The sequence below is a fragment of the Psittacula echo genome (assembly GCF_963264785.1).
Source record: "Psittacula echo genome assembly, chromosome: 6".
NCBI classification, from domain to species: domain Eukaryota; kingdom Metazoa; phylum Chordata; class Aves; order Psittaciformes; family Psittacidae; genus Psittacula; species Psittacula echo.
In genome coordinates, this window is record NC_137743.1 from 2,532,559 (window position 1) to 2,588,617 (window position 56,059).

Genomic DNA, 56,059 nt, shown 5'->3' on the forward strand with positions numbered 1-56,059 from the left:
TGCAGAGCTCTTTCTCTCGCATAGAATCATAGAATAGTCAGGGTTGGAAAGGACCTTAAGATCATCCAGTTCCAACACCCCTGCCATGGGCAGGGACACCTCACACTAAACCATGGCACCCAAGGCTCTGTCCAACCTGGCCTTGAACACTGCCAGGGATGGAGCATTCACAACCTCCCTGGGCAACCCATTCCAGTGCCTCACCACCCTCTCAGTAAAGAATTTCTTCCTTAGATCCAATCTAAACTTCCCCTGTTTCAGTTTGAACCTGTTACCCCTTGTCCTGTCACTACAGTCCCTAATGAAGAGTCCCTCCCCAGCATCCTTGTAGGCCCCCTTCAGATACTGGAAGCTGCTCTGAGGTCTCCACGCAGCTTCTCTTCTCCAGGCTGAACAGCCCCAACTTTCTCAGCCTGTCTCCATACAGGAGGTCCTCCAGCCCCTGATCATCCTCGTGGCCTCCTCTGGACTTGTTCCAACAGTTCCATGTCCTTCTCATGTTGAGGACACCAGAACTGCACACAATGCTCCAAGGGAGGTCTCCCGAGAGCAGAGCAGAGGGGCAGGATCACCTCCTTGGACCTGCTGGTCACGCTCCTCTTGATGCAGCCCAGGATACGGTTGCTTTCTGGGCTGCGAGCGCACACTGCAGCCGGCTCATGTTCAGTTTCTCATCGACCAACACCCCCAAGTCCTTCTCTGCAGGGCTGCTCTGAATCTCTTCTCTGCCCAACCTGTAGCTGTGAAGAATATTCTCACTCTCTCCCAACTGCCGCTCTGCAGAGCTGTTTTTCCCCTCTTCCTCAATATATGTTATCCCAGAGGTGCTGCCACCATCACTGATGGGCTTAGCGTTGGCCAGTGGCGGGTCCATCTTGGAGCCAGTGGTATGAACTCCATTGGACATGGGGAAAGCTTCTAGCAGCTTCTCACAGAAGCCACCCCTGTAGTCCCTCTGATACGAAAACCTTGCCCCACAAACCCAATACAATCATATAGAATAAATTTGTTTTAAATAACAAAAATTTACTCCTCTGAAACACTTTAGCCTAAAAAAAGTGTGTATGTCATCAATACTCCATTCATCCCTTAGGTATCCACTTAAAAAATAAATACCATAGGGACAGCGGGGTACATCACATTATATCGCTTTGTTACTTCAGTTTACCTGTTTCCTAGGACACTGTGCAATTAATACTTGATATATATTTAATATCTGTGTGGCAGTGAGCTCATTTACTGCTTTTACATGGTATTTCTTGGGATTGAGGATTAAGCATCAGTAAAGAAGAACTTTGCTCTTCCTTCTTTACAAGGAGACACATGGAAAAGACAGTGGGTGATGGGTACAAGTTACTGCTGGGGAGATTCCAACTGGGCACAAGAGGAAACCTTTTCAATGAGAACAGCCAGCCACTGGAATAATCTCCCCAGGGAAGTGGTAGTTTCCTCAGCATTGGACACTGTTAAGATTCAGTTAAACAGGGTGCTGGGACATCTAGTGTAGGTTATGCTTTACCTAGAAAGGTTGGACCAGATGATCCTTGAGGTCCCTTGGGATTCTAGGATGCTATATGCACCAATTCACTATTCATTTGTACTTTAAAAGGCCACATTTGTAAATATTGACAAACAAGGAGCAACAGAGAGAAAAGTATGGACTTTTGTTAAGAGAGATAAACAGGAGAACATCAGAGACCAGACCCCATCCTCACATTGGCTTTCCAAAATAACAGCTGGGATGTCTACTTACTCTTTGGCTCTTGAAGGCATGACTGCTTTGTCCTGTGATTGCACCCTCTGCACAAGTCCTCAAGGAAGAGCCATGGAGTTAAAAAACCTCTGCAAGCAAAACGAAGGACGTGGTTATTTGCAGCACTGACAAAAACACCTCTTCCTTCCCACTTCCACACTGCTCATAGGGTTTACTTCTAAGTGATCCTTTGCCCCAGGAACATAGATCAGACCCTTCATGAAACCCATCCCCACTGTGACTGCAGCTGATAGTCTTCAACCTTTATTGACTGATCAAAGGAAGAGCAAGGAGGGGCCACTGTAGCTATTGTTCAATCCCCTCTTACAGAAGTAAAAACCTAGCAGAAATCCTGTTTAGCAGGGATAAAAGACAGGAGAAACTGTATTAGCAACCCCATTCGACCACAGCTCTGGGCTTCCTCTTTCTCTGAACTCTAATTTAGGCTGAACTTAGACAGGGCACCTGGTACCTCCCCAGAGCAAGACAATAGATCTCCCCTGAAAACCTTATAGTTCGCTTTGACCTGGATAGACCAGACTTGGAACTGAGCTCTGAGGGTGCCTGGCAGTGCAGTGGAGCTCTTATCTTTCTTCCCTGCATGAAGAACCTGCTAGGAATAAGCAACCTGATGTATTCAACTGAGCAAATGATATACCCCTCACATAAAGCATATGCCCAAACATCACCAATCCTACTCAAAAAAAGCTGAAGATGCATGCAAATATAACTGAAGCTTTGCTCCACTTCAGTCAAAGGTAAGGAAAGACCTTATGTGATCAAAACGTCATAAAGGAGATAAAAATAATCTTAAAGAGGGCAATAACAAGAGCATGGATAAGCCTCAGGAGAAAAAGACAATAACTTGAATTTATCAAGCCCAGAGACAAATCACATTCCATCATCAAAGGGACAATCTTGTTCCTTCATTTGCTACAACTACTAATTTTCACTGTTTTCTCTTCTTTGCTGGGCATCACAGAGGAAACAGGGCATGAGGCAGGCACCATGCACTCAATCTCTGTCAAGCAGAAAAAGGAGGTATCAGCACACTTTATCCATACAGCAGTGGTTACAAAAATTACATAGGAATAACACATGCAATGTGCAAAACTCTAAAGTGTGAATGTGTGAGTGCTGAACCTCTGGGTGACAAAGATGTTTTCCCAATAGATAGGACTGTATATGGTGAAGAGATACATATACATCATAAAGATATTACATATAAAGATATCGGCAGGAAAAGACAAGATGGTTATGGAGATTCTAAACATCTGATTTGATTTTGATTTTCAAAGCTATGAATAACTGATACCCCTTTAGAGAGTAGATAAGCTAAGCCTCATCATGAATTTCTTCAGTAAAGCTAAGGAAAGGAGCCCTTCCATATGGATATCCTATATTTTGGCTTACTGTTGTTTCTCTCTCCTGAATGGTCCCTGGCAAAGATTCAAGCCAAGTGTGCAGAAGTGGGGTTCAGGGTGTAACATCTGTCTGCAGCGCTGTCATGGGAGCTTGGGAAAGAATGAAAGGATGATGAGTCGATTGTCCAGGAAATTTGTCACTTTTAGAATCAGCACTGCTTGTCCCAACCTGCGTTATCAAAATGATGTGGCCTGAGACCTGCACGGGCGTCCCAATGGTCCTGGAGATTATAAGAACGGGAAAGAAGACATAAAACAATGCCAGGGCCTGAGACAAGGTAAAAGCATTTGGCAGCAAGCCTGGACTTGCTTTCTCCCTGGAGAAGATCTGTTGGCACTTGTACTGGAAAGTGATGAGCAAAACTTTCTGCTTACGCAGCATTTCCAGGACAAAGGGATGGAGAAACCATTCTGACTTACTGTGGGGTGTGTCCTGGAGGTCCGGAAAGGACAGCCTTAGAGATTTGCTGTGAAATTGAATTTATCAAGTCCACAGACAAATCACATTCCAGCACCAAAGGGACAACCTTGTGCCTTCCTTTTCTACCTAATGCTGTAGTGAAAGCACCTACAGTCTGCAATCCTGAGGACCTGTCAGGGGAATTCTTCTGGCCCTCGGGATTACTTATAGTGAACTTTCTGTTGCAAGACAACAGTAGTCAACCAACCTAAACGTAAGTTCCCAACTTCCAATTGAGGTAAGTGTTGCAAGAGTCATAGCTGGCAGAAAACGTGATATCATGTCCCTGAAATAAGCTAAAGAAGGGTGAGAACTCAGGTAGAACCCCAGCTGGTCTTCCCATAAATAACTGCATCAACTTCTGCTCCTGATGGAGATGTAGATGGTGCAGTTTGAGCAGTCCATAATGCAGGACCTGAGGTCAACACTGGTTTTGAGTGTCAGTGTCTCTTTTCAGCTGGTACAGGGTGAAAGCAGGGAAAAATCCTGTCTCTCCAACTTCATTGGAAATTGGTCAGTAATACACTAGTAAGGCTGATACTCAGTAAATACCACGCTTTTCCATCTCTTATCCTCTCTTTGTGACAGTATTCAGCTCCATTTCCCTCTGGGATGTTGTTGAAATAGTTCCTACTTAATTCAAATCCCACTTTACCATTCACCATAGAAGAAAAGTGTAGGAAGGAACAGAGTCCTCTGCACCCTGTGTGGAAGTTATAAGACCAGAATATTCCTATGGGAGGATGAGTCCCTACTGAGGTGCAGGATCTGTGCCATACAGCCTCTGTGTGGTTAGAACCATGCTCAGCGGTGCTCTAAATGGCTCTGGTACAGTGATATTCACTCCTCTACTAATGTGGTCGTGGTGCTGAGCACCACTGGTATCCCCTGCTCTTGAAGGTACCCGCAGCATTGAGGCTGCAGTTGAAGACTTCAGTAAATATTTCAGACTCTTGTCAGTGTTGGGGATGTTTCCTGCAATGGAATGAGGAAATTGTAGTAACAGGAGTAAGAATCTCACAGGAAGTAATAGAAGAACCTGAAAAATCTGTGTTGCAGGAATCTACAACTCCTCTGCATGCAGCATTAAAAAATAACCATCAAAAGGAGAAGAAAGAGGCCAGGGGAGCACATGTAGACAAGCGTATGAAGAAGAAAGATCCAGGCTCAGGCATCCCTGCTGTTTTCTTTCATTTCCTTCTGAGCACAGGGAAATCTTGTCAACTCTTCCCACACTACAGCAGGGGAAAACAAAAGGAACAGTCAGCCTGCTTCCCAATCCAGGTGCTTTGTGCTGAACAGAATCATGGAAGGTGACCCTCGAGACACAAGAGGTTTCCAAACAGTCGATGAGTGGTCATACAACCAGGAGAACAGGTCAGTGACGAAAGGGTGGAAAGCCCAATGGAAAGCTGCTCACTTGGAGAAGATGAGCAAGGTCTACCAGTGTTATTGGTAACTACCTGGTTACTTGCTGAGATACTGATAGCAGCCAGCCCTACCAGCTTTGCACTGCAGCAGCTAAAGCTCTGGAGAATACCTGTCCTCTTTGGTAGCTCTGAAAGTCCCACAGGCTCTCTCTTCTTTCAGAGACCCATGAAACAAGATTCCTGGCCTTAGCTGTATAAAGCTTCTGGTCTGGGCTGTACTGAATCTCCGGGCAAGAAATGACTTTTTTGTATTCCAAACAACCCCAAGCCCTTGATCCAACCCTGAGAGAGTATATAAGAAGATCCAAGAGGTGATGGTAGTATTAAGGAGAGGGGGAAAAAACAGCCCTTTCTTGAAGCTAAATTGAGAATTTGTGGAGAGAGGAGTCCCAAGAAACCAAATACTCAGTGTTTAGAGCTGAGGCCTGTCCCTGGCTCCCCATTCAGGTATGTTCTGAATTCCCACTTACTTGTCTGAAAGGAAAAAGCCTGGGTTTTATCCATCCATACTCAGGATGAAGAATATGTCCATATAGATCCTATCATAAAAAAGGGAACATATTTTGTTTAAACATTTCATGCTCAGCTGTTTATCAATTTTTAACCATAACTCTCTCTAGTGCTGGCTCTGCCCACTTTCATTACATTGATGCTGGTGGTGCTACCCTGGGTATGTTCACCATAAAACCTGACTTGCATTCATATCACTTCTACTTCCATCAAAATTCCAGCTAATTTTCTACTGAAATTGATGCAACTTTGCACCTGAAAAGCTTTACTTAATGTATTATAAGTGGAACCGATGAGGCTCCAAGTGTCAATTGGTGCCCATATGAAATAACCAAGAAAAAGGTCAGAAATCCTATTTCCAGATGCAGAAAATTCACGAGTGGATTTTTGAACATCACAGAATCCCAGCCTGGTTTGTGTCAGAAGGGACCTTAAAGCTCATCCAGTTCCATCCGCTGCCACGGGCAGGGACACCTTCCACTGGAGCAGCTTGCTCCAAGCCCCTGTGTCCAACCTGGCCTTGAACACTGCCAGGGATGGGGCAGCCACAGCTTCTCTGGGCAAGATACGGAACAGTGGATACTGGGGACCAGCACTGTGCAAAGCAACATAAGAGGAAACTACTGGAATAGCTCTGGCACTAATGCCCTTGGCCAGGGCAGCTGACAGCCCTCATCTCTCCGTGCCAGAAGAGCTGGACTAAGAACAAAAGTGTCTGTTACAAAACGCGAGTTCACCAGGAAGAAATGGCAGATCAAGGAAACAATACTTTGTTTGCAGGCTGATCCCGGTGAGACAAGGACTTCAGAAGAAAGGAAAGGAGCTAAAAGTGCTTGACTGTTCTTGGTATTATTAATGTGAAAACGCCCGTAGCAGCAAAGAGCTTCTTGGCCAGAACAGAAAGGTGAGAGCATCTAGGAAAAATCATATCTTACAATTTTATAAGAAGATCAAAGAGGAATTGCTATCCTATAACAAATACCCTGCTCACATTTAACTGCTTCATCTTTTCTAAAGCTAAATCCATCGTTAATTCACTCACATGAGCAAAATCATATTCATGTAGTTCATATTGAATCCTTGGGAAGAAATAATTCCTCCTATTACAGTACTTTTGTTAAATATACATATCTGTGGGCAGAAGAGATTTCTTTTATCTGACAAGAGTAAATGCTTCTCACTGAGGCCGCTGTAAGCATAATTGTGGGAGGAAGGCTGTTTCACATGCTGCCTAGATAAATCACACATTCAGGTACATGCATGTTTAAGTGTACGCTAAAAGCACAGATGAAATTAGAGCACCTCAATATCTCAAAAGCAAAATTATTGCCTGCACTGAGCATCCCCTTCGCTGAGTGATGGGTACCCCTTGACATCAAATAGATGTGAAACCAAGGGAAAAGTGTCAGGAGAACAGTAATGTAACCCAAAGCAATGGTTAGAGTAAAGTCTGTGTATGTTTTCTCTTGCCACTCCATCAATACCTCCAGGAAACCAAAAAACCCATTTGAGTTTTGGTTTCTGTCTTTAAGTCTTTAATTTTACTATTCTTTTAGTGCGTTTTTTGGTTTTAATTAGTTCATTTTACTACTAGTTTGTAGCAGGGCAGTTTTCATGTATGTCTACTGTATATCCAAAAGCAATTATGCTGTTACTAGGTATTTACAAAATCATGAGCAGAGGATACATAGCAACTGCTGATGCCAGAAAATAACCTGAAGCAGGAGAAAGATGAGTCCTAGTAAATGGAGTAAAGAGATTAAGAGCAGCAGTTTAAGTAATCCAATGCTGTTTTCTTCTCAAGATTTTCCACTAGGACAAGAATAAAACCTATTTGTTTTACCTCTCATTTATATTTTCTGCCACCTTCACAGACAAGTATTTACTTACCTATCTTAACATGATTTCTTTACATTCTGGAAAGGCAATTCACATAAACCATTCAGCACAAGTCATGCCTCCGTATAAGAAGAAAAGACGTGTTTCAACTCTGGGCAACCAATTGAACTATAGCTCTGCAAGGTGCTGGGCACTCCACTCACAGTGGTTTCAGTGGGCAGTGAAGGTGTCCAGCATCTTGCTGTTTCAACCACAAACCCGTTCTCTGCACAGGAAAGCACCTTATCAGTTATATACATGGGGTAATTCCTCCTACAATAGTGACAAACCAGAAACGCTTCTTCTAATAACATTCAATGCCGTTTGATTATCAGGTCTTTTTCCATTGCTGCAATACAGTAGCACCTTTGATAAACAGCAATGCATTGATATTTAGTCACGAGCAATAAGAATTCAATTGCCTCGCTAGCACAGTATACCACACACTTAAACACGTATATTTTGAGTAGGCACTAGGAGCAAAAAAGGTTCCTTTTTGCCTTCTTTTGCATGCTAATTGTCATGCTCATACAGCTGAGAAATTACATCAGGAGTCATAGTGTGGGAAAAGCTCTTCCATGCTGTTTTGCCAGTACCCTTCAGTCCTGCCCTTCTGCATCCCTGTTATTCCAGCCTTTGCCCTCTCTTGAGCAGACGCTGCCAATTGCACTAAATTGGGTAGTGGTTTTGGAAGTGAACAAATTGGGAGTAGAAAAAGACCCCAAGCTCATTTTCAATTTTGTTCTGAGCTCCTATTTGAACTCGAGTACTTAGGAAGGCAATAAATAGGCCAGGGCCATAGGGGAACAGCACTTGATGTACATTTGGGTCAGGGGCTACCACTAGGATTTCTTTAGAAAGACAGATGATATTATATTAAAAGGAAATTCAAACCACAAAAAAGTTTTGCATGGAATATGGAATTTTTTGGCTAGTTGCACACACAAGGATTGCTCAGCTACTACAGTAACAGTGCAACCAGCACTGAAAAATAGGTATCAATACTATTTAAAACAAAGTTTATCTTATCTAATCACTTATATACTGTAAACACCTCCCCTAATGTCTCAGCTCCCATTGTAAAATGGGTTTTCTACATTTTTAGATTAATTAGTATGGAAAGATAGCAACTGATGGAAGCCTTATACTTAAATCTATTCCTAGCAAAACCTGTATTTTAGTCTGTAGTAAGTCAATAACAGCTTACCAACACAATTTCAGTCTTTATCATTATTACACTGAACCTTAAACTACAATAAACATTATATTAGCCAAGTTTATTATAGTTGCAGAGTCAGGCAAAATAAGTCTGCCCTTATTTTGTGTTCCTTGTCCTTTAGACATGAAATGAAAATTCCTTTGGTTTGTTTTTATTGTTTTATTGGGTTTTTTTTAATGGAGACTTAATGAATATTTAAATATCTAAAATGGTTTTAAATATTTTTAAATACATTAAAATACTGGTCCAGTATTGAAAGGGTGGCTACAGAGAAGATGGAGACTCCCTTTTTTATGAGGAATCACATGGAACAGACAAGGGGTGGTGGGCACAAATTACCCTGCAAGAGAGCAAAATTATTCCCAATCAAAACAATCAGCATTGGAATAATCTCCCCAGGGAAATGGTGGATTCTCTAATACTGGATACATTAAGATTCAGCTGGGCAGGGTGCTGGGAGATCTAGTCTATGTCATACTTTGCCTAGAAAGGTTGGACCACATCTTGAGGCCCCTTTCACCCTGAGATTCCATGATAATCTTATGGATTTTGTTCAAGTTTGTTCTTCTTTTCTCATAGAGGAGCTGTAAAGAATTTATGTGAGAATGGGCAAGGCTGAAGAAATTATTTGTTTCCTTAGACTGGGAGGCAATCAGGTTTATGTGCAGCTCCTGGCATCAGGCATGCAGGAAAGCATTCAGCCCACAGGGTATCATTTTAGTGGATTTGCTCCCGCAGAAACTTCCTCACTAAATTTTCATGAAGAAAATGTTAAAAGTAAAACCTTAATATTTTCAGCTGGAATTCCTGGAGCATCAAGAACAAGCCTCAAGCCTCATCTTTAAGAGAATAACTGAGTGTTGTTTTCACAGACAGACCCAAGTTATCCAGTGGGACAACATATTACATGAACTGATGCTACCCATTCTTGACATGGGGTGACCAAGGTCTGGATACAAGTTTTCCAAGTGTCTTTGAAGATATTTTATCATCTCTTTATTTTAGAGAGCTTCACTTGCTTCTTTTTAAGAGAACTTTTAAGGACAATACAGAATTACTAGCATGTGAAGCACCTTTATGTTCATTACTGAAGCTTCTACATCTCTACCTGGACAGCACCATGCCTATGAGCACGATGTACGTCGGACAGAAAGCTGCGCTCACCTTGTCAGACCTCAACAATCTGCAGTCAGAAGCAGCAGCAGCAGCAACACATAGCCGTGCAAGTCTTGGTGTCTCACAGGTAGCAAGGCTCGCTGGAAATCAACTCTTCTGCTTGATAATAAGGGGACAGCATGCAAAAAGCATCAATTATTAGAGCGAATACAAGAAGTTTTGGCTTAGACTGACAGTCAGCACATCCCCCAGCAGAAAAATGGCATAACAACTTACCAAGGAAACACCTGTACTGAGACCTGCTGCGTCTTTCACTTGTCATAAACATCAGAATATATTTACAAAATGGTTAAACTGAAATACAATTGCATGAAACATAGCTACTGATTAAAAGCAGAAACATTTGGGTTGATCACACCTTCAAACAATTAAGAGGACACAGGATGCCCTGGTAAACATTAAGGATTTTAAAGTAGTATTATCCAGTTCTAATAATCAGATGACACAGAGTTTGGGGGAGAAATGAAGACTTCACTAACTGTTATTACCGTTTTCTGTGCTCGGAATATGAGCAGACCTCTTCATTTTCCCTTTTTGTGTTTTAATTTAAGCTTCATTGTCAGCCAATTAAAAAGTGAATGGATAAAACCCAGCAACTGCAAATCAGTCTCTCTTTTCTGAGCAAGGACATTTATTCGTTTGAAACTAATTTACTTGCAATCAGGTTATGTGACAGAAAACAAACTGCATCCGAGTGTCCGTGCTCCACGCAGCTGTTGTGCAACTGAAGCTACGTCAGGAGTCAAATGAATTCAATTATTTGAGTCGAACAAATCACTGCCCGGAGAACCTACATGTAAATATCACACGACTGGTTACCCACTGCATCTCCCAGTGACTGGGACAGCATTAACTCCCATTATTTCTCAATCATACCGTTTAAAATGATTTCCAGTAAAGGCTATGATGTGGCTTTGAGCAAGCATAATACACATCTATTTTGTACACTGAAAAAAAGACTTTTCTGTCTTCATTCCCTAAGGCAAATGTATTTCCTCTTTCCTGCCTGCTTTTCACATGGGAACTGCTCTTTTCAGAACATTTGGAAAGGAAAGGAAAAGGACCTGGAAAAAAGGTATTACTTTCAGAGAGATATTGGAAAGTTCTTAACATTTGTACTCTAATCTCTTTATTACTAGATCATCTGTGTCGTCATTTTGTTCTGGGTATATGTACAGGTGTGAGAACAAGAAAAAGCTAATAAAACCCAAGCAAGCTTTATCATTTTGGGTTGGAATTTCACAGGAACTTCAGGATGGGAGGCACAGGAGGGATGTGTGCTGCGGAGGTGAACAAAGCCACCCCAGCCACTTCTTTTGAGCTCAGTAGCAACGTTTAACCCGGCGTCTTAAAAGCTGATGCTCACAAATAGGCTTAAGCCGTGTATTCAATTCTGCTCAACTACTGGTGTGAAATTTTAATCAAAAAACTGGAGAGCTCATTCAAAAAAGAAATTAGTGGGAAAAAAAAAAAACTTTGGTCGTCTCTCATCAGTGAAAACTGATTTAGTTATGCAAATTACTGCTATGAATATTAAACCACTGATGAAAGGTTTTTAATGAAGGGATCTTTTGTTTTGGAAATGCAAGGGTATATGCTTTAATTTCTTGCTAATTTACTGTTCTTTGATAATGTTCGCATTTTCCCCAAAGTGACTTCACTGATGGGTTTAATACTGTGAATAGAACTACAGGCCAACAATACTGGTTTTGACAAGCCTTCCCCTGTGTAACTATAGATCATGATTTGCAGCCCCTTATGCACAATTCTATTAGGGTGAATTTTGTCTACAGGGCTTTCCATGAAATGAATTCTCATTTTAATGTTAGCCTCCTGCAGTTTTTAATTTTTAATCTGTAATATGAAATTGCAAATTTTACAAACATCATTTGAAAAAGCCACTAGGACAGAACCGAATGCCAAAGTTTACATATTGCCTAATTAGACTGTTATGAGAAGCAGCTTATCAATGTCAAGCCAAAGATCATCAAAAAAATCCAATTACTAATTTGAAAAACACATATATTTATAGGCTCATTTTGTTTCATTTGCATCCGATTAGCTTAATAATTGTTTAAAAATTGTATTAAGGTTAATAATGCTGGTTCACTTCGCAGCACACCTGGGCTGCCAAAGCGGTTTAGCAATCGAGTGGGCTACCCCACCAAAACTCAGGCTCAGTTGTAATCTTTCCCATCATAAAGCACAGAGAACTCATAACTCAAGTGACAAGGCAATTTTAAATAGGAAAAGGTATTAAATCTGCTTACTAGCTGTCTCACTTTACAGCTGTGCTATGGTCAAATGCTAACGAGGAAAGATTGGATCCATGCAGGCTCTCACGGACCTTTCTGGAGGACTCACCTCATTTTACAATGCAATAGGTTGTGTCTCATAAGAGACAGCCAAGATCTGCTTTGACAGCCTTAACAGAGTGTAGGATTAATCTTTCAATCCTTTAAAAGGATATGGCCTTTTAAAAGTTGGCATTAAAAGGAGAACAACAGCATGCAATGCAAAGCGGTTTTCTCTTTAGAGCCAACTTAAGTGAAACTTCAAAAGTTTACATCTCTAACTATAGGTCTGTGAAATAGGTCTTATGGTTGGACCCTATGACTTTAAAGGTCTTTTCCAAACTAAATGACCTATGAAATAGGTGCACTATCTAACATTACTTCACAATTTTAACTCATGAGAGAGGTTTGTCACTCTCCTGTTCCTCCCTGATGTTGCGTTGGTGTTGTCCTGAGAAAACACAGTAGCTTGCCACGAGGGAGCTGCTGAGCCTATGGACAATACTGGTCCTACAGACCAGCAGGGTACACCTATGGGTAAAAACAAGCTGGGAACTGTGGAGTGGGATGGTGGTGTCCCTTTTTCATGGGCTGACATGAACAGGCCTCTTCTCAATGCAGCAAACAAGCAGCCTTTGCCCTGAAACTCAAAAAGTCAAACTTGCTCTGCGATTTCCTTTATTGAAATGGGAGCACAGTTGCGAAGGGCAATCTTTTGCCTGGGGACACCAGGCTTTCCCTTTAGTTAATGGAAAGAAGTAGGCTTCTCTAGAGGGTGAATGAGAGCAGAAACCCAAGCTTAAGTGCCCTGGAGGAACTGCCATGTCTCTGCTGACTACACAGGGACCTTGGGAGGCAACTCTCCGGATGATCAAATTAGTCTTTCTGCCTGCCTCATTCCCTAATTGGCATTAGCTATAGCAACTAATGAACAATGTATAGCTTAACAAAGGAAGCACACACTGGAAAAGGAGGAAAATTAGCTGGTGTTAATTGGTGGTCTTGACTTTGCTGATAGTAATCACATACACTTTAAGAGGAGGGCTAAAAAGTAACGCACACACTCTGACTGAGACTAGAGTGTGTATATGTATATTTATATATAGGCACGAGAGTGTATATATACATATATATAATGATTAGGCAATTCTAGCTTGTAAATTGACAGACTTGAACTTCAACAGATAAAAGTTGTTTTTTCACCTGACCAGCTTAGACTGATGGAAGTCTCAGTTTTAGCTTTAAACTTAGTTTCAGGCTTTGACTAAAAACCCGCTCTCAGTGAGTCCAATTCAAACGAATTTGGCCCTTAACTTGTCCGATGTGTGATTTCTGACAAAATGATCCGGGTGACCCTCCTGGAGGGTTTTTTTCATTTTCTATTATTTAAAAATAGGACATTCTGAGCTTTATGAACTTATGCAAAATATGAATTACAAAGTTCAAGCAATGCAGTACTTGGCTTGTGGAGTAGCTTCACTCTCTCAAAGCAAAGCAAGGATTTACGACAGTGTGCTTTGCTTCAGAGATTCACGTGATAAATGCTCTTAGGTGCTTCAGAAAAACCCTGTCTTTAAATACAATTTACAGCTCTAATTAGTTGATTTTTAGGAAAATTTATTGGACCATCTTAAGTTCCTGCATCTCTTCCTGGTTTTCATGAACACTGCGTTTAAAAATACTTCTGGAGTTGCAAAACTGAGTATAGAAGGAAAAGATGTAGATGCAACTCCCCATGAAACTAGCAAAAAAGAATATCAGAAGCTCATTTCTACCCCATACAGTAGGCACTTAGATTTCCTTATATTCTTTTGTACTTATACAGCAACCTGGAAAAAGCTCTTAATTACACAACATTCCAATTTCCAATCCGCCACACTAGCACTTCTAAAAGTATGTTGTTTAGTAGAAAATGTGATCTTGCCACTTAAGAAAATAATAGGAAGATAATTAAATCTAAAAGCTAAATATTAAAATTCAGTTGTTTTGCCAGAAATAAATTTGCATTCAGAAATACTTCTCAGATGGCTGCAAATGTGTCCAGTCCCTTTACTTCCAACTATCAATGGTGAAAAAATGGTACATTTCTGGAAATCATGGGGTTTTTGTTTAATGAGCTTCCTTATCTTAGAATCCCAGCCTGGTTTATGTTGGAAGGGACCTTAAAGCTCATCCAGTTCCAACCCCTGCCACGGGCAGGGACCCCTTCCACTGGAGCAGCTTGCTCCAAGCCCCTGTGTCCAACCTGGCCTTGAACACTGCCAGGGATGGGGCAGCCACAGCTTCTCTGGGCACCCTGTGCCAGCGCCTCAGCACCCTCACAGGGAAGAGCTTCTGCCTAAGAGCTCATCTCAGTCTCCCCTCTGGCAGGTTAAAGCCATTCCTCTCGGCCTGTCCTTACAGGCACTTGTTGAAAGCGCCTCTTCAGCTTTCTTGTCAGCCCCTTTAGCTATTATTTAGGTATTATCATACCTTTACTGTTCTTTTCTCTTTCAGTGGAAAAATATTTGTGTGTACATTAAAACAACAACAACCCAACAAACTATTGTGCCTGCATTGAAAGCATTGAAACTTGATTAAACTTCTCTTCCATAGTATTGCAGTTCAGTGACCCCAGCTCTCTCACAAAGCTTGGCCATTTGGGTTGAGGACCTATATCAGCAGCATATTTCAAACTGCTGTTCTGAAGTCTGAATAGGTATTTTTATTCCTAAACTAACACTTAAGAGTGAGACTTTGCTCACACAGGTTTTGTTTTAAACATCCATACATGTTAAAGAGGTAACACAAGGTATTTTCTACCAAGATTTCTGGTTTGATTACTTAATCTTAGTATTATACTATAAGTTTTAATAAGTAGTAATTTTATCCATGCAATTCTAATAGTAGCTGGTTAAAATCAGCAATAAAATGCTGACGTGTTGTCAATATTTCTTCCTTAATATACGTATAGTGTATGCGTATGTCAAAGTGCTTAGATTTCTTCTGGGTTTGGCTAAAATATTTCCAGACACTCTAGACTGACCAGGACAAGGTGATCCTGAATTCTGACGTTCAAAATCAGATGTGACTGGATACTGAAGTGCTTTGTTCCCTTCCTGTGCCTATCCTGAAGTCTGGACTCTGACTGTAGGTCTCCGAGTTCAAAAGGCATCTTAACAGGGAATATAATTTTCAATTAACTTTCTTCACTCTTAAATAGAACAATTCCTTCTTTTTCTAATTTTCACATAAAGACCTGTAGTTTGCAATAGCTTATGATTGCATTTGCAACAGGTTTATAAAATTCCTCTATCAAAACTGGTTAGATACTGAAACACTTCATTTCTTGTTAAAACTGGTACTTTGCCGTTAGAGAGAGTAGGTTTTACTCATTATTACTTCTGCCAGCTATCCTATAGATGTTGTGGCCACCAAACATCAGTTTTGGACTATAAGGGTGTATTTTAGCCATCACTAGCCTGCACTCTACCAGAATTTAAAAGTGCCTCTTGATAATGTGGACTACATTAATATGGTTATCCTAATACCTTGCTTAAATTCATTAAAACAAATAAAAATCATGTTTGTAATACTGAAGATCACATCAATTTTCATTGAGCTTTCCAACACACTGATGTTATTCTAATTACTGGTGTTAATGCCTACTGCTCTTTTCTTTATCATACAGATGCCTTAGTGAGGAAAAGTAGTGATGATACTGCTTGTCACAACTGACAGGTACTAAAACACCCACGAGGCACAAATACTCATGTGAACCATAAAAACTGATTAGTCTGTGTCTGGGGTACCATAAAAAGCGAAGAGATGACCCAATACACGTGATAGTTAAAACTCTCCTTGGGTTTCCATTTCCTTTTTTAGCGCTATAAAAGGAAAGGTTCCTTCAGAAGATGTTCCTCAAGCCGATTACCTCCACAAATTCCAGCCTTTGAAGCGCACGTACCTAGTTGCAAGCCAGAGAATATTCACTAATTATGACTTTTGGAGTTGCATGTAACCTCGCATGTAATTTTTTACGAGGGTGGCAGTCCCACCTGTCTTCAGGTTTTTTGTGACCTCCTCTGAGTACCAGCCATAAATTGTATTCCAAAGAAACAGGAAAGGAAGCTGAAGTGGGAATCTATGGAGACAACATCCTCCAAGATCATCAATTACCTGATATCTTTTAATCTTTGAGAATTGCCTCCATCAGATCCCAGCCTCTGGGAAATTATCAAACCTGATAGTGTTTACAATGCGGCTTCAAGGTTAACAACGACTATCATACTGTTCTCTCAAAATAGCATTGCGCCTCAGTGTCAAGTCAGGAGAGGAATACTATGGAAAGATACAAAATTAAAAGGTGGAAAACTCAAGCCAACACAAGTTTTCTTTCCACACCATGTAATTAAGCAGCTGATCTTGCTGTCATGAAATTTATTCAGGCCAAGAACTTGCAGCGCTCTGAAAGGATATTGGATGTGAAAGAGAATGTCAAGAACAGAAAGATCTGTGGCATTGATTACAATGTGGGTTTGAAATATTAAAATCCAGTTTTGTTGTCAGGAATTTTTTGAAGGTTTTTAAACCCTTCATGACAATCAAGTTGCTTTTTCAACCTTATTATTGTAATGGAAGTAGAAAGTCCATATATTTTTAATAAGTCCAGAGATTAAATTTAGAGTATATGTGTAGGTTCCCACAGTGAACTAATGTAGACCAGTGACAATCAACAGACAGCAGCAAAAATGCCATCAAAAGGATGTTCATGTTAATACCCCCAGAAAAGTAACATCTCCTGCTTAAATAATAGATACCCTGGAGGTATTTTAAAGAGGTGCAGATATGGCACTTAGGGACATGGTTTATTGCTGGACTTGGCAGTGCTGGGTTAAGAGTTGGCCTTGATGATCCTAAAGATCTTTTCCAACCTGAAAGATTCTATGGCTCCAAATACTATCAGATTAAATCTCCGTATTGAAAACAAGATTTAAAGATTTATTTCTTCTTTACTACTGCTTCAAGATAACATAACAAATCTGAATAGTGAATTGACTAAAGCCCAGACTTAGAAGGTAATAGTTTTGTGGCCACATTTACTAAAGTATTACTATGCTGTTAAACACAGAACCAAACCAGAAATAGTCTGTCTATATATTCACCATTTTACTAAAACTATGTAAGATTTTATTTCAATCTAATGCAAAGTAACAGCCTTTTAAAGGGTGTATGTTATACCATTCCTGAAAACTTAGTTGATCTTATAATTAACATACTTGCCAGTAGTTCTGAAATATTATTGTTTGTTTTGGACAGAAAAAATACACTTGGACTAGTTTTTCATAATGTAATATTGAAATATATCACACTGAAAATAAAAAGGCCTGCACACTACTTGACACCACTTAGCTGTTCTTTATTTCTCTTTCTTTGGTCTAAAGTGAAAGTGCTTTTGATGAGAAGGCTGGTGTTATGGTTTTGGGTTTCTGTTACCTGACCATGGATGTTCACCACCACTACTTACTATTTATTCTCTATTGTCTTTTTCCCTCTCTATAATCACACTTTAAATAGATTTTTACATATAAAAATATATAGATATGTATACATGTAAATACACACGTACCCATGGATAACACTAAGCACGTTTTTATGCATCTCTAAAACCCAAAAGTCACTATAAAACAAATACGAAAAGTGAATGCTTTTTACCATCATCAAGCAAAAGCTTTCTAGGATCAAAGAACTAAACACAGTGAGGCATATAGAGAAAATTAATTAAATTCTTTCAGAATTCACAATCAAAACATCCTAGGTAGGTGAACAAGCAGTGCACTATCTGGGACAGCACTGCTTTACTGCAGACAGACACATTACAGCAACATCTGCCTGACACAATGATCCCTCCTCATCTTAAGAACTGCAAAAACTCTTCCAACACTAGAGGTCAGCCCTTAATCCAGCTTTAATTTTTACATTATGTCCTTTAAAAATCATACAAATATTTCTTTAAATGAGATACAAACTGTTTTTCCAACAGTACACTAATAAATGTGGTTGCATGTTTGCTGCAATCACTTATAGCTCATACGTGGGGTAGAATTGACAGTGTAAACTCACATCCCAAAGGTAAGTTGAGGTAGTTGATAGCTATAAACATCTCCTCCCAGAATATTTTACAGTTTATATCAGGTAGGAACATTATAGCATCACTGAACTCTTTTAATGCAGTTTAACTTTCTGCACAGGGATCCTTGGTTTTCCCGGAAATATTTACTTGTCATAGGAGTTAGAATAACAGCCCATTTTTCAGAAGCCGCTTTGTCATGGTGAACTATTGCAGTTTGTATTCTCTAAGGACCCCACCACCCATTTGGAGTTCATTTGCTGGTTCCCAACAGGTTGCATAGAAAAGAAGGTCCCAAGTGCTTTACCTGATTTCTGTATCTGCCCAGCTGCTTTCATCTTCTGTCAGGATGGCCAAAAGTAGGTCTATTAGAAAAAGAAAAAAAACCTACCAGAAGCAAACTTAAAAGAGACAGCAAAATAGATGTGTGATAGTTTGGGAATTCCTTTGACAAAAGTTCTGCAGCTCTGGAGGGTTTCTTTTAAACAAGGCACTGAGTTTCCTGAATAAGGAAAAATATGTGGCTGTTAGTAGCATTTATAACATGCATAGAGTCTGTATCTTGGAAATTCCAGTAGTTTCCTGGAAGGAACTAAGGCTAGGTGGGAATTCAAGAGACAACAAATAGCACATGACATGAAATGACAACTCCACATTCATATTTCCACTGAAGTGTTTGAGAAATGATTAACCTGAGACACATCTCTATACTTCAGAACAAATTGCAAGATCATTTTTGTGTGCTTTCTTATAGAAAATAATTCTAGGTTTTGTATTCTCGCATTACAGACTGTGAGGGTCATGAGATGAAGGTGCCTTGTCTCTGTCCATCTGAATTACTAAGGTGCTACAGCTAATACTTGTCATTAGAAGATGATGCTCCAAAACTAGTGTTTTCTACTACCAGCTCCCAAACTGCTCTGTGCAAATGTGTGAAGCAATGCTGTGTTACCTCTTAGTATCCTTGAGCACTGTGCTGGAGTGCTAGCAACCAGGAGATGAGCATTGTAGTCTAGGTCCATGGATCACCATTCAGCCAAGAACGAGGTACCATCAGTTCATAGCATCCTAGAATCCCAGGTGGGAAGGGACCTCAAGGATCATCTGGTCCAACCTTTCTAGGTAAAGCATGACCTACACTAGATGTCCCAGCACCCTATGTATCTTAACAGTGTCCAATGCTGGGGAAACTACCACTTCCCTGGGGAAATTATTCCAGTGGCTGGCTGTTCTCATTGAAAAGGTTTCCTCTTGTGCCCAGTTGGAATCTCCCCAGCAGTAACTTGTACCCATCACCCGCTGTCTTTTCCATGTGTCTCCTTGTAAAGAAGGAAGAGCAAAGCTCTTCTTTACTGATGCTTAATACTCAATCCCAAGAAATACCATGTAAAAGCAGTAAATGAGCTCACTGCCACACAGATATTAAATATATATATTAAGTATTAATTACACAGTGTCCTAGTAAACAGGTAAACTGAAGTAACAAAGCAATACTTACTTATACTGGAACTAGCTGTAAAAAACTGCATTTCATCCAGCTGCATTTCATTCAGCCAGAAAACAGCTAAAAGATATAAATAACTCATAGCTTAGATTTTAATCCACATAAAAATTCCATCTAAATTTGTATTTAATGTTGAGCATTGCTTTCACTGGAGGAGATCTTGACATGGGAATGTAAATCCTTATTTAACTATTTTCTCCCTAAGGTCACATACACATCAACTCAAGCAATTCTCAGAGGTCTTCTGAAGATTCATAAACTCATCACTTCATCTGGATCACAGGTTCTAGCACTTCTCCCAGAGGTTTGCAGGGTGCTCCTGTGTGATTTGAGAAATGCTGCTGGTTGCTGGACACTTCCAGGCAGAACTAGGGCAGGAATTAAACTTTCCTCCCTCTGGCCTATTACTTAACTAACTGGGAATAAATAATTAACCAATCATGAAGGAAATGCTCTCTATACATTAGCAAGGCAGAATCTGAACATCCTTCTACACTGGAAAAATATCTATATTAAAGATGTGGTTTGATAATCATACTTTACATACCATAGAAAACAAAGGATTTCAGGGGTTTGAGGCTCAGGGTGGGTATGGGATGGATAAATGAATAATGTTGCAGTGATGACACATTATCCAAAAAGACCATTGTTTTGATAGATCTGTAGCACCAATGAAGTACACAGCATCTACTGATGAGATTAAACATATTTAAAAACCAGTCAGACCACAATTGTTCACTATTTCTGTTGAAAAGAACAGGAATAAGATATTGAGTATGTAGGAAAGTGAAGGGACGCCTTCCACTAGAGCAGGTTGCTCCAAACCTTGTCCAACCTGGCCTTGAACACTGCTAGGGATGGGGCAGCTACAGCTTCTCTGTGTCAGTGCTCACTTTCTAAATTAGAGGAGATGGCTCATGACATTGAAATTTAAGAAACAGCTGCATGTTATGCAATTAAAAATGGAGCATTTTCTCACAGAGCAATAGCCTTCAGCACTCTTTTCTGTTGTTCTGGAAGAAGAGTCTTAGCCTCTGCCTTAAGATTTTGCTTTATCTTTAGGCCAGAAATTACTGCCCTGAATAACTACAGAATAATGTTAGAGACAGAAAAGAGGTGCACTCACTTCTAGGCACTTGCTTCTCATAGAACTGTGAGAAGAGAGAAAATTGTCAGACAGCAGCAAGACTGTGGGGCGCACCTGAAAGAAGGGTACTTACATCAACAGCTTCAAAAGGTTAAAGCATTGCTGTATTTCCTCTTTATATCCACATTTCACAGCAAGTTCTACCTAATCCAAATGAGGAGAGCTTGCAGTATTTATGCAATCAGGACACATAGCAGCAAAAACTTTATGGTTCAGTGAAATCTAAAAATGAAAGCTGAGCAACAGTTGAGCAGAAACACCAAGTTCTGAGCAGAAACCTTTGTTCTGATGGATCAAATACTGAACAGAATACCAAAAAGATGTAAATGATTTCTTGAGGAGTTGAATGCCAAGGAAAAGCAGTACTCCATGCAGAAACACCCTCTGCAAGATAAGATACACAGATTAGTACAGTGGCACATACATAAGCATAGCAGAGCAGCGTATTCCAACTCATTTACCTTGATATCATGCTCAGCATTCCATGTTCTCTGTGCACCATCACTTACTACTGTGCATTGCTAGTTCTGCCCTTTGTTCTCTGCTGTAGACAACAATGACCCTATTTGCCATTAGGCATCCCAACAGAATGTCAGACACTAGGAAAAAAAGAATGATACATCAGTGCTAACAACACTAATCTTCCACTTAGCACAACTTTCAAATACAAACATAGCTTAAGGATTTAAAGCTACTGCAGTGCCTGCAACACTTGGGTGTTGCAGGGTTTTTTTGACTTCTTACTGTGCACTGAAATGCACTGCTTCAGTTGTGACAAGATAGATGAAGCTACATGACCTGAAAGTTAGGGAGATACCAAGCCTGCACCATAGACCCATGCAACATTTTGGGTAGAGATGTTTCTCACATCTGGAAGGCTGAAATCAAAGCTGCAAAAAACAATCCTCAATCCTAAAGCAATAACCACCACCAAGTGCTGACTCTAAACACAGAAAAAGGCTTGGGAGGTATAGACCATCACTGGTCCTGGTCAGGGGAAATCATGCAACTATGGTAGAGCAAACACATGAAGGAATTAAGAGAGATAATTTGAACATATGACTAGATCTACAGCATATTACATTTAAAGACACACATGACAACAGAAGTATAGAGAGAAGTGCATTATAACAGGATAAAATGACCAAAGCATTTAAAAGAACTATGGATATGGACACAGCACATTCCAAATATCAAAAAACCCACCTCAACTAAAAAGTTTTATCTCAGTATCATACCACATCATCAATATCTCAATATCATACCACATCTGAACTCTGAACGTCTGGACAGCACCCAGTGCGTTGCTTCCTTAATCTGACTGTTTTGGGCTTTAAAGAAAGAGAACCCACAGAGCTCACTAACATGAACTCACCTGAAGAAAGGGCCATTCATTATCATCCCCCAAAAGAAGAGCTGACAAGAACATCCAAACGTAGCATCCAACTGCGCTTCTGTAGAAACAGCTGTAACTCCCCTTAGACTACACAAAAATGTAATTGTAGTCTTAAAACTGCACAAGACTTCAACTCCCCAGATGAATTTCCTCCCTTTCTGCACTTAACACAGTAACAGGAAGCCACAGGCCTTAAAGACAAACACAAACTATTACCCTGCAGTCACTCATCTTTAAAATCCACCTCCAAATTACTCTGGTTACTCACAGTAATTGCAACTTCAGGAAAAGGACCCCATTCACCACCTCATACACTCACCAGTCCCGTGTCTCCTCAGCTCAGTGCTTGCTCACACGCGAAAGTGCTGCAGCATCCAGCTGTGTGTACTGTGCTGCAGAAGACCCACCTTCAAAACCATGCCATGGAGCTGGAGAGAAGGAATCTTTGACATAGAATCACAGAATCAACCAAATTGGAAAAGACCTTTATGACCATCAAGTCCAACCATTCCCCCAGCATGCAAAGACCATCAACAAACTGAGGGCCTCATATACATGGTTGGTGAACACTTAGTCTTGTAAGAGGACAGTAATGACACATTCTTCACTGTTCTCAAGAACACAAAGCACACCAGTCCCAAATTGTTTACAAATTTAATGACTTCCACAAATCTGCATTTTTCAATACAATGAATTTAAGGTTTTTTTTAAAACTTATTAAAAATTCAGCATCAGAATTCTGCTGATACATCCAGAGCTTCTTTTAAAGAATATTTACAGAACTGTCATGAAAACTCAGACTTAAGCACACTAAAATCTAAGCAGAAAATAGCTTACAATTAAACTGGCAGTAAAGTAATATGGCTTCCTGGCTGATGATCAACAGAAAAGGGGATAAATACTGGTATAAAAAGATTTAGGTTTAAGGTTTGCAGTTTTGCACAAGCACCCCATGGATTAGAAACCACTACACATGAATCTATTAAAACCAGAATCTACACCCTACCTGTAAACACAATAAGAAATATCTTTTCATAACATCATAATTCAATGATTGCTTCACAAAATCTGAGCTTAAAATCCGAGTGCAAATCAATTCACATTAAAGACCTGACATTTCAGTTACTGAATTGATTTAAAAACTGGTGCTGTGACTGTTGTTGAGACTATTTTCTTGCTTTTGCACTTGTTCTTGTGCTTGATCTTGTCTTCCTGTCCATCCCTCCAGCACTCCGAGTAGCCCTTACATCCCCTTCAGGTTCTTCTTCAGCTTTGTTTCTTTTTCCTTTTTGTGGTGCTGTATTTCCATCATTCTCTATTTGCACACAAAAACAAAGTGGATTTGTATCATAAATCAAACATTTTATACAAAATTCAACCCTCAGTTACATTGTTTTTAATGGCAATATCCCCGGTGATCGCATCCCAAAGATTACATCTATGAATTCACCAAGCCAGCTACAAACCCCATATTTGTGCACATCCTTTAAGATATCCTTTAAGATAGATCCCTTAGGACTTACAGCTATTTCGGAAAGTAGGTTAACATTAATGAGAGCACCAAAACCAATTAGCTGCCATTTTAGCTAAAATTCCTTCTACTGATACATAAAACTAAAACATACCCAACACCAAAGGAAAATCCTGCAAAGATAACTATCTAGTAGGTGTTTTATGGTCCAGACAGAGCGGGAAAGTCAAGTTTTAACTGTAAGGAGTAAGCTTAAGGCTCTTTCCAACTCAAATCATTCTATGATTCTATGGTAACATAGATCCCATTCACCTAACTCTTCCTGCTATATTGAAGACCTACTGTCTATCTCCACTAAAACATGGCAGCCTCCAGCAACGTTAAAACTGTGAACATGTTATTGTTGTATCTATAGATAACTGAGCTACACTTAGAAAATGGAGAGGAAATTCTTGCCTCACCTGACTTTAGTTTTTTGGTTGGCAAATCATCTGCTGGCAACCGACGTTTCCTATTGCGAGAAGGGGGAGTTGCCTGGGGTGCAGGGGTAATCTCTTCTCCTTTTCCAGACTGATGATTTCCCTCAGAACCAGCGGATGTCAAACACATCTCCTGAGTTTCTGAAGCTTTGCCATTTTCTGGCAAGTCACCGCTTTTGCAGTGAGAAGCAGAAGTAGCTGCTTCCAATTTGAATTCTACCCTTTTACTCTTATTCCTCAATTGCCTTGTGTTTTCCTGAGATGAGTTATGTTTTAGAGATGTACCTTTATCTTCTTTAAGAATCCTCTTTTGGCCTCTGACTTTGGGCAAGACAGGTTTTTCCCCGAGAGAAGTGGAATTAGTTTCTTTAGATGCTGAAGAAGTTGTTCTCTTTCTGCCCACTCTTGATGGATTTTCTTTTGCAGATGGAGCTGCTTCCACAAGTACACTCTGTTGTTCTTCAGGAGTTTCACTCTTACCCTCTTCTGGCAAAGCCTGAAGTGAGGTGGAACTAACAGCCTGTGTGGTGATTGTTTCCCTGGAGTTCCCTTTTGAAGGATCGATTTTTTCTTGGGAAGTAGAATTCTCCAAAAGCAGCTTTTTTGCTCCCCTATGATTAGTCTGTCTACCGCTTTCTTTTGCTAAGCCCTGTTTTCCCTCAAAAGAAGCAGAACTTGTGGCTTCTAACAAGAGGGCAGTTTCTTTCCTTCTGCTTTTTCTCAGTTGATTTTGTTTTACAGATGAATCAGAAGTTTCTAATGGAACATTTTGATCTTCTTTAGGAGCTTCTTCACTACCATTAAGTGTTGGCAAACCACGTTTTCCTCTAAGAGGAATGTAACCAGCTGTGTGTAATGCCAGAGCAGTTTGTTTCCTTCTGCCCCTTCTCAATGGCTTCTCTTTTGCACAGGACACTGTCTCCAAAGGCATATTTTGCTCTTCACAGGTGCCCTCCTCTTTACCATCAGGTTCTGACAAGCCACACTTTCTCTGGAGAGGAGATGACCTTCTTGCCTCTGCTGCTAGATCAATCTTTTCCCTTTCGTCCCTTGCTGATGCATTTGCTTTTGCCTGCAAAGTTTCATTTCCCAAAGCTGGATTTTGATCTTCTCTTACAGTCATTTTTTTATCATCACCTTCCAGCAACCCACATCTTCTTCTGGTAGAAAGAGATCGAGATGTTTGTGATGCTGCAGCAACCTCTCGTCTTCTCCCTCGTCTCAGTGGAATGTCTTCTGTTGAAGAGGGAGCAGCTTCCAAAGCTGAATCTTGCTCCTTTGTAGAAGCCTCATCCTTACTATGCTCTGCAGTTAATGTTTGTTTTTCCATAAGGGTAGAACAAGCTATTTGTGGAATGGTATCAGCTTGTTTTCTTCTGCTCCTCCTTACTTGTGAAGAAGGATTTTCTGAAGGCTCTTGTAGACTCTCTTTGTCAGTCATTCCTTTGTCATCCTCAGGTAAACTCCTGTTTCCTCCAACTGCTTTGGAACTGGCTTCTTCAAGTTCAAATTTAACTTTTCTACCTCTACCTCTTGTACTTGTCAGTCCACGACTGTGGGCTTGATTCTCTTGCAGGGTTTCAGTTTGCTTTGTGGCTTTTATTCCTTGGTCATTTCTTGTCCGCTTTGGACAACTCGGAGCAAGACTATCACTGTCCACAGCAGGTTCTGGTGTGGCAGTTGGGGTGTTCTGGTCCTTCATGACTTGGTAGGTATTCTTGACACAAACAGAGCCCACAGAATCTTTGAGAGAAGATTCATCCACTTCTGCTTCTGACTTGATTTGGGGAGCAATTAGTTCTAGGTTCTTTACATCTTTGGCAAATTCGTCAGACTTTTTCTCCAAGGAGTCTTTTTTGCCTCTCCTGTTTCTAGCTCTTGTTGTTTCCTTCACTGCACTTCTGTTTGCAGTGACTGACCTTTTGTTTGTCTCTCCAGAAGGCAACTCTGCCTTTAGTTTTTGAGATGCCTCTGTTGTATTTTCCTGAACATTTTCTGTTTCATCTCCCTTAGATGCTTTCATCTCATTTTTGGTGGGTTCAGTATCAGCTTCAGCTGAAGTTTCCTCAGTTTTCTGAATGGTTTGTATATTTTCAAGTGCCATCCCACCAATGTCTGCTTTTACTTCAGTCGAGTGCTTTCCAGCACTTCTTAAAGACTTCACTCTTGTCTCTGGCATCTTTATTTCAAGTTTAGTTCCATTTTCAGATTCTTCTGCCGTGGCAGCCTCAGTATCTTTGACAAAAGTCTCTTCTCTTTGTAGCATCTTTTCTGATGGGTCTTTACGGAGTTTCCTTGTTGTCCTGTGAAGGGTCTCTGAAGCAGCTTGTTGAACTTGGTCATTTCTAGCTCTTCTTCCTCTTTTAGGTGGAATCACTGGTTCTGGGCTTGCTACTTTTCTTACTCCTCTAACTCTGCTCCTAGGTGACAGAAGCACTTCTTCACTGTCTTCTACACCACCTTCATTAGATTTGTTTTCAGTTTCTTTTAAACCTGTTTGCAGTTGACAGTTTTCATTTTCAGCACTACTAGATGCACTTCCTGTCTTTATGATTGGACCATCTTCAGTTTCCACTATGCCACTGACGCCACACTCCTGCAAAGTCTGTGTCTCTTCTTGCAGCACAGAAGAATCTTTATCACAAGTCTCGGGATTCTCACTTGGATGTTTTAACTCCTTTTGGTCTTTCCTTTTACCTCTTCTGGGTCTTTGAGTAGCTCCATGGAGTTCCACAGATGAAACAATGTCAACTTTTTCCTGCTCAGGAGGCTCTGAAACAGTTTCTTCTTGTATATTAAGGTTGGTTCTCCTTCCTCTTCCTTCATTTTCAGCTTCCATCTCCTCTTGGGTGCTCTTTTTTTCCACACTTTGCAATTCTTTTAAATTCAATTCCCTTTTGCAGTGCTCTGCTGAAGCAGGATGTACTGCCTTCCTTGGTCTGCCCCTTCTTCTCTGGGTAGACTGGCCTGCACTAGCTGATTCCTTCTGCTGGGAATCTTCACCTTGTGAAATATTTCCTTTGTCTTCTAAACCAGGTTTTGTTCCGCATTCAAAGTTTTTACATAGAAAAAAGCACAAACATTAAACATTACTACATTACTACACCTGATCAAAGATCTGTGAGTTTTGATACTAAGAACAGTTCCCTAAATCATCTTGCTTAAACAAATTACATGTATTATTCTTCATTAAAAAATAAATACAGATTTTAACCAATTCCTAAGACAAACGCCAGGCTTCTGACCAACTTGGTTCATTTGACAGGCAGCATTCCTAGGTTTAAGCTGTGCTCTTCAAAGTCTTTTCAAAGAAAGATAATTTTAAGTGGAGACCCTCACATCAGGTTTTTCACTGGTATGTAAAGAGAAGCCAATGTTACCACATCGACAAACTACTACACTGTTACTTCTTACAGCACCTGGTGTCTGTTAGTGATGACTGCACAAATTCCTTGAGCTATGGCCCCTTCACGCTACGTATTCTGGAGTTTCTAAAACATATGTTAAAACTTTCTAACAACATGTATTAACTTCTATATCCATTATTCCTCTGGTTAAAAATTTGCACTTACCACATTTACTAGTGGAAGCAGGACAAAAAGGTGCAGCATCTTCTTGCTTGGAATCCATAGCTTTTACTGATCTGACCTAAGGAAATAAACGTTGAGCAATAAATGCATGTCTGAAAGGACAACAAATACTGGAGCCAACCAATACAAAATCAGTGTATAGAAATACCTGAAATCTTACTTTTCTCTAAAAATTAAATAAGTTTTATAACTGTATCTATGTATATATATGATATTTGCAAATAAATCTATCAATACTGGCCATCTAAGCCACTGTAACAGTTTTTAAAGTGAAAGGTAACAAACACTTTGCAGAGTTAAAAAAATCATTAATAAAATGCCTGACAAGTGTCTAATTGAATGGTCAAAAGGAATTTGAGGTATCGAGGCCAAATGATTTGAGTGGTCTGTAGTGGTTCTCCACTGATGAGCATGAAGTCCAGTGACACGCAGCATTTTACCTATGGATCTTCCCTGTGAGGGTGGTGAGGAGCTGGCACAGGGTGCCCAGAGAAGCTGTGGCTGCCCCATCCCTGGCAGTGCTCAAGGCCAGGTTGGACACAGGGGCTTGGAGCAAGCTGCTCTAGTGGAAGGTGTCCCTGCCTGTGGCAGGGGTTGGAACTGGAGGAGCTTTAAGGTCCCTTCAAACACAAACCATTCCATGGTTCTATGATCTTGGGATGAATGCAAAAATGAATACTAAAAATTCACAAATGACCAGTAATGAAGCTGTGAATTCCAAGGTCAGAATGGTGACCCAGAGCAACCTCAGTAACTACTTACACAGGGTTCCTTCAAAGAAAATGCATATTAACACAAACATCATATACATATATATATATATATATGTCTATAAAATAGGCATCCATTCCAGAAGCAGTGAATGAAAGACTTAGGGACATAGAGAGCAATTTACTGGCCATGTGGTAAAATGCTTTGTCAAAAGCTTTGGATGGGAAAAGAAAAAGCAAACTTAAAATTTAATCTATAGAGTATGAAGCAAACCAACCAACCATATCCCTTGCTATGAAAAGGATGGTTGAGAAAGAATTTGATGATAGTTTTTAAGCAATTTAAAAGGTGCTTTAAGCACAATAGGAACAAATGACCAGAAAGAAAAAAAAAGACAGTGTTCAAATTCAAATTTGTAATAAGCTGTGTTTTCTAGCAGAGGGTATCCACCTGGACAAAGCTGCCAAGGAACCAAGACTGCCATCCTTACAGTTCTCAAGTCAACATGGGATACTTTTCTAGAAGGTTGTTTTGCCTCCAGCGGTTATGGGCATAACATATTTGAAGTGCTGTAACATACAAGATGTGACACTAGGAGGCCTAAGAATTCATTTCAACCACAGGTTTCAAAGTCTAAAAGCATTCCCTCCAAAAGCTAAAGAAGGTATTTTACCTCAGTTTCCTCTGGTGCATCAAACATCTCCATAACTCCAGCATAGTCCACTTCAGAGTCGGAGCATTTTTGCCTGGGCTCTGCCATAAGCCTTTGCAGGCCCACAAAATCATCAACTGGTTGATACTTCTCTTTTGGAGTCTTCACTAGTCTACTAATATCAAACACATCTTCTGTGGGTTCAGCTTTGTCCTTCGGTGTCTTGAAAATGCGGCTGATCCCAATCATGTCTTCTACTGGTTGATATTTCACCTTTGGAGTTTTCTTGGTTAAAGTAACTGCTTCCCTGTTTTGCACTGGAGCCTTCAGCAATCTGTTAAAGGCACTTTTATCTGTAACAGGTTCCAGCTCTTGCTGTGGGGTCTTCATGAGCAACTTAATGTCGGACAGGACCTCAACTGGCTCTGGCTTCTGCTGTGGGGTCCTCAGGAGCTGCTTGATGCCTGACAGGACCTCAACTGGCTCTGACTGTTGCTTTGGTGTCCTCAGGAGCTGCCTGATGCCTGACAAAGCCTCTACAGGCTCCGGCTTCTGTTTTGGGGTCTTCATGAGCTGCTTGATGCCTGACAAAGCCTCTACAGGCTCCACCTTCTGTTTTGGGGTCTTCATGAGCTGCTTGATGCCTGACAAAGCCTCTACAGGCTCCACCTTCTGTTTTGGGGTCTTCATGAGCTGCCTGATGCCTGACAAAGCCTCTACAGGCTCCACCTTCTGTTTTGGGGTCCTCGTGAGCTGTCTGATGCCTGACAAAGCCTCCACAGCCTGCAACTTACGCTTTGGAGTTCTCATGAGCTGCGTGACGCCTGACAGGACTTCAACTGGCTCCGACTTTTGCTCTGGTGTCCTCAGGTGCTGCTTAATGCCTGATAAAGGTTCTAGAGGCTCTGACTCCTGCTTTGGGGTCTTCATGAGCTGCCTGATGCCCGATAAAGGTTCTACAGGCTCTGACTTCAGCTTTGGGGTCTTCATGAGCTGCCTAATGCCTGATAAAGATTCTACAGGTTCTGACTTCTGCTTCGGGGTCCTCAGGAGATGCTTGATTCCCGACAAGGCCTCTACAGGCTCCAACTTCTGCTTTGGAGTTCTCATGAGGTGCTTGATGCCTGATAAAGCCTCTACAGGCTCCGGCTTCTGCTTCGGGGTCTTCATGAGCTGCCTGATGCCCGATAAGGCCTCAACAGGTTCTGACCTTTGCTCTGGGGTCTTTAACAGCTGCTTGACACCTGACACGACCTCAACTGGCTCCAACTTCCGCTTTGGAGTCCTCCTTCTACTTCCTGATTTCACCCGAGATGTTTGTTTTTCTGGAGTTGCTGACAAACTATTCCCACCAGTACTTTCTTCCAGCACAGCATTTCTTTTTTCAGGAGTTTTTGTAGCTATTGCATCAAATACAGACTTCAGAGGTGATTCCTCTCTCAAAAAGTGACAGATGCCTGGACTATCTTGTTTGTGTTCTGAAGTATCTGAACTATTTAACGGTGACACCATCATCTCTCCTGAAATAAGTAGACGTATGTAATTTGGAAAGAGAATTAAACAGAAAACCCAAGCATTGTAATACTGTATAACTGAGTAAAACTGAATTTATCAGCTAGAGCCTTCTACAAATCAAAAATTATCAGCAACAACTGATTTGCAACTAGCACACATTTAAAAGTGACTATCAAAACTGGGATACTTTTTCTTATTTAATCTGATATAAAACTTAGTTCTCTGTTGTCCCTAAAACTTCTGGTGGTACAAGATTTTCATTGCAATTCCCTTTGTGTTTTGAAGCAAAGACTGTGTTTTTGAAGCAACTGAGAAAGTTGGGGCTGTTCAGCCTGGAGAAGAGAAGGCTGCGTGGAGACCTCAGAGCAGCTTCCAGTGTCTGAAGAGGGGGTATAGGGATGCTGGGGATGGACTATTCATTAGGGGCTGTAGTGATAGGACATGGGGTAACAAGTTAAAACTTAAACAGGGGAAGTTTAGATTGGATCTAAGGAAGAAATTCTTTACTGAGAGGGTGGTGAGGCACTGGAATGCGTTGCCCAAGGAAGCTGTGAATGCTCCATCCCTGGTGGTGTTCAAGGCCAGGCTGGACAAAGCCTAGAGTGGCATGGTTTAGCGTGAGGTGTCCCTGCCCGTGGCAAGGGGGTTGGAACTGGATGAGCTTAAGGTTCTTTCCAGCCCTAACTGTTCTATGATTCTATGGAAGATTATTAGCAAAAGATGTACTACAAAGTACCATCTTGATTCAACTCTTTCCAATATGACCCTTTAAATAGACCTTTTTCTCCAAGACTGAACAATAACCTCTCCTTACCGTGAAATTTTGTCACTGGATTTAGATGTAGACAACTGGCCAAGAACATGCCATGCTTCAGCCCAAGATTTACCTGAGGCAATACTTCCACATTTTGCAGTTTCAATTGGAATGAATAGGAAAATAATACCTACTAAAAAATTAACTGGATCTGCAAAAATGTCTTTTAATACATGATAAAAGTCAATGGTTCTTTTTATGGGTTGAAAGATGCTTCATCCCAATATATCAACTCTACCTAGGCTGTGACCGCTATTCCATAATATACCTAAACTGTCCCTTGCTTTTCAAATAACAAACATACCAGTTTCTTCAGGAGTGTGCAGCTCAGAAAGATCCACTGCAGCACATGTTGGTGTGAAATCCATCTTCTGAACAGCAGCCAAAGGTAACATTTTTCCACTCAGATTTTCTGGAGTTCTAAACATCTCAGCCATTCCTACAAATGAGATTTAAAGAAATGAGCATTTGCTTTAACAAGAGAAGGATGCAGCTGGCAGAGTGAGCAACAGGCTTTAAGAAGTTACCTGTAAAGCTTTCGTCCATATTCACGTTTAGCTTCAAGATAGGATTTTTCATCACTTTAGGGACACGTCCACTTGTTCTTACTGTGGTGGAATAAGCTCTACCTACAACTATTGTAGCAGGTGACTCTGCATGTCCTGTGCTAAAATGACCTCTTATTTTATTTTCTGGAGTCTGCAGAGGGTAAAGAGAAAGGAAAAAAACAAAGGTTAGTAAAGGAAGATCCCTTTTAAATAAAACCTACATTTCTTATGGTGAAAAAGCTATCAACACCCATTTCACATCATAATAAAAGCTCAGAAGCTTCTAGTTTCTGTAGCAAAACACCTACAAGTTGTTTTGTGGTTATGCAAAAACAAACAAAGAGAATTTAAAAAGAATACCTTTGGTGACCGGGTTGTCTTCTTTAGGAGTCTTCGTTTTCGGACATTCTTTTTAACAGCCTTTGCCTGTGGTCTTGCAACACCTGATTTTACCACTTCTGCCCAAGATTTTGCCACTAGAAAGGAAAAGAGAAATAAGCACTTGAATTCTCAGCTGTATAAATGGAAGTTCACAATTATTTCTTTATGATTCCAATGTATTTACTGCTCTTGGGCACAGGAAAGTGGTGGTGTCACCTGACAGCAGCTATATCTAATGTGTTCTGTGAAAATGCCCCAATTTCAGCCTGAGGTTTAACAAGTGTCCAAATACCCAGTGTAGCTTTACACAACAAAACAAGTTTCATGCAGTGTCAAAAAGATGTTAGATCCTAGAACCAAATGCTGACCCAATTCCATCCTCACTGGTTTTGTAAGGAAATAATTTTTTCCCAATAAACACTTGCCATGAGACTTTAAGTCTCTTTTATTATTATATCTTTACTTGTCCCTGGTGGGACATGAGATTTAACATCAGGAAAATGGCTTCTAAGTGAAACATATCCAGCTTTTCTTTCACCACCTTCCCAAAGAACATCGTAGTCAGGAGACTATTTATTTATATTGCTTACAGCATTTAGACCTACACAGGCTTTCCATAATCTTTTTTATATCACCTTTTCCTTGTAACATACACCAGAAATTCCCAAAGCAAGATTACATTTATCACGGCATCATTCTGTCCAAAGCAGAGGAATTGGGGAATTAGTTAGAGCCGTGTAATAAAAGAGGTTGTAAGTTGATGGCACATCTGCCTTGTTTGCTTCAGAAATAGGTTATGAGAAGACAGGGATCTTATAAAAGAAACTTATTTTTTTAAGTAGAGGTAGAAAGGGGAATGCTGTTCCTCACAATTATTATTCTTTTGTCAGAATTGCTGTGCAAATTGGGGAAAGTCTGTAAATAAGAAGCACGTTCATAAGGTGTCATTGATAGGGTGTTCGGGATACAGACACAGCCTGCAAGAAATTACCTGAAAAAGCATTGGAAACACAGTTTTATTTTGGATACTAAGCAAACATCCTCAATTTTCAAGAACTCTGGTGGTCTATTCATATTGCAAAACAAATTGCAGATGAAAACCCACTCTACACATTACAGAGAGGTGGGGAAAAATGGTGTCACTGAAATTTGTGAAATACTCTCTGTGATGTCTTCTTTAAAGACAAAGTTTCAAAAGCCACAGCTCCTATATCATAATGTTTCCAGTGCTTTAACCATGCCAAGTGCAAGGTCCTACACCTGGGTCGGAGCAATCCCAGGCACAGCTACAGGTTGGGCAGAGAAGAGATTCAGAGCAGCCCTGCAGAGAAGGACTTGGGGGTGTTGGTCCATGAGAAAATGAACATGAGCCGGCTGCAGTGTGCGCTCGCAGCCCAGAAAGCAACCGTATCCTGGGCTGCATCAAGAGGAGCGTGACCAGCAGGTCCAAGGAGGTGATCCTGCCCCTCTGATCTCATGAGACCTCCCTTGGAGCATTGTGTGCAGTTCTGGTGTCCTCAACATCAAAAGGACATGGAACTGTTGGAACAAGTCCAGAGGAGGCCACGAGGATGATCAGGGGCTGGAGCACCTCCTGTATGGAGCCAGGCTGAGAAAGTTGGGGCTGTTCAGCCTGGAGAAGAGAAGGCTGCGTGGAGACCTCACAGCAGCCTTCCAGTATCTGAAGGGGGGTTATAAGGATGCTGGGGATGGACTCTTCATCAGGGACTGTAGTGACAGGACAAGGGGTAACGGGTTCAAACTTAAACAGGAGAAGTTTAGATTGGATCTAAGGAAGAAATTCTTTACTGAGAGGGTGGTGAGGCACTGGAATGGGTTGCCCAGGGAGGTTGTGAATGCTCCATTGCTGGCAGTGTTCAAGGCCAGGTTGGATGAGGCCTAGAGTGGCATGGTTTAGTGTGGGGTGTCCCTGCCCATGGCAGGGGGGTTGGAACTGGATGATCTTAAGGTCCTTTCCAACCCTAACTATTCTATGATTCTATAAAAACTACTTAAAACCAGTGACATTCAAATTCAAATGCTTTAACTTCAAATTTTCAGGTTAACACCCAGTTATCATCCTATTCACTTATTATATCTGTTATATACCACTACAAACATTTTAGTCCCGTCCATAGACAAAGGTTTGAACTGTGTATAAAAAAAGGCACCAGCAAAATGAACTAAATCTAGACTATTATGAAATGCATGTTTTCAAATCAAAATTGATGTAATTATAGAATCATAGAATCACAGATTGGGTTGGAAGGGACCTTAAGATCATCAAATTGCAACTCCCTGCCACGGGAAGGGCCACCTTCCACTAGAGCAGGTTGCTTCAAACCTCGTCCAGCCTGGCCTTGAACACTTCCAGGGATGCGGCATTTACCACTTCTTTGACACAAATTGATTTAGTTCAACACTACTTGAAGGACTTGAAGGATCACTATTGCAAGTAACCTTGCAATAAAGAACCTTAATTCTTGCATTTTTCGACTTCTGAACATTAAGATTTGTGCTTTGATATTTACTTCAGTAATTTAATATGAGAAAATGTAACACTTTGCAATTCACAGTTTCCAACATGTCCAACAACCCTCAGCAGCTATGCCAAGCATTTGGTGGCCTCTGCAGAACAAATTAGGCCAATTTCTGTTTTGTTCCTGCATTTTAAAACATTAAAATGAATATTAAGGATTAACTGCTGAAACAAACCTAATAGATTGGCACTGGAGGCACCACTTCTTCTTTTTGCATTGAAAACCGCTACAGCCCCACTTCTACTCTTCATGGAAGTGACCTTCAGAGCAAGTTGGGCATTTCTGGTTAGTTTGTTAGGTGTAGCCATTAAAAAGGGTTTATCATTTTGGTTAATGAGAGAAGATTTAGGTGTTTTCACTAAGGCACCATCTTCCTTCTCTGTATTCATGTCTTCTCCAACAGCATCTCTCTCTTCTGCAATCGGTAGTGGTGCCATGATGTGAGAAACAGAGAAACGGCCCTTTTTGTAAGGTGCTGGAGAGCCTGGAGGCAGTTTAGGTGTTGCCCTCCCAGAGGAAGGGGACGAGGCACTTGGGGACTTCTGAGCTGGCTGATTTTTTGGTGACAATTTTTCTTTCTGCAAATGTTCAGGAAGTTCCTGGTAGGGAAAAAATAAATACGTACAGATCAAATGTTATCGCATGTAGCTGGACTTCAAGCACTCATCTACACCTCTGACAGGTAAGTACAATAGTATAAAGTATCAGATCATTTGCTAAAGTCTTAAATACCTTTTAAGTGTTCCAAGACACGTGCAAATTCAATTGCATAAATTACCTGAGTTTATTGTTCTGCTTTACTCGACAGTCCTGCTCACCTCACGTACACCTCACACATTGTAACTAGCTTAAAACACAGTAAATGTTTCCCAGCTTTTAGCCAAGCCACATGGCAGGAGCTTGCAGAGTTGGACAACAAAAAACTGTTCTGTTTGTTGCTATTTGCGGTAAACTGGAGCCTGCAGACACTCAAACACTTCTGCTAAGCACAGACACACAGAAATGTACTCCTGCATATGCAGAGAATCAGACTGATTTGGGTTGGAAGGCAGTTTAAAATCATCCGGTTCCAACCCCTGTCACGGGCCGGTACAACTTCCACTAGACAAGGTGGCACCAAACCCCAATTCAACCTTGCCTTGAACACTGCCAGGGATGGGGCAGCCACAGCTTCTCCGGGCACCCTGTGCCAGCGCCTCAGCACCCTCACAGGGAAGAGCTTCTGCCTAAGATCTATCCTGAACTTCTCCCATTTAAGCTTAAACTCATCACCCCTTGTCCTATTGCTAGAGTATGAGAATGTCTGATAGTGTGCAAGGTGAATGCATACACACCTCCTGGGTAAAGACAGGTAGATATAAAAGGCAAACTGAGCCCTTTCCTACAGTGGAGAAGTTAAACTAATGCTGATTAAAGTTTGCTGGTTTCAAATACTTTTTTAACTTGCAATTAAAGTTTGCATATCCCAACATGCATCTAAAAAGTTTCACTACTGCTTGTTAGTTAATTTTTAGAAGTCCTAGAACTTATCCTCTGTTTGTATTAAGTGGCTCAGCAACTTGATTAGTCTTAAGCTTTACCTGGACTGCAAAGGGCTTCAGTCCCTGAGCCTTTTTGAGGACAGCACGTGGTGAGGTTCCGAAGGGCAGGCTCAGCCGAGCAGGAATGGCACCTCTTTTAAGGGGTGAGTTGGGAGGCAAGCTTTTATCAAAAAGCTCTGGGCTCAGGTGACCACCAAAAGACACTCTCTTTCTTTTTCCTAGAGGCTGAAGTAACACTTCACTACTTTTCCTCTTCGGAGACATCTTTGTTGTCTTGCCTAAAAAGAACAAGTGAAAACAGATCTAAGAATCCCAGCCTGGTTTGGGTTGGAAGTAACCTTAAAGCTCATCCAGTTCCAACCCCTGCCACAAGCAGGGACACATTTCATGAGAGCAGCTTGCTCCAAGCCCCTGTGTCCAACCTGGCCTTGAACACTGCCAGGGATGGGGCAGCCACAGCTTCTCTGGGCACCCTGGGCCAGCGCCTCAGCACCCTCATGGGGAAGACTCCAAATGAACATTTTTACCCGCATAAAAAACCAGTACTTCCTCATGCATTTTTAAGTTGAAACAAATCAGATGGTAATTTATCTTAAAGAGAAACCGATACAGTGGAGCAAACTTATATAGACATTATTGTGTACTTTGATGACCAATTATAGCATGATAAATATTTTAGAAGCAATATGTCAGCAAGGGGGGGTTCTACATTTTACATTAGTAAGAAGATGCTCATATAAATGCTAGGAAGAGAATTTCTCAGTTACAAACCCAACCAGTGAGGGATTAAACAGGTTTACCTGATTCTTCTCCAGCCAACAGGTCAGAAATATTAATTTCTGAGACAGCTTCAGTGTCTTTCAGTAGACCAGTGCCTCCAGAAGATCTCCTCTTTGATGACAATCTACGAGGTCTTGTTACTCCAGGATCTTCCAAACCTTGCTGCTGGTGATCCTCCTTGGTGGCCAGCTCTTCTTTCATTCCACTGTCTTTTCTGTCTGTAGGTTTATCGTGATGCTCTAGAGGGGCATTTGTCTCTAATGGTTTCACAGTGAGCAGCCCAGAGCTTCTTGGCCTACCCCTTTTTCTGCCAGAGCCACATTTGTGACTAGCAGGAGATGCCAGCTCTGATGTGAACTCTGCTGAAGCCAGTGTGTCCAAATGGACACTTTTGTTTGATAATTCTTGACTTTCCCTGTTATTTGTTCTGGGACTCCTGGAAGTAGAACAGGCAGGAGGTTCCAAATGTCCCTCTTTTGAGTTCACAACGTTTGCCTGGTCACAGATCTCTTTCAGCACTTCAGCAGGTTTTCCTGGTATATGCTGTTTACTGCTTCGTCTTTGTTTCAAACACTTATTTTCTGCCAAAGGCAGTTGTTTGAGGCTGTCACTTATGGACAGTGAATCTTTAACCTGAGTTTCAGCTGCAACTCCTGACAGAGACCTACATTTCAGGGACACACGCCGCCGAGGTGTTGGAGTATCAGTGATTACAGAATTCATTCCACTACTTTCTCTGGCAGGTGACACAAAATTAGACCGAGGACTCTTCCTTCTGGATGCTGGTGTAGACAGAACATAGTGATCAACTTCAGACACATTTGTGGTGTTACCTGGTTGTGCTCGTTTATCCGAGGCTGTTGCAGAGCTGTGGATTTTCATTTCACCTGTATAATCCAAGCGTTCTATAGAGCACTGCTTCAGTGAAAACACTGCATTTCCATCCTTTTCCTGACTGGGTTTGGTTGTAACTCCAGTACTTCCAGACTTCCCTGCTGTACTTGGCTCCTTACAGTCCTGTAAGTGGCTTCTTTCACCAGTATCTCTTGACACCTTTGAAATGGATGTTCGAGGACTTTTGATAAACTTCTTCTTGGTAGCACTTCTGACAGCTGAGGCATGGTTAAACTCTGAAGTGACCACATCTTGCTTGATTTCTAGCTTACATTCTTCAATACTTTCACTTCTGCCTCTCTCTTGTTCTTTAGACAGGTTTCCAAGATCAGAAACAGAAACACAACCTGACAATGAAATCTGAGTGCTTGGCTCTAAAGGAGCACTCTTCCTATCTCCTTTTGCAGCTTCTTGAGTTGCATTTCCCCCAGGAAGAGGTTTTTTCACTTTAATCTCATTTTTCAGCTTTTCATAGAGTTTACTAAAGGGAGACACTGGATTCTCGTTTTTAGCAGACTCATCTATTCTGTGTGAAGATTTGGGTGTTTGTACTTTGACGGGTAAAGCCTTGGAAATATTTTCCTCTGTACTTTGTTTATTTTCATTGGCATCTTTTCCTTTGCACTCAGCATTATCTGAAAAGAAAGTAAAGCAAAACATAAAGTAACAGAGATGGAGAGTTACTTAAAAATTGCAGAACTATAAATACAAGTTCCATAAATATGGATAAAGATACCTTCCTTTCCTCTACCAAGATAGTCAACAGGGTCCAGGATACAGTACTGTAAATAAAGCTGTGTTAACAGTAACATTTTCTCTCGTAATAGAAGCATTAGTATCTCAATGTTCACTTTAAGTTGTAATCTGGAATTTATCCCTTATTCAGGTAAGACACTTGATGTTTCAGACTTTTGTTTTTCTTTGGAATCAATGGCTTGTATCCACCTTTCAGGGCTGCAAAAAAAAACCTATGAGCATAGAATTAAACCTCCACTTAGGTCAACTTGCCACAATTCAGCCTGGTTTTTGTTCTGCATTTAAATAGGCACCATACTGCTTGAACTATGGCGATGCTTCTGTAGGGTAAAGACAGGCTATAAAGCAGAGCTGCCTCAGATGAGACATAGCAAGTGACAGCATGTGCCCTATGATCTATAAACTGCAGCCAAGGAAGTCTGAGGTAGCATACTTCACTTTGTGTTTTCTGTGAGCAAGGAGTATATGCAAGCTTAGTGTTCATCTGATAAGAGGGGACTTTTCAGTGTATAGAATATCAGGCTAGTTTGGGTTGGAAGGGAGCTTTTAAAGCTGATCCAGCTCCAACCCCCTACCACAGGCAGGGACACCTTCCACTAGAGCAGCTTGCTCCAAGCCCCTGTGTCCAACCTGGCCTTGAACACTGCCAGGGATGGGGCAGCCACAGCTTCTCTGGGCACCCTGTGCCAGCGTCTCAGCACCCTCACAGGAAAGAACTTCTGCCAAAGAGCTCATCTCAGTCTCCCCTCTGGCAGGTTAAAGCCATTCCCCTTGGCCTGTCCCTACGGACCCTTGTCCAAAGCCCCTCTCCAGGTTCCCTGGAGCCCCTTTAGGCACTGAAGCTGCTCTAAGGTCTCCCCTTCAGGAGCCTTCTCTTCTTTCAGCTGAACCAGCCCAGCTTTCTCAGCCTGGCTCCAGAGCAGAGCTGCTCCAGCCCTTGCAGCATCTCTGTGGCCTCCTCTGGACTCGCTCCAACAGCTCCACTTCCTTCTTAAGTGGTTTTTTTAAAGCACAAAAAGCTGAGATCTATACAATAAGACCGTGTGGGGTGTCCCTGCCCATGGCAGGCGGGTTGGAACTAGATGATCTCAAGGTCCTTTCCAACCCTAACTATTCTATGATTCTATGATCTAGTTCTCAACACTACTTTACGTCAGCATGAACGCCTGCTGACCTACTGCTGATACATGTTGACTTTTCTTAGTTATGATGGGAAAGAATACATATAAAGGTGAAAGTATGGACTTTGACACACAAGGAAAAGCCTCTCAATTAACTTCCAGGAAGGCAGAAAAGGAGTGAGGGAAGAAGACATGTGAAAGAACAGGAAGTCTGATCTTCCTATGAAAGCTTTTATCCAGCTGTAGATAAACGCATCAGTAAGTTTTTTTTACTAAGCGGACAAGCTGTTCCCTTAAAGTTAATGGAACAACAAAGCAAAGACTTGTATCATAGCAGAGTGTTGGTGAACCTGTTGCCCAACTCCTGTGAATACAGATGTGCTCATAACCACCCACTGCAATGGAACACCTTGAAGTAACCTGTGCTTTCTGCATTAGAACAGTCATTTGTCACAATTAAATACAACTTGTCTGTAGATAAATAGCTTCCATGTAACAAACTTTCTATCTTCCCATGAAAATCAGCACTACTTAAGACAAAAAGGATGGGAAGGCAAAGTCTTGGCATTTAACCAGTCTATGGTCTACAACCACACAGACTTGGAAGTTTTAAATGATTTTTACTGGGTCTACATGAAACAGCTATTCAGATATTTGAATTAGCAAAACTAACCCTTCCTACATATCCCCAAAATTATTTCTGGTTAAGTAAGAATACATGAAACAATGCAATATTTAGCTCAAAAGGTATCCAGCTGTATTCCAGGCAAGAAAACGGCAAGTTAAATTTTCACCAAAGGTGGGTTTGCCATGTTGTATTTGTTTGATGCCACTGACGAGTAAAATGTAATAGGCAACTGTTTCACATACCAGTTTCAACTGACATCGCATTGCATGTGCAGAGCTGGCATAGAGTTAAGAATTCCCTTCTTAACGCTAATTTTCATAAACTCAATTTGCACAAATCACTAAGTAAAATATATGGGTTTTGACAATTTCAAGCAAACTGTTACCGCTCATTTGTCAGGATGCAGTTAAACTGTTTGGTTTGTGTGTTGGTAAATCACAGCATCTAAGTATAAAGAAATAGTACACTGACAAAGCAAGGTATACGGTGTTTAGATTGAAAAGTCTTACAATACATTCCTTTTGCTCTTTTCAACCTTGTTTTTTCCTCTTATGCTGAAAGTAAATGCAGTGAAGGGGGAAGAAAAAAGCAAAGCCTCCATAAAACAGGTACCAACCTGAAGCATGAAGGCTTTTAGATCCTGAAGTTTGTAATTCCACTTCTGCCACCTGCTGAACATGAAGAACCTGTAAATTTGTACAATATTACAGCAGAGCAACAGTTTACAGCTTAGCTTTCAACTGCACATTGAAACACAAGACATTTATAAACCTTTATGCATTATTTACTGCTTAAAAATATTCAAGTGAAATCCTAGAGTATTCCAAAATTTCAGAACATTTAAGGCCCTACAGAGCAAGAGTTTAAATCTTGTTTCATCATTCATTCAAATTTGAAATTCATTCAAATGATAAAACATGCTTCAAAAGCAGCTGAAGAAGAACAATATATAGAAGCATACTTGTACCTCACCTTCCTACCAGACCTAGTGGAAGTTTTTAACTTAAATAAGAGAACTACAGCACAAACCAAACATCTTTCAATAGCCACCGTGGTCACAAACTAGCACTATCCCTTTAAAGGGGAAAACTTTGCTGAGAAGAAAAAAGAAGAAACTAATGAAAATAAGTTATTAAAAGATAGTTTGATATTCATAAATTCTAACAGTATGTTAGTGGCACAAGCACATAGAACAGATTATTTTGGAAGGAAAGTATGCTCATGCCCTACGGCAAACTTCCTTATGGATATCCAGTGCCTACAGTGCACTTCCTGCATCCCATCCTCTCTTTGGAAAAGCTAAGGATGGATATTTAATAGTTTACCTATATTAGTAACAACATAGAGTATGAAATATCTATTACCAGAAAACTTACAAGTCTGAAATTAATAAAGCATTAATTTTTAAAACATAAGTATTTACCTGAAAGTTTATTTGTATTTTCAAACAGAAAAATAGTTTACGGCTGAACAATTATTCTTAATAAGCAAACAGAACAAGGCTACTAATACACTAATACTAATACTACCAATACTAATACAAATGTACTTGTTAACAAACAACCCCACAGAATTACCTGCAGTGTCTCATCTTTTGGAGACCGGGAACGCCTCTTTCTTGGAGTTGCTTGCAGAGGATATTCAAATCTGGAAGAGATATTTTAAAAGACAACCTTTTTTTAATCCAATAGCTGATGACAAAATTGCCATTGTTAAGATAAATGACCTGGCAATAGCTGGCTGCTTCCAACAACACACATATATCAGTTTTAGAAGCTTTAACTGCATCAAAATGCTCCTTAACTTTTCCCCCAAAACTGACTACCTTTGATACAAAATCAGAATGTCTCTAGACAATTCTACCTTTATTGGTTTAGCTTTACGTAATATAAAGGTGATTAAAACATATCTCTAAGCAATCCTGCCTTCTGAAGAAGGTCTATAAATCTTTATAAAAATAGGAAATAAACTGGATTAACTTCTGTTCCTTAAGATGCTAAAAGGACATTCTCATTTTTCCCACTTCTCTACAGCCATCTTCTGTATCTAAGAAAACTGGGGCTGTTCAGCCTGGAGAACAGAAGCTGCATGGAGAAATCAGAGCAGCTTCCAGTACCTGAAGGCTCCTACAAGGATGCTGGAGAGGGACTCTTCATCAGGGACAGTAGCCATAGGATACGGGGTGATGGGTTCAAACAGAAACAGAGGAAGTTTAGGTTGGATATAAGGAAGAAGTTCTTCACTGCGAGGGTGCTGAGGCGCTGGCACAGGGTGCCCAGAGATGCTGTGGCTGCCCCACCCCTGGCAGAGCTCAAGGACAGGTTGGAAGGGGCTTGAAGTAACCTGGTCTAGTGTGAGGCATCCCTGCCCACAGCAGGGGGTTGGAACTAGATGATCTTAAGGCCCTTTCCAACCCAAGCCATTCTATGATTCTATCTTCACCCAGCAGGAAGAGCCTGCAGCCACAAAGCTCTGCACATCGTTTGCCTGCAGAACACATTCTGGGATAGAAGCATAAACAGTTTGTCACTGGCACTTACCTGAAAGACCGATCAATAATGGTTACCACATCACCATGCTTCAGAGTCACAGGCTGCTGGAAACCAGCCCCGTTCAGCTGCGTGGGATTTACTGTACTTAAATTAGTCAATATTGCCTGAAAACAGAACAAACACTTCAGTGACTTGATGAGATGCAACGATGCAAAACATGTGCCATCAGAATATGTGGATCTTACCTCCTTGTTTTCATTTACTTCAATTTTACAATGTTCTTTTGAGACCTGAGGCAATTGGATGCGAATATCACACTCTGTTCTCCTGTGGGTGAAAATACAATTTGAGTTTCAAGATGCATAAAAGACGATAAAATCTGACTGCTATGGAATTAGGTGATTTCCCAACTTTTCAGCTAATAATTGTACAGCAGCATGATACTTTCTTATATTTAGAAGCATGAGGAAAATGAATTCTCAAAGTCTTTCAAGTGTGGTAAAAAATAGCAGCTCACACTTTTGTAACACCAGAAAATCCCTATCAGAAAAAACACATGAAATAGCCAAGTTCTGAAAAAGCTGTTCACAACAAGCCAAAAGAGACACGTCTCCAACAGATACCTGCTGGTTTGAGATTATTTCTCTCCCAACTTACAAGCTGCAGAAGAGCTATTGAATATTTTCAGAAAATACTAGCACGTGCTCTTAAGTTTTCACTTTGGAACTTCTTATTGAGCACTCTCAGAAACAGTGTATTAGGTGGATGCACATTTGATCTCACCACTTCTACGTTCTTAATAGCTGTTAGGAAGTAAAAGCTGTTTCTAAGCATCCAGAATTATTTATTTATCTAAAGTTAATTTCTAATGCTTTTGACATGTTGGGAGGTCTTCAGCAGCAAACACATCAGCTCTCACACCAGAGGCAACATTCATTGAAGTACCTGACACCTCTCACTGGTGCAGCAGGCAGAAATTAATGTTTGTACCATTAAGTATTGTCTGTCTGGGCAGCTCTGCTGAAGCCAAAGAGCAGTATTACAAACACTGAAGTGCTTTCCATAGACTTTCCCTATGGAGCCTGATTCTAGACTGAATAATTACAGTTATTTAAGATATCAGTCAGTAAAGTGCTGACCAGACCTAGTTTAAAAGAAGTAAAAGCATTTTATTTAAAGCCTGTTTATAGTAAGATCATCAAGCCAAGTCTCCACATATACCATTCAGATATATTGATTTTAGCTTTTAATGTAAAATAGGAGAATCAAGCTCAAAACCCTATCTATCATTCAAATGTCAAAAGCCAAAGTGAATTTCAAGACTGGAGGAAGAAGCATAAGTTCTTATTGATTTTTAATATTAAATCTAGATATTGGCTGATAGATTCCATTACTGATATTTTGGAGAACCAAAAAAAAAAGAAGAATAAAAATTGAGAAGAGCACTGCTGTAATGAAGATGGTCAAACAGAAGCCATGTACCTCACTTCATTCATCAGTTATCTGGATACTGCCTCAGGATAAAAGAATACAATCAACTTGCTTGTCAGCTGTTTGTTGCTTTTAATCCCTTCCCCAGATTTCCTTTGGCCAGAAACTTTAAAATACTTCTGGCAAGTAAATGACAAAAAGCAGCAATGAAAATTTGAGTTCAGTTTTCTAGTCTTACAATTAACTTTAGTCCAATTTCACCTTCACTCCCCTGTACATCATTCAAATAAGCAAACATTGATTTTTGCAAATAAGTATTAAAATATATAATCTGCAGGGAAAAATCACTAATATTATTTTGCTGTATGCAAGTACTCAACTAAATCTCACCTTCCAAATAAACAAGAACTTGCAGTGAGTGGAAAACTAATTCCATCAGTCCCATTCCGCTTAATGACAACAATTTTCCCGAAGAGCGTCATCGTCAAACGTAAAGAATATTACCTATAAAGGAACATCAAAATTACCCATCCAAATAGTGTGTTAGATATTTAGGAAAGCAAATCAGTGTCATTATCTTTCTTACTTATGTTCAAGAACCATTTTCCAGTGTACAACATAAGAGCCTCAGTGCTATTTACATGTGCTTGCCTGTGTGGAAAACTGAGAGCTGTCTACCATGAGGCCACTCTAACCACACACAGGGTGGAAGAAACCAGTTCACGTCAACTCAGTTATACCACTTTTACACAGACAATAGGTATTTGCTGCCTTTGCAAAAATTCAGAGGCACCACATGGTATATTTCATCCCATAAGCAACTTACAAGTATTTCCGTGTAAAGCCACTCACCTAAACATTGCACATTCTCTTATCTACATAGACATTCTCAGACCTGATTTTAAAGTAAACAGAAACCAACTGACTACAACTGTATCCTCCTGAAGGAGATTGTGGCATGACCTCAAAGGAAGACAGCTGAAAGGTTTGTTGTGATCTGGTAGGCTACCCGTACGGCAGAGATGGCAAGTGCAGCAGGAAAGCAGAAGAAGTAGCAGTGTTTAACTTGCAAACTCCCTCCCTCAGAAAAAAAACCTTCACATCCTACAGCATTTGCACAGCCCGGTACACAGATCCTTTCATATATGTGTGTGCCACGAATCACAGACCCATAGAATGTTTGTGTTGGAAGGGCACCCTGCGCCAGAGCCTCAGCACCCTCACAGGGAAGAACTTCTTGTTTCACGAAGTACAAGCAACCCTCAAGAAAACACACATCAAGCACACTATATACTCGAAGGTGGCAAGCTAAACACATGGAAACTAAATGCAGTTAAGAGCGATACTTCTGAACTTTTATGCTCGGTTTCACACGATAAAACATTTGCTGGGAAAAAGCCCCGACAAAACGCACCTCAGGACAAATATGACAGCACCCTTCAGGAAAGCCTTTACGTATGCGTTACAAGAAACTGCAATCTTCAGCTTTCCTTATTCAAACCGCCCCGTTCAGTTTCCACCAGCGTCAACCAGCGAAAAACACCACACGACCCGCAGAACCCGAACTCGCGGGGCTGTTACAAGCCCAGGCTCCACGCAGCCCCCTCGGCAGGACGGGCCGGCGGTCGGGAAGAGAACAGCCACTGAGGTGAACCAACTCAAAGCAACACCTCCCTGAGCACCAAAGCCGCGTTCTCCCGGCCTGACCCCCCCCAACACACACACCGGGGACAGCACATCCTCTCCACGAAGCCGCTCTCACCCACCGCCCCAAGCGCTTCCTACCTGCGGCGGAGCGGAGCCGTCTCGCCGAGGGCCCGATGTGGCAGCAGCGCTGTCGCCCCCCCAGGCCCGCCACCCTCCCGTTCCTGTCAGACTGCGCCTTCCCGCGCGCGCCAGCGGCCTCCTCACAGGGCCCTTGCACCTTCCCAGCCGCTGTATCCCTGCGCCGCGCCGAAACCGGGCACTGCCAGCGTGCAGGCGGCTGCGAACGCACCGTCACCGTCGTCACCGTCATCACCGTCACCTGCTGACAGCCGGCATGGCTCAGGGAGACACACACCGAGCCCGCCAGCCCGGCCGGGAGAGGAGCCCCGCGGCCACCGGACTCTTTCGGCTTGAAGTGGCGGAAGGAGAAAAAAACTAAAGGAGAAAACACGAAGAGGACGGAAAGGGTTTCGAAAAGGCGCGCGCGGGTCCGCGATTGGCGAGAGGCGGTCACGTGAGTGCGCGGCGAAGCCAATGGGGAGCGCGGAGGCGGTTTGATTTCAAATGGAGGCGCCCGGCTGAGGTAACGCCCCGGAGCCGTTCCCGCCTCAGGGAGGCCTCTGCGCTGCCCCTTCCGCCTCTGCCTCCTCCTCCTCGACCCTCTCAATAGCGGCCCTCGGACCAACGGAGGGCCACGGTGATCGTCCCCGTCCAGCCCCACGGGCTCAGGCTTGAGCTTGTACCCGGGCGAGTTTTGTCAGCGCTTCTGTGAGGGGAAAGGGTTCACAACGGGACTTAGCCGCGTCCCAGATGCTCACTTCTGTAGCTACTAAGTTGATTGAGAAAAGTAACCACAAAAATAAGGGGTTCTAAAGGAGGTATAAAAAATAATTGAGGAAGGGGGGAGGGGAGGGAGGAGAGAAAGCTGCAGTAAAAATTAGATTAAACAATTAAACTTGTATTTTAGGTCAATCTTATTCAGTCATTTAGTTACCTTCATTTAGCTGCAAAAACTGATTCCCATCTCTGCTCCCTGACAGGAACTGATCCCTAAAGCTCGAATCTGAGCCTCTGTAAGACAAATAGCAACAATCACGATGAATGCTGTTAGTGCTGCTGTGTATTTGAAAACAGAAATAGGGGGGACACCAAACCAAAACCCCCACAAACAAACACCAAACCACCAAACAATTGGCAAGTAAAGAGAGTTCAGCTGAATGATACAGAGGAAAAGCTGGTCCTGACCAAATCCAGTATCGCTGCCATCATTACCTTTGATGAAGATTATGTATTTGATGCTGCACCATAGGTTTGTATGAACTTAAGAATTAACATCTAATTGATGTGATTAAAATTAATCACATCAATTAATTAAATTGTTGTATTTAATTAATTGATTAATAAAAATTAAATAATAGGTATTAAAAAGGAGAGGAAGCCCTCATTTGAAAATAGCCAAGGACAGGAAGGTCCCTTTGAGCCCTTTGTAATCTCAGATCAGACACATTTTTCAGGCTGAAAAGGCTCTCAACTATAGCCTTTCCTTTTAAAAATGGTGTCTTTTTAAAGTGCTTTTATAAACCTGTGCAGAAAAATGCAGGTTACACTGAGACAATGGACCTGCCGTCATTAAGTCAGTTCTTCCTGTAGCTTGAACTTTTGCAGCACTGGTCTGAAATCACCAGACACAGGCCCCAATGTTTAATTCTCCTCTATGCGATGCACAGTATTAAGTTTTAAAACCAAGCTACCTGTTTGCTTGCTCATTCTTTTTGGTGTCCAAAAGAGTCACAAAACCTTTTGGACTTCTAGAAAAGAGATCGGAAGGGGATGGGTTTGCCTCCAGGAAACAGAATTCCTTAAATCTTAGCAAGCAGTTCTTCCCTGTGAGGGTGGTGAGGAGCTGGCCCAGGGTGCCCAGAGAAGCTGTGGCTGCCCCATCCCTGGCAGTGTTCAAGGCCAGGTTGGACACAGGGGCTTGGAGCAAGCTGCTCCAGTGGAAGGGGTCCCTGCCCATGGCAGGGGTTGGAGCTGGATGAGCTTTAAGGTCCCTTCCAACACAAACCAGGTTGGGATTCTGTGACTGTAGAAAAGTGCTTGGAACCCACAGGAACAGAGATTTGTCAGGCAGCACTTGGAAGTTTGGGAGACTTAGTGCTCTTCTCCCCCGTGACAGGCCAGTGCTGAATGGGACAGGAAGCAAGACTGCATCAGTTTGCTCAGACCATCTGAAACCTCACTTTCAGCCATGGTTCTACAAAAATCTAAGCCAAGTTAAATTCTGTTTGAGCACTTAAAATGAGCACAAACCCAAAGTACTTCCAGAAATTCTGAATAATTTGGGGGAAAAGAGGAGAGCAATTTACTCATACAGATTATTTTTAAAATACACCCTGCATAACATACATAAGTTTGAACTTCTGATATTTCCCCCTTCTATTTTCTTACTACCAAACATAAACTAACGCTTAAACCTGGTTTTTACCTTTTAAGATGACGACAGGAAGAACATCCTGAAGGAGCAGCATGGGTTCCAACTTGCACAGTGGTTTCAATGCGTGCCATATTATCAAAAACATATAAAACTAAAACATTTCAGTTACCAGATGCCTTCCATAAGCAAACCTTATTTTTACCGTAACTTTGATCAATTCCTTCCTTTCTACCCCAATATCACACTTTTACAGTTCCCCTCTCCTACATGGGTGGGGAAACTCTGAGAGAAGATAAACAGGTTGTTGAGTGATGCCTGATTTTTCATGTGTATAATAAAATGTATTATGAGATCTGGAATCTGGCGACCTTAATTCCATGTTAAAGTTCTATGCATGCATGGGGATACAAAGGGAGAAAAGGCCTTTTACAAGGTCATCCAGTCTTTTGTGCTTCAGGGGATAAAATCCTGCTATTCAGATCTTTCACAAAGCAGAACTCCTTTTGATATTACTATTTTATTTCATTATCTAATTTGCCTCCAGTACTATTTTATGTGGTGTGATGACTTTAGGGTACTTCAGATGTGATAGTCAGATGTAAGCAGCTTTTAAATGCTATTTTTTCCTCTGAATAGAATTACTCTGAAGTTTATTTGATAAGCTTTGGTGGGGTTTTAATTTAGTTCAGTGTATTAAGTTATGACCTTATTATTATACCTTCAGCTTGTCACAATAGTTTTATGCTACTGGACTGGTTTGGCTTGGAAAGGACCTTAAAGCTCATCCAGTTCCAACCCCTGCCACGGGCAGGGACACCTTCCACTGGAGCAGCTTGCTCCAAGCCCCTGTGTCCAACCTGGCCTTGAACACTGCCAGGGATGGGGCAGCCACAGCTTCTCTGGGCACCCTGTGCCAGCGCCTCAGCACCCTCACAGGGAAGATCAAAGCAAAATCCATACAAAATCTGAATTCAGCCACTGGGTATCATTGCCAGTAAATAGATGTTAAAGTCAAACCCTTCCTGTGGGCCTTTACAAGGGCAGTTCTACTGAACAATGTGTCTAAAAGAGTTTATACTAGTAAAACTCTTTGAAACCCTAATTTATTAGTCTCTATGAGCCCACAGCTGATCAAACTGAGCAGGACAGCAAAAAAACAGTTGTCATGTTGACAAGGGCTTTGGTGATTTAAAATAATAAGTAATAATTCTTCAGTATTACAATAATTGTATTTTATGGCATGACAGAGTGGTTTATCAGCACACTTAGCACAGAGAATCCTGTCCCATCTTTAGTGATAAACTTCCCTGTGAACACAGCAATACTTACAGGAAAACACAAGTTCAAATAAAGGTTTCCAGCCTGCCTTTAAATCTGTCTCCAAGAGCGGCATATATACAAATATTTGCAAAAGTAGATCTATAGGAGCAGGGGAAAAAATTACATTTTCTTCAAGGTTTATAGTTCCTGTTAGGTTCATTTGTATCTGGGAACATTTAGGAGTACAAACTGAGAAATACATCTGCATACACGCTGAAGTAAACCTGCCAACTTTCCAAAAGGTGTGGAAAAATAGTTTATTGTAAATCAGTCCTTGCATCTCCTTGCTAGTTTTTTAGATAGTTTCAACTTCTTTGAGCAATCAGAAGGCACTTAGGAAGAAATCTCCTTCACTGAGATCCAGCAGTATGGGTCTGTGAGGATTTAATGATCAGGCTCATCACTGAAAGAAGTAGCCCAATAACAGAAAAGGCCTCTAAACACTGAAGTGTGTCTTGAGCACAAGAACAAGAAGACAGTAAAGAGAATTAGAAAAAATAACATCTTAATTCCTTGTGTGAAGATCCTTATGGGAGGACATTCGTTCTGTGTTCTGAAGAGGTGGTTTGGAAGCACTTAAATGAATGAAGCATATTTCATAGATTCGTGTCACTACTGATTTTTAACTGAAATTCTAAGAAAACACAAACTCCAACGAAAGCTTTTACTAGATTAGGGTGTTTATAAAGTATAAAGGCATTAGGTAAATGAGGCACTAAATTCAGGCAGCAGCTTAAGAATTAGTGACCAGTGACAACTCACATCTTTTGTTCAATGTTAATAAATAACTGAGCGTGACATCCACTGGCACAACTTCTAATGGAAACAGGTGAAGGAGAAAACATTAGTATTTGTGACAAGAACTTCCCTGGCAAAGTCTGAACTTGATGAATAATTCAGTAATTCTCCTACTCTGTGCAAAGTAGCACTGAAAACGTATAAAAGTCATTAGAAGAAAGCTTTTTGAAACTATCCAAATTACAACATAATCCTTTAATACCTAAGATGAACATTCACAGTGAAGTTCAATTGCTTGAGAAATTCTCAGACACATTGAACAACAAGTTCTGTATTAGGAAAGCAAAGCTTAGACTTCACATATATGCCCTATACAGAACAAACAACTGTGATCCTGAGTAGTTGATAATGTTTGAATAACCTATTAAAACTGTTTCATGAACAGTTTACAATGAAAGTGTCTTTTCTAAAAGCTGAGTTGCTAAAAACATAACCATCTCCAGCATCACAAGATAAACTCCATGAAGAATCACAAGGTGTTTATGAGATTTCTGTGTTTAGAAGTAGAGAAATAATGTGCACATCCTCATCAGGTGAGCCAAGAAAAATTCATCACTGGAGAAGTGCACAATGATAAAAGTTAGTGCTTAAATGTCATTAAATGGAATCTGTATACGTAAATAAGATTGCAAATGATACTGGGTTCATACGTTCTGTATAGTTGTATTATTTCTGTACTTCAGTGAAGGCTTATGATCTTTGTTACAGATTTGTCATTAAAATGGGACATAGCAGGGAACAGAGGAAATTGCTGTGAATAAAACACTTCTACTTAATCTTAATTATACCGTCATGTCATTAGGAGATGTTAGAGGTAAATATGAAAACTTTATCATCAATACAGCACTTAAACAACCCCATGTAAGCTGCTTTAAGAAGGTGAGGATCAGGAGATCTCAAGTCTTTCTACAGCTTTGGTTTTGATGTTAATAAAACCACTATGATTGGCAGCACATTAACAAAGATGCTTTTAAGTGTTGATCTTCAACACAGGAAGAGACCAACAGAAGTGTCCTGAAACGAACACAGGAATAAAGTCATTCTTTGTCTCATTGTTTGTAATCCCCATTATTTATCTTGAATAAGCTAAACACTCTACACCATTTTACTACACTGCTAGACAGAACCTTACACTAGAAATTTTGCAGAGGCATAGTAATAATTATGATTATTAACAGTTATTTAAGTTAACCAATGGATAAATAAGAACAGATTAATACTTGACAGTCTCTATTTCCTCAAACCTGCCTGTCCTCACACACAGTTAACTTCCAGTGGGGTCACAAGCTGCTAAAATTATATGATCCCATCACACAAAATATCAGCTCATCTGGAATTCTTAAAGAAAATTAATAGCTTTTACATGTAAAGAAAGAGATTGCTCTTAACTCGTTACTGTTTAGTGACACAGAAGAAATAGCAGCATTGTCCTGAATGCTGATTTCCTAAAGGCTCTGTATTTCAGAGGCAAATTCTTCATTAGTAAACCTATATTTTTGATGAAGCAACATCCCTTCAGGATGCACATACCTTTCTGTCCTTGGAAAGCAACACTTAATTTACCATTAGTAAACATGTTGCTACAGTTGGTACATGTTGCTACAGTTACTCCTAGATTGAAAGTAGTGTGATTACCAGGAGCACACACTTAAATGTTGGAACGGGGCACAGGAAGAACATACAAATTAAGAGTTCTTCCAAACGAGTTTGGGAAAACTAATCAGAAAATTATCTACACTGCAGAGGTACATCCCCAGTTTTGGGCATCAGGTGCACCAGATGGAACAGGCCTAAAGAGGTTCAATGGTTCTACGCATAAATATTGCTTCGTTAAATCGACCCTGACAAATATCTTGCAACCTTTTAAAATCTCAGTGATACCAGCTCAACATCAGGATTCTAATCTTTCATCAGAGTTACTCCCAATTCACGTAAATCTCTCCTGACTGTTGTTACAACAGTGGGCAACCTCAGTTATTTCTGGCACGAGGTCCAATATAAAGCCTGTTGAAATTAATGAAGAAATGGTTAGCAAAAGTGAGCTTTTAATTAATGATGGGGGACACAGCAGAAGTTAAATTACTATTTTTATCTCAGAATCATAGAATAATTCAATAGATTATTGGAATGGTTTGCTTTGGAAGAGACCTCATCCAGCTCTAACCCTCTGCCACAGAAAAGGACCCCTTCCACTAGAGCAGCTTGCTCCAAGCCCCTGTGTCCAGCCTGGCCTTGAACACTGCCAGGGATGGGGCAGCCCCAGCTTTTCCGAGCAACTTGTGCCAGTGCCTCAGCACCCTGTGTTATTCACACTGAATAACAGTTGTTGAGATATTGCAGGGTCTGAATTGTCAGATTTAATACCCTAAAGTGAAAGCTGCAATGGGCCTAGTCATATCAAAACTCTGTATTGCCAGCTCCTGCTTACTCATACAGTTTGGGAAGAGCTGGCATCCAATTACTATGACGAGTTTACATGCACAACACTTCAGTTCCCACATGAATCACAATATTACTTCCAAACAGCTGCAGATGAGAACTGAAAAAGTACTTATCTCAATAATGAATTTCAACTCTTTTAGGGTAATTTAAATGAACACGCAGTACAGGAATGAAATGAAAAGACTTAAAGAAAGTAATACAGTTTGAGAATCAAAAGGAAGCTTTGTTCTTGCATCAGAATGTATTAGATCTTGCAATTTGCATATACAAATAATTCAGCAACATTCACCGGCATTATAAACACAGCAAGATCAAATTATAAATGTAATAAAAGAAAATAATAATAGCTGAAACTGTATAATACATACATATATTATAAAGATTTGACAAATTAAATACAATTTGGTTATACAGAAAAAGTTGCAATAACTTTACATTAAAAATGGCACTCGGGAAATGAAAACAGTTCAAAATGCTGAACACGGGTGGTCAGGCTCCTTTGAAAAGTTTAAAAAACTGATACATAAAAATACCCTAAAAAACACTGCTAATTACAGTATGCATTCTTCATTTAGGCCCAATTCAGCAAAGCACTTAAGGGATTGCTTCAGGAACAAAGAACCAAGGGTACTTCAATGTTTTGTGGAATAGAGACTTTGGAAAGCCAATGCTTAAATGCTTAGGTGAACTGGAACCTATCTTAACACATGAAAACAGTCGAGTCACACAGTGACCAAAACCACAGACCGATCAGAATGTACAACTTCTAATCAGCTATTTGGCATTTTAAAGTAATTCCATGCAACAGAGGAAAAATGAAAAAATTAATCTATATCTATGCCAAGATAGAGCTTCCCAGTTACTCGCCTGCTGCAACAAGCAGCCAACTGGCTAAACAAAGGAACTGGAAAGCAAGCTTTTCAAACTATATATATATATATATATATATAAAAAAGTCATTATGTAGCTCTATTTATGACTTCTGAAATATATTATAGGTATTTTTGTTTCCTCCTACATATCTTAATATAGTTAGCAACTAAAATCTGAGTACCCATGTAGCATTTGACATTGCAGCCTAACTCCGTCCAACTTACTACTTGCTGTAACTACAAATTGCTGCCTGGGTCCTGCAGAATGACCCCTGGTAGTAAACCTGGTGAGCAGTGGGGGTTCTGCTGCAGCTCCTCGTGCTCTCCAGGGGCCATAGCTCCCAGATAACATCACTCCACAGTGCCATCACACTGAGGTTTGCTTCATGAGGCAGCTTTTACTCCAAGCTTTTAAGTAGGAGACCCCAAAAGATGCTTAATAGACACATTGTTTATCAAATGTAGGCTAAATGTATGGGAAGATCCTGGCACTGGGATTTAATGGGACCATAAAATACACTTATTTGGAAAGCATAGAATCATAGACTCATAGACTGGTTTGGGTTGGAAGGGACCTCAAAGCTCATCCAGCCCCAACCCCTTACACCGGCAGGGACACCTTCCACTAGAGCAGCTTGCTCCAAGCCCCTGTGTCCAACCTGGCCTTGAACACTGCCAGGGATGGGGCAGCCACAGCTTCTCTGGGCACCCTGGGCCAGCGCCTCAGCACCCTCACAGGGAAGAGCTTCTGCCTAAGAGCTCATCTCAATCTTCCTTCTGGCAGGTTAAAGCCATTCCCGTTGTCCTGTCCCTACAGGACCTCAAAGAGGTCCCTCTCCAGGTTTTCTGTAGGCCCCTTTAGATACTGGAGTTGCTGGACATTTCTTTGTGTTATTTTCCATCATCATTTAACCTCTCCGAATCTCCCTGTGCTACAAATGATCATACTGAAAACCCCACTGGGTTGGTTTCCATACTGAATTTATTCGATGGCTTTTTAAAACTGGATAAAATTTCAGCAAGCAGTAGTATTGTAAACTTACTCAGCATTCGTATTCATGACTCAACACTCTGTGGCTTGAGTGTATCTTTTCATGGCAATTCGAAGGTTTAGTCTTTAAACAATCTTTTTTAAGTGCATAATTTACTGTACAAATAAATACAGAAGTGCATCAATGGGAAGACAAAAAGCAATAAATGGCAGTGTTCGGAACAGTGGGCTTAGGACTTTCTAAACTGCATCTTTTCCATTCAGGATGAAATGCAAGGAGAGGGATGCACACATTCCTGATTCCTTTCATTGATCTGGAGTACAGTGCTATTTGTTAGTGGAAATGAAGAATGGCCATGCGATAAAATAGTGCAAGAACAACAGTGGAATGACCAATGTAAGTTGCTTACTTTAAATAAGGCTTTTATGTTTGCATTGAAAGAAACCCCAATCAACAGGACAAGACAGAGCTATTGCATATTAGTTATGTAATTAAAGTACATAGTCACATACTTTGTGCTCATTAGTTCATATATGCCTTTTAAAGAGTGGAAAAGATATACTTTTTCATTATTCAACATTCGGATGCCCTGTGATTTTGGGGGTTTCTAACCCCCAACCACATCCTGTGCAGGGCTGTGATAAAGACTTTTAAACTTTATTTCACCAATTATACTATGAGTAGTATTTTCATTAAAAATATATCTATATACACAATCATATACCCCTTTTAGATAAAGTAAATACTCCTTTTTGGGTAATATATATATAAGGAGGGGAAGAACACAGAGGAGCATTTTGCTCCAACACAATTTGCCAGCATTACACTGTTAGTAAAATGGTTTTTCAGA

General features: G+C 40.9%; 1 protein-coding gene across 1 annotated transcript; it reads right to left on the reverse strand.

Moving 5' to 3' along the window:
• Nucleotides 1–23,466: 23,466 nt before the first annotated feature.
• On the reverse strand, nucleotides 23,467–45,126 carry MKI67 (marker of proliferation Ki-67; the record flags this gene model as incomplete). The annotated part of the gene is made up of 17 exons (XM_080621115.1): nucleotides 23,467–23,615; nucleotides 24,233–27,277; nucleotides 27,823–27,898; nucleotides 29,225–29,907; nucleotides 30,088–30,295; nucleotides 30,476–30,723; nucleotides 31,837–31,971; nucleotides 32,060–32,231; nucleotides 32,441–32,556; nucleotides 35,177–35,600; nucleotides 36,582–36,820; nucleotides 37,343–38,851; nucleotides 41,338–41,407; nucleotides 42,299–42,368; nucleotides 43,262–43,377; nucleotides 43,459–43,540; nucleotides 45,035–45,126. 17 exons carry the CDS (start codon nucleotides 45,124–45,126, stop codon nucleotides 23,467–23,469), a joined length of 7,434 nt encoding a protein of 2,477 aa, XP_080477241.1.
• Nucleotides 45,127–56,059: the final 10,933 nt, after the last annotated feature.